The 72,089-nt window shown below is 36.1% G+C and overlaps 3 protein-coding genes across 4 annotated transcripts; 2 read left to right on the top strand and 1 right to left on the bottom strand.

Moving 5' to 3' along the window:
- The first annotated feature begins 30,454 nt into the window (after positions 1-30,454).
- Positions 30,455-36,394, top strand: LOC104119292 (ABC transporter C family member 3). The gene is made up of 10 exons (XM_009630753.4): positions 30,455-32,953; positions 33,037-33,123; positions 33,206-33,838; positions 33,955-34,119; positions 34,257-34,551; positions 34,643-34,857; positions 34,938-35,243; positions 35,345-35,408; positions 35,488-35,727; positions 35,812-36,394. Exons 1-10 carry the CDS (start codon positions 30,563-30,565, stop codon positions 35,934-35,936), a joined length of 4,521 nt encoding a protein of 1,506 aa, XP_009629048.1. The 5' UTR covers positions 30,455-30,562; the 3' UTR covers positions 35,937-36,394.
- Positions 36,395-38,298: 1,904 nt separating this feature from the next.
- Positions 38,299-56,270, top strand: LOC104111490 (putative DUF21 domain-containing protein At3g13070, chloroplastic). Of its 2 annotated transcripts, XM_070181527.1 has the most exons (14): positions 38,299-39,064; positions 46,825-46,921; positions 47,019-47,112; positions 47,464-47,541; positions 47,644-47,747; positions 49,396-49,477; positions 51,118-51,257; positions 51,344-51,422; positions 51,535-51,598; positions 52,038-52,129; positions 52,212-52,277; positions 52,577-52,693; positions 52,904-53,083; positions 55,230-56,270. In XM_070181527.1, exons 1-14 carry the CDS (start codon positions 38,497-38,499, stop codon positions 55,482-55,484), a joined length of 2,016 nt encoding a protein of 671 aa, XP_070037628.1. In that variant the 5' UTR covers positions 38,299-38,496; the 3' UTR covers positions 55,485-56,270. The 2 variants fall into 2 exon arrangements, with proteins under 2 accessions (XP_070037628.1, XP_070037629.1); XM_070181528.1 differs by lacking the exon at positions 38,299-39,064 and having other exon boundaries at positions 47,000-47,112.
- Positions 56,271-60,714: 4,444 nt separating this feature from the next.
- LOC104111491 (calcium-transporting ATPase 12, plasma membrane-type-like) lies at positions 60,715-63,909 on the bottom strand. Its single transcript, XM_009621200.1, has 2 exons — positions 62,592-63,909; positions 60,715-62,405 (listed from the first exon to the last, which is right to left on the bottom strand). Exons 1-2 carry the CDS (start codon positions 63,907-63,909, stop codon positions 60,715-60,717), a joined length of 3,009 nt encoding a protein of 1,002 aa, XP_009619495.1.
- Positions 63,910-72,089: the final 8,180 nt, after the last annotated feature.

Raw genomic sequence — 72,089 nt, 5'->3', positions numbered from 1 at the left:
GCACATGATCGTCGCCTCTTTAATAATAAATTAGTTTGATAAAAATAATCCCAGAAAAAAGAATGTAGCATACACTGTTGAATGTTGGTATCCTTTATCCTGTGCCGGCTCTGGAGGAAAGCTACTGAAGCAATTGCTTTAGACCCCCGAAAATTGAAGGGCCCTAATTTTTTAAAATCATAAATTATTAATAAAAAATACTAGATTTTATACTTTTTTTTTAAAATGTGATAAAGGTTATTCAAATAAATAAATCAAATTTTATAATAAATATGCAATATATGAAAATAAATGACGACTTTGATAATTAATATAGAATAAAGCCTTTTGTAGTATATTTTGAGTTGATCATTTCTTATAAAGAGTGGATTAAGCTATTATCACTTCGAATACACTTGAACTTTTTTAAATGGTTGGGTACAAATTTGAGATTATTAGATTATGAGAATTTATACAAATATTATCCTAACTGTCAATATGTATTTTTTATAAAAACATTATCAAAACCTTAGTGAGTAGAGTTAAAATATTTATAACGATGAGAGCTAGCAAGTAATACAATGAATAATCAAGATAGGTCGGTATACCATAGTTACAAAAATAATAATAATAATAATAATATATTAATTTTTTATTAAATAAATCTAAGGCCTGGGTTTGGCTTTATGCCACTGATTAAGCGGCCTCTGCCTTTATCGCCACAAACTAGTCAAACACGCATAGACTTTTTTTGTTTGGGGTGCATCGTCATTGTTGCACTAAGCCCATCATTTCATTTTCTTTTGTCGGATATTCTCCAAGATACTCTTTTTATATAATACAAAAACATTGTTGCTATAATGTTCAATCTGATTGAGATTGGAGAAAATGCTACCTTACTTTTAAATTGTTGGAAATGGAATTTGTTTACATTTTGATTTTGGCGAGGTAGGGTCCATTTCACTGGTTTAGCCGTAGGCCGCAAGGTCCAAGTCCAACCCCACACCTCTGCAAAATCTTTGCGTGTCGTTGTATATCTATTTTTTAAAAGGAATTCGGAGATTGTTGTATAATTTGTATAGAATTATAAATGAACAAGAATTGAAACGAAGCAAACACAAGATAAACGATACAAAATCTTATATTATGATTATTTCTTCCTATTATAAAACCAGTTTGTGCAGTATAGTTTAAAGTTAGTGGGCTGGTCCCGGGCCTAAACGGGCTAAGTGGTCCGATCCAAACCGTCCTGGTCCCGGTCTCGGGCCGGTCCTAAATAAACCGGGCTAAACGGTCCCGGGCTAAATTGTCTTTTTGCAGGGGCCGGCCCGGGACCAGGACCGTTTCGTCCCGGGCTAAACGGTCCCGGCCTGCAGGTTAAATGGGCTAAGTGGGCCCAACAAATTTTTGAAAAAAAATTAAATAGAAATTAGAGATAAAAGGATGTTAAAAATAATATCTAAGTCTAAAGACAAAAATATTGTAAAGAGATATGTCTTATAATTTTATTATAGCATTAAAAAATATGACAATATCTTTCTTAGTCTTCATCCCCCTATGGAATTAGCACAACAAGGTGTTAATACCACCATTGAGAAGAAAAAGAAACTAATCAAGATGTGCCAAGATATTCGAGTGAGTGCTTTGCTCGAACTCGAAATAAGGTAGCTCGTATGCTTAATGGTTGAGTGAGTGATTACTTGAACTCAAAATAAGAGTAGCCCGTAGGCTTAATAGTCGAGTGAGTGCTTGCTCGAATTCGAAATAAGGTAGCCCGTAGGCTTTATAGTCGAGTGAGTGATTTGCTCGAACTCGAAGAAAGATAGCTCGTAGGCTTAATAGTCGAGTGAGTGATTGCTCGAACTCGAAGTAAGGTAGCTCGTAGGCTTAATAGTCGAGTGAGCACTTTGCTCAAACTCGAAATAAGATAGCATGTAGGCTTAATGGTTGAGTGAGTGATTGCTCGAATTCGAAGTAAGGTAGCCCGTAGGCTTTGTGTGGGGCTTGGCCTCAGTTATATTTTGGTTGGCAGTCCCCGATTAATAGGCTAATGGTCGATCCTTGAGCATGTTTGCGTAATAGATCATGAAATAGAGGATGGGTTGTGAGACATGAGATATGGGCAAAGAAGTTTCTTTTCATGCCATTATACATGTGTTTATATTTTGTACCAGGGATCGAGCAACCTACACGAGCATGGTTTGTTTTGACCATTTGGCTCTTACAATTTTTCCTATCGGAACCATGTTGTTATGAAGTAACTTTCTTGCATCGAACTTGATAATCGAACATCGAACTTGATATATTTGAGGGTAATGCCCCACCAGTATTCGAGGTTGATTGTAAAGAGGCATCGGATACTGTTGAATTATTCTAAGTTAGCACGATCAATGGTTGCCTCATTAAAAACCTTTCTGAAAACCCCATTTGGGATAAAACTGGTCTAAGGGAAAAAAGAGTGCAACGCGTGCTTTCAGACCTAAGGCTTCGTGTTGAATAATCCATTCTTGTTCCTAATCGAACTCCTGCAAGGGTTAGTTTCGAAATATAAACGAACATGGGAGGGTCGTTCCTTAGCAGTAGTATCGTTTTAGGTGCGACACGTTTCAATTGATTGGTAGTTGTTTACCATTTATAATACCGAGCTTGTAGGATCCTTTACCAATATTTTCGAGTACCTGATATGGTCCTTCCCAGTTTGGACCCAGTTTTTCTTCATTTGGATTTCGGGTGCTGAGGGTGACTTTCCTTAGCACTAAGTCCCCAATTTTAAAATGGCGAAGATTGGTTCTTCGATTATAGTATCTTTCGATCCGCTACTTTTGGGCGTCCAATTGGATGAGAGCGGCTTCTCGTTTTTCATCCAATAATTCGAGGCTAGTATTCATAGCCTCGTGATTTGATTCTTCTGTTGTATATCGAAACCTGGCACTGGGTTCCCCGACTTCGACTGGAATCAAGGCTTCAGAGCCATATACTAAGGAGAACGGGGTTGCCCCCGTACTGGATTTTGATGTTGTTCGATATGCCCAAAGAACTTCGGGTAGAATTTCTCTCTATTTTCCCTTAGCGTCGTTCAACCTTTTCTTTAGGTTTTGAATGATAGTCTTGTTCGTTGATTCGGCCTGACCGTTCCCACTAGGGTGATACGGTATTGATAATATCCATTTTATTTTGTGGTCTTCGAGGAATTTCGTCACTTTGCTGCCGATAAATTATTTTCCATTGTCACACACTATTTCGGCGGGTATCCCAAATCGACATACGATATGATCCCAGATGAAGTGTATTACCTCTTTCTCTACTTTCTCGAACGCCTGTGCTTCAACCCATTTAGAGAAATAGTCAGTCATAAATAAAATGAACTTAGCTTTACCTGGGGCCGATGGCAGAGGGCTGACGATATCCATTCCCTATTTCATGAATGGCCATGGGGATAAGACTGAGTAAAGTTGCTCTCCGGGCTGATGGAGCATTGGTGCAAACCTTTGACATTTGTCACATTTTTGAACAAACTCCTTTGCATCTTTGTCCATATCGATCCAATAATATCCTGCTCTGATTATTTTTCGGACTAATGAATCGGCACCGGAATGATCTCCACAAGTGCCTTCGTAAATCTCACGTAGGATGTAGTCGGTTTCTCCTTGTCCTAAGCATACTGCCAATGGTCCATCGAATGTCCTTCGGTATAATGTTCCATCTGCAGTCAATGTGAATCGAGCAGCTTTGGTTCATAGGGCCCTCGAATTTTTTGGGTCTGATGGGATCTTTCCGTTCTCCGAGTATTCAATATACTTATTCCTCCAATCCCACGTTAAGCTTGTAGAATTGATGGCCTTGATTTTATCGGGGTTGATGTCGATCCCCCGATTTGTACCATGAAGCCAAGGAACTTGCCCCAACCGACCCCAAAAGCACATTTCTCGGGGTTGAGCTTCATGTTGTATTTCCTTAAAATTTCGAAAGTTTTTTGCAAATGAGTCAAATGGTCCTCTGCGCGCAGGGACTTAACTAGCATGTCATCAATATAAACTTCTATCGATTTACCTATTTGTTCCTCGAACATTTTATTTACTAGGCGTTGGTAAGTAGCTCCTGCATTTTTTAGCCCGAAGTGCATTACATTATAACAATATGTTCATTATCCCTTTGTCTTACCTTGAAAAGGTATGATTTCCTCGTTGCGACCTTTATCGCTCCTATGTGTGCCTTTACGAAAGAGTCTCCTAACATGGTGAATGAGTCGATGGAGTTTGGTGGTAGGTTGTGATACCAAATCATTGCTCCCTTCGAGATGATCTCTCCGAATTTTTTAAATAGCATAGATTCGATTTCATCATCTTCTAAATCGTTACCCTTGATGGCACATGTGTAAAAGGTGACGTGTTCGTTGGGGTTGGTCGTTCCATTATATTTAGGAATCTCGGGCATGCGGAATTTTCTGTGGATCAGTTTTGGAACTGCACTTGGTGTAAAAGGCTTTTGCACGAATTTTTTGGAATCCAACCCTTTCAACACTGGTGGTGCCCCCGGGATCTGATCGACCCTGGAGTTATATGTTTCCACTTTTTTATCGTTTGCTTCGATCTGTTTTGTGAGTTCCTCGAGTATCTTAGCAATTTCGGAACTAATCCTCGACTCTTGCTCATTTGACCTTATTATTGCTGGCTCCGTTCTGTGGGTGATTTCACGGGGTAGATTGTGCTCCGGCCTGCTTGGTACCTGGGTTTGACTCTGTAAGTGAGCTATCGCTACATATTGAGCTTGCAACATTTCGAAAATCATACGCAAGTTGATTCCATTTTCCTCAACGTTATGCGTTTCTCGAGTTACAGATCGAGTACCACCATGAATGTTATTTTCAGGTTCAGAACGTAGGTTTGCCTCAGTGGCCACATGCGAATTAACGTCTAATGGTACTTCGACTCGAGCTCCAACGGTGTCGATAAGTGGCATTCCGGCCCTCTGCGTCAAGTTGTTGTTCTCATCTTGAAGGCCAGCTTCGTTGTTGATAGGTAAGGCCATTTAATTGAGAACTCATCGTTGCTAATCCGAAATCAAAGATACTTCCGAAAACAAGCGTAAAATGGTGTGTTTTTTGCAGATTCGTATCAAATAATCACTATTATACTTAGCCCCACGGTGGGCGCCAAACTGTTTACCCAAAAAATGGATAGATTTGAATTTGTACGTAGTTCTAAGAGTATGTGGTATAACTTGACATAAATCATAAGAGTAAATAGAAATATCGAATATTGACCGTAAAAGATGAAAAATAAGCAAAGTCGAAAAGAGGATGATTTATGGATTAAGCAAGATGAATCAATCTATGAAGCTAAGAAAGGAATAATTCTTCAATATGGGAGTGTATGATATTTGAGTTACAATGTATGCAAAACTTGATCCCTTTACAGAAATATAGCCATTCCTCTTATAGTGGAGGGATCCTACTTTAGATATCATTAAAAATACATAGTGGAGAACCCATGATAAATCAGTTTTTTCTTAATTCCCGTCGAGATTCTCTTCCTTAGTGCGATTGTAACGGCTCTTGTCTATAAGCTCGATCTTGACCGGACTCGGTATCTGTCGGTTTCTAGGTTTAGAGCTCGATGTGGGTTCGAGCTCGATTTTGACTCGAAGCCCAATATTGGGCCGGTATTGGTTGGCCTCTGGCCCTTAAGCTCCATTCTATCACTTCTCATCATAGTTCGATTTGGACCCGAGCTCGATAATGACTTCGAGCTCGGTATTTGACCTGTCCCTGAAACTCGAAGCTCGTTTGTGACTTCTTCGAATCTCATATTGATATTATGAAGTCTTTCTTCGGTCCATTATGTTGCCATCTCGATAAGTCGTACGAAGGCCGAAATCAGTTTCGATCGTATACAGATAAGTAATAAAGAGTGCGTAGAGTATCGTTCCCACGAGAACTTGTTATTGAATATCAACTAAATTAAACTAAAACAATTAATCTTTTCAAGTGATTTTCTGAAGTGTGATTAATACTACAACTAATATTGAGTAGTAAACTAAGAAATTAAAAAAAATACATCGGAAGGCTTAGAGACTAATCTAATGGGAGAAAATATTTCAGAGCTATGGGTTAGCTAACAATTCAGTTGAGTTTTTCACTTAAATTGTCTAATTAATTTATCTGGTTTATTGATTGACATGGTTAATATTACTCGTAGTATTCTCCCTACGTACTACTCGCCTATTCAAGCTAACCTAACACCTATATTCCTATGGAATTAGGATTAACAAGAATGCATTAATAATTTTCGTATAGTAACCAAGCAAGGTGATTAGGTATATTCCTATCCTAACTACAAATTCGTTCCTGATGCTCAGGTTCAAGATCTTGCTCAACTCAATTTTATATGCAAATAAACTATGAAATTAAAGGAAGATAAAAGAAGAAAAACTAGTTGGAAGCCTCCTCCAAGTGTGGTGTATGTTCCCTCACGTGAATTCTCCTTCAAAGTGTGTTAGATATCCTCCAAATTATGTTAGGACCCATTTTATACAAGTTTGGGGCGTTTAGGACCGAAAAAGATCTTTTCCTAGTCGAAATAGGACAAATTCCGAGATTGGGCGCCCTGGGCAGCGCGTCACTCTAGCCTGGGCGCTAAAAATATTGGTCTTCTGTTTCTAGCACCACATGTAGTGCGTCGCGCTACCCTGGACGCTAGAATTCGTCACTTGTCCATTTTTCTTTCTTTCTTAGCTCCAACTCATGCAAATTAAATTTATTTCACTCACAATTGATTCCTACACATATAAACACCAAAAATTAGCTCAACTCATTGCAATTACATATTAGAACCAACAAGAATAGAGCAAAATGTAAGGCGATTCATATACAAAAATACATACTTTTGGCCGAACATCAGTCCATGCTTGTCGCTTTATATCCTGAGATTACTTTGATCGATGATCAAAATTCTTACATCAATTATTGCAGTTAGCTAACCGATATCCTGAGATTACTTTAATTTTTATAATTGTTAAGTTGTCATTATATTTTATTTTCTTGAATTTCGCATGATAAACTGTTTCTGAGTGAATATAAGAGTTGATAAGAATTGTAAAAGACTTGTGTATATTGATTGCAATATAGAAGTTTATATACAAGTACGACTATACAAGAGGAGAAGGGAGAGAGAAGATAGAGTTCTATGTACATAAGACTCTTTTGTGAAGATAGGAAAGAATCTCATAAGATACAACTTAAAGTATGATTCCCGGATAGGATTGGAGTGTCTATCCTTATCAAATAGTACACGATTTTGTCTTGTGGTACTAGAGTATTCAAATACGGGTTCAGATGAATTCAATGTTATTGCTCAAATTTTATATTTATATTAAAAAATTTATTAGATATATATATATAAATATTTAATTACAAAATTGAGTAACTAATTAAGACTAATTATGAATTTACTGACAAGTTCAGAATACATAAATTTTAATTCCTAATGTGTCTTTGAGCAGCATTTGAATAGAGTTGACAAAAATGTATTTGAAGTTTAAAAAGTTTGTTGAAGTATTACCGAGACTGAAGCTCTAACTGTGCTTGGTTATCAAGAACTGGTGTGTGACAGAAAGTGGACATACTGTAATTACGAGAATGAAATATTATCACGCAGCATTAAATCCAAAAGTAGTCTTAAAGTTTCAACGGTTGTGGGCAAAAATTAAAGTGGCGCCCGCTTTCCGCAAAAGAGCTAGAGCCCGTTTGGATTGTCTTTAAAAAAAAAAAAGGAGATTTTAAGTTAAGTGCTTAAAAGCACTTTATAAGTGTCAGGACTTATTTTATAAATAAGTAGTTACGTGTTTGGATAAAAGTATTGAAACTGAAAACAAGCTGATTAAGTGTTTGGTAAACAAGTGATGGTAAGCACTTTTTCATGTTAAAATGACTGAAATATCCTTAAAGTTGTTAACATTATAAAAAAGATGATGAATAATTTGATATTAGAATATAGTTACACCAATTAAAAAAAAGGAAGGATTCAACGACAAAAAAAATTAAATGTTATGGAACAAAAAAAAGAAGCTAAAAGAACAATATTTCTAATGAGGGGTATTTTCGGGATTAAAAAAAATTATAAGGAATAAGAATGTAATATCCTTGGTCAAAGCAATATGGCTTTTAAGCCAATTTAGAAAAAGTTGGGTTTTCTAACTTATTTGTTTGGGTTTTTTTTAAGCAGATTTTAACTTTTTTTAAGCCTTTTTTTTTGTTGTCAAACACTTCCACAAGTTAAAAACGACTTAAAAGCTAGTCAAAACCCATCCAAACAGGCTCCTAATCAGCATGCATCAGCATTCCCATTTAATTTGGCAGATTCCTCCCTTATTCATGCATCTGGGATTTTATTACACCTGCATCTTAATTTTTATTGATATTTTGAAACGAAACTATGCATGATTTTGTTTGTTTTCGTTTAATAGAGGTTTTAAATACGAATTATTTACATATTAGTTTATTGACTGTATTTGTTTTATTTTTATTTCCAATCACTTATTTGTTCTTAATAGATTTAAATTATTCATATAATCTTGTACACAATCTTACAATTTTTTTTATTTTATTTTATTTTTTATTTTATTTTTTGGTAAGAGGGAAAACACGCAGCCGCTAGAACCTCTGCCAAAAAATAAATCTTACAATTATGAATACGTTTATTTGCTTAAAGATTTATTTGAATGTAATTTTTTTACCAAAATTCTTTTGTTACGACCATACAGGTACATCTATAATTGATTATTATCGAACACATTCACCATCAATTTCAACCGCACAACTACCGCCACAAATCTATTTACCCGTAAAATGATACAGTTGAATTTATATGTGGTTTCTAAACAAGTGAATTAATTTGATCCTGAAATAATACAATAATCGAAAAAATGTATAATACTTAACCTTAAAATTTAGATGAAAACAACAGAGATGACAATTCCTGAAACAGTATTTCCGGGCACAGCGATGATGAGATCAAAAGCAAGAAAGTAAAATTGTATAAAGTTTTGTATAGAATAGAGTGTAAGTTTAGTCAGAAAGTTCAGTGTCTTTTACAATGATAATTGAACTCATTATTTATAGTTATGTCTAGGGAAGGAAGTTCTAGGACCATGTCCTCCTTTAATGTCAATTATGAGGGTCATTGAAGAAGACGTAATGGTGAACATAAATATCAAATTCTCTCTAACAGACTGTTGCTCTTAATGCTTCAGAATCCCTATTAAATGCTACCGGGCGCGAAATATTTAACACACCCTTCTGAACGTTATCATTTCCGGTTACAAGAGAAATGATTGCGTTCGGTCTTCGATTATTCATGTCTTGGGTTCCACAAGTCCTCTATTCAGACATCCACATGTCATATCATATTTTATCCTATACAAAACCGAGCCCCGCTAATTATTACGACCAACCGGTCACCCCTAGCGCCGATCAATCAACTGTCATTATTCACCAACAACTCTTTTTACTGTTTAATATGATAATCACGCAGAAGCAATCACCACGAATAAACAATGCACAACCATCACTACAACCACGTTGACAATCGTCATTGTCGTTAACTTTTACCCGCGCTAAGTTTTAAAATGTTCTTCATCAAACGTATATTAGTTTTTACATCACTATATAAATTTAAATCTCTAATACTTTACTAATATTAATATTAAGTTACTTTTAAATTCTATATTTTTTATTCATTAGTTTTAAAACAAAATTTATTGTGCACATTTACATACTGAGCAAATAAACAATTTTAATTTCTATATATTCGAATTAGGAAACAACATCTAAATTATTATATTTGCATTCAGATGCAGTCATTTTCAAGCAGACCTATAAGTTATTGATTGTCCAATAAATAAATAATTTATAATTTAGACCATTTCACGAAAGTGTTACTAATATTTTGGGAGAAGTTAGTAATGCAAGCTAGAGCATACTAGTTAATGCTGTCTTATTCTTATAAACTTTTAAATTATTGAGGTTAGGGACCGCATCTTTCCACTAGCTCAAGCCTCAAGGATAAAAAGAAAGGAGAGCAGAAAAGCTAGAGGTAACATGTGGCTGCACTAAGTTGTATTGCTGGTCCTTGTTAAATAATTGACTTGTATGGACCAATAAATATAGATTAATCCTTAAGGATATAAAAGTAAATTCATTTTATCCCCTTAACAAATTTTAAGGGTTGAAAAACTGTATCCCCTTCATCTTTTGAATGGAAATAATAACCTCCTTGTACATAAAAGTCAATGGGTTAAAAACAGTTGTCATCAATAAAAATAAAGAGTTAGAATAACCCCTCTTTTTGGAGGGAATATTTTTGGCCCTATATTCCTGGTAAAATTTTATTTGCACAAGTTCTTTGGTACTTATACTAATATAATGGAAGGGATTGAAAAATATTTCAGTATGTTCATTATTTGTAAGGTGGTGCCTTATAGAATAGTCTAAAGCCATGTAAGGGCAGACACATTCTTTTGGCGACATGGTATTTGCTTGAAGCTTGAAGTATTATGGGATTTGCGGTGAGGAATGTCATTTTGTTCCTTCCGGGATCAGTAGCGGAGTCAAAATTTATACCAAAGGGATTCAAAATATAAAAAAGTAAACAATAGAAAGTTAAGGGGATTCAACCTCTAATATATATACATAAAAAAATATTTTTGATCTTATACATATAGTGTAATTTTTTGACGAAGGAAATTTAAATGAACACCATCCCGCCACCCTAGCTCTGCCCATGTCCGGGAACAAAGACGAACGCCCTTGTACAGGAACAAGAAGAACTCTAAGGGGAGCTGAGATGCCTGTGAAATTTACTTCTATCTTTTGAGTACAATGGGGTTGTCGTTCCATTTAAAAAGTAAATGGGATATAGTTTTCCAACCCTAAAAGGTTGAGGGGTAAACTGGAAAAGCAAAAAAGTGAAAAGGAGCATGACATTATCTGAATTTTTGTAATATAAAAAAGGAAATTTGATACGAGGGTGAGCATCTGCTGCAAATTGCAGTGATTGCACAGAGTATCTCCAAGTGCAGTCCGTGATTCCTACAAAATCCTCTGCCTCTTCTTTCTTTCCCTTTCTCTTTTTGGGTGACCGAGTATGCTAAAAATAGGGAATTAAACTATATTAATAAATTATAATTAATTAAAGTAAAAATATATATTAATTAATTATAATATAATAATAATTGTTTATGTAAAGATATATATATCATATATTCATTGAATTGTTTAAAGTCATGTATCCCCTGTACTTCTCTCTCTTTTTCTGAGACTCTATGCTTCACTCGTTCAAATTTGGAATTTGGATTATGTGCGAGGCCCTCGATGACATCATTGCCATTTGCCAATAAAGCACTCCGATTTAGGTGGACCATGGACGTTGGCTCTAAAATTTAAAAAGAGCTTTTATAAAGAATTCCTTTTTCTATTTTAAAAAAAAGTTTAAAAGAATAGTCAAGTTTTATGAGCAAATTAAAGGAGCTTTCCTTGTTTAAATGAACTTCATACTGTATTTTGAAAAGAAAAATCTTATTTAATGTACCTTCTCAAATTAGATTAATTCCCTTTACCTTTTCGCAACTACAGCACAAACAGTAAAATATGAAGAATGTTATACTAAGAACCCGTTTGGACATAAGAAAAATTTTACCTTTTTCCGAAATCAGTGTTTGACCATAAATTTTTAAATTTTTACTTGAAGATAAATTTTAAAAATTTTCGAAAATTTAAAAAACTCCAAAAAAATATTTTTTCAAAATTTTCACTCACAGAACTTCAAAAACAACCCAAAATTATATTCATGTCCAAACACAACTCTAATTTTCAAATATCATTTTCACTTAATTTTTTTCACTTTTTTCCAGAATTTTACAATTCTTATTTCCAAACGTCCACTAAATTAAGAGCTGAAGTTAGAATTAGATAATAAAAAATTTATTATACCAATCATTTTGAAAAGAAAAGCTCTTCCAAACGGTGCTTCTAAATTCTTTATTCTCGAAATAAGTGAACTTCATAGGTTTAAAAAGATAAAACTAAAATCTTAGTATCTTCAAAAAAGCTCATAGTATTTATTGTTTAAACAATTTCTAATAGCTGAAAAGGGTAGAATCGAATGATATTCATCTTGTTGCTAAACAAGGATATTTTGTTATATGATATTAATTCAATCTTGTGATGATTGTTAAGACTTGAGAGTAGGGTTGTTCAAAATCGAATCGAAATCGTTAATCGAATTGAACCGATGGTTTTTTGGTATTGGATTATCGGGGTAATGTATGAGGAACAGATTGAGATTTTATAATTAACGGCTTAATGGTTTGGGGCAGATTACTCAATTTTTTTATCGGGTAAACCGTTAATCCGTTAAGAATTTTTATATTTATACTTTGAGGGCGAAGGCCAGAGCTTTTGCCTTTTGATTGATTATGAACGAATGTCCTTTTGAAAGTTTGACTGATAAATGAACGAATGTGCTTTTCTGGTTTTACAAATTTGGTTAATATGTGTAATGATAGTATGTGTAGTCTTGATATTGATTGAATGATTGTTCAAAAAATTTATTTGATTTAGTCGATAACCACCCGATAATTATTAATCCGATACCAATCCGCTCGTTGTCTTATTGGATGGCTAGCAGATTACTACATTTATAATCCGATAACTGTTAAGTCAAACCGTTAAGTGTAATTATCCGCCCGATCCGCACGGTAAGCACCCCTACTTGAGACTTGAGAGTAACAAAAGATTAATACTAGCAAAAAGGAAAAAGATTATATACAATTGAGAGATGCCGTGATATGATCTTTTTACCTTACTAAAATTTTCGTGTTCGAGAATTAATAAAAATACACAATGCGAATTTGAATTTTGAGCTACTAACTTTCGAATACTAAATAATCTATAACTATCTATATTATTATAAAAGTACGAATATTTGAACACTAAATGTTGAACGAGAAAAATATTTCTAAAATATTGACTTACTTTTATAACCCTTCAAAATTAAATTAATTTATTCAAACAAAATAATAGAATATGGGATAAAATTGTAACATTTAGTGCCTCAAATATAGGAGTTTGAAAACTAACTAATACTAGAAATTTTAAAATCATAAAACAACTTGAATCAAATTAGGAGTTTGTTATCAACTAATAGTAGAATTTCTTAAAGCCACCTATCATTGGAAAAAGAAAAGAAGGAGAATTTCTTAATCCATAATATAACGTAAACTTCCAATGCCATTACTTCCTTTTGGAAAATAACACTGGTCATTTGAATAAGCTTTGAAGTTCAATTGCTTTCGATTTTTCAAACAATATAAAAATCAGAAAGCTATCAGATTGTTCTATAGCGAGGAATTATATTTTTTATGTGTTGTTTATCAAATAAATTAAAATTTTATATATATATATATATATATATATATATATATATATATATATAATATTATAAAAATACAAATATTAAGCCACAAAATATTGATTGGCAAAAATATCAACACCCGCACATATAGACTTTAGAGTTGCATGGTAAGCATGAATAGGTTTGAATATGAGTGTATGCCTAAGAGAATAAATTGTATTCCTTCGAATAGATTATCAATGAGTTTTTACTCTATATATCTAAGATAAATAGTTAAAAAGAAACATTTACAAGTCAACGGCAAGGATATGACGTTTAGTTTGGTAGGTATGCCGATCTTTTAATATATATATATATATATATATATATATATATATATATATATATATATATACACGCCAATTTGCAACTCAGAAAAGCTAAATCTCAATTGGTGACTACTCCTAATAAATTAATTATTTTCAAAAATAAATATACTAAGTTACGTCTCAAGGTTCTCTACGACGATTGATTTGAATGGAATGATAAGAATATGGGTTGAATAATTCCCTAGCGATAACTTTTATATAATATGATTTCTCCTGTATAATCAAAGAAATGTGTTTTCAATGTGTGGCTAAGAATTTAAAAAATTTAGACATAAAAATGTGTAATAATTGAAACAGAATAACGTCCAACTAAAAAAAGTGTCATGAAAGACAATGATAACTAAATGACTTTTAAGCTTAATTTTTCTCCATTATCAATATTTTTTTATCTTGAGATATACATTAGACATCATATACCTAAAGGTTTAACTAAAGTAAATCATAACTTCACATAAAATAATAATAATAATAATAATAATAATAATAATAATAATAATAATAATAATAATAATAATAAGTTAAGTTATTTTACAACTTCAATCACATAACTTTGCTCCAGAATATTTAGTTTTAATTTGTTCTCTATATTATGAGCCAATTTGGATTAGCTGATTTGAAGTAGCTGATAAGCATTACATGCTCAAAAATATTTTTAAGTGCTGAAACTGATTTAATAAAAAAACAGTTACGTGTTTGGATACAAGTATTGAAATTGATAATAAGTTGATGCAGCATTTGATAAAAAAGTGCTGATAAGCTTCTTTTCTGTTTAAATGACTTAAATAACCTTAGAAGTGTTTATACTTATAAGGGTGTAATTTCTTCAAAATTTTAGATTCCAAATCGATCCAAATATAAAAATATTCTATTTGTCATTTTATTTTAAATACAATTGTGCTTAGATAAGATAACTATTATGATAAATATTATTTAGTTTATGATAAGCATATAATCATAAGTTATAATAATTAATAAATTGATAAAAGTTTCTTAGTAAAAAATAAACCTAAATAGGACAAAATATTTGAAGAGAAACAAACACTGTCTTTATCACCACAACACTTAGAAAGCAACATACCAAAAATTTGATATGTCCTCATTTATTACATACAGTTCAAATATTAATACACAATCACATAGATATAAATATGCAAAGAAATAGAGAATTTGCTTATCTTAAATAGTCAATGAGCAGTGCAGACTTGAAGAGGCGGGAGGAAGGGGGTTATGTTGAAATAGTACTTGAAGCACTAAGTATCGATGTAAGAGTTTTGTTTTAAAAAAGAATATTTTAAGGATAAAATAGTAAAAATTTTGGTCAAACTTAAATTGCTTATAAGCTAAAAATTTATAAGCTAGGGGTGACGAGCTTATTGATTTTGCCTTATTTTTGACTTATAAGCACTTGGCTTATAAGCACTTTTAACTTTACCAAACGCATGGATAAGCCGAAAAGTACTTATAAGCTAGTTTGACCAGCTTATAAGCTTAGCCAAACACCCTTTATGTCAAAACTCTATTTATGACTTGGTTTGTCTATTAAAATATTTTTTTTTATTTATTTAAGGAATTGATTTCATACTGTGTACATATACAATGAAAGTTTACTGTTGTCAGTACACATTTCTCGTGCAACACACATTCGTAGAAGTTAGTACTATATTAAAAGCACGAAAGCCCTTAGCGAAATATTGTTCGCATTTTTTTTACCCTCAACAAGTATTATAAAATTGTAGTTGCGACTAAATTTAAATGTTTTTATTAGTTTCCTTATTTCATTCCAAATTTAGAGACTTGACTAAATCCGTATATATTTGTTTTTTGTCAAGTCCAAACTAGAATTAAATATTAAATTGTCATCACAATTTATGGCAATTAATACGCTGTTTACCCGAAAAACGGACAGAGTTAAATTTATACATAGTTCTAAGGATATGTGGTATAACTTGATACGAATTGGAAATATAAGCAAATGTATATTTAAATTAGCTGTAAAAGAAATGAATACAAACCCTAAAGTGAATAGAGAGTGATTGATAAGAAGAGCAATATGAATCAATATCAAAGCCAAAAAATGATAATATTTTCTTTGAAGTTCTGCAAGTCCTAATTAATCTCCACCATCCTCCTCCCTTTACAAACGATAGCCACTCTTATAGTAGAGGAATCCTACTTTGGATATAGTTAAAAATACATAGTGGGGATCGCATGATAGATTAATTCATTGTCTTTTCCTTGATTCAAATTGTGATTTCCGCAGAGATTCTCTCCCCAAATGAGGCTATAATGCCTTTTTTGTTTCTTGGCTCGATCTCGATCTTGGTCGGTCTTAATCTTGATCGGTTTCTGGGTCTCGAACTCGATCTTGGCCGATCTCGATATTGATCAGTTTCTTGACTCGATCTCGATCTTGGTCGGTCTCGATATTGATCGGTCTCTTGGTCTCGAACTCGATCTTGGTCGGTCTTAATCTTGATTGGTCTCTGGGTCTCAAACTCGATCTTGTCCGATCTCGATATTGATCGGTCTCTCGGTATGCGGCTCGATCTCGATAACCTATCTTTACATCATGGCTCGATATTTACAATGATGAACTATGGACCATCATGTTCCAATCTCGATTAGTCATAAGAAGGCCAGACTCGGTTTTTACCGTATACAGATAGTCTCCTCGTTTCTCGAAAAGAAGATGACGAGAAACGATATAAATTTCTGAATTTCGACTCGGTGGATGATGATGTTAGCGATGAGCCCAATTATGACGTATGTTACAAACGTCTTATCGGTCCAGTTACCAAGATATTAAATGTGTGTCAGTCATTGGTCGGCCACTATCGGTTCTGAACCGTCATCACCAGGCCAATAAATATTCAAACACTCATCCTCATACAAACTTTTCACTCAAAATCCTCTTCTCTACTTTTGTATCTTCTTCAGAAAATCCTCAGCTTCATATATTTTACATCGCATACAATCTCAATTCTATTTTACTTCATTCATCAATGGCGAAAACCTCCAAAATGGTGCCGCAAAAAGAGGCCGCTTCTTTATTACGTCCTACCAGCGGCGAGGATGCGATGGAGCCCCATCCCGAGGAGTTCGTTCTGGTAGGGTGCTCAACTGTCATCGATTTTAAGGTTGAAAAACCTTTTTCAGTACCGGAATGATGTGAGCCGATCTCGAGGTACCAATGTTCAATCACCAAGATAATTCTCGATAAAGTAAAATAACAATACAACTGGGGCGACAAACACGTGGTAGTCCCATCACCTGAGGATTCAATTACTACCCACGTGAAAGGGTTCTTAAGCGTTTATACTTATTCTTTCATGTTGGGCCCGTTAGGTCCTGTCATCGTCGCCTTCTGCAAAAGGTATGACGTGACACTTGGCCAGATCTGCCCTTCTTTTTGGTGAATTGTGATTCTCCTCCGATTTTTCTCAAGCAAAATCGAGGGGTGTTCTTTCACCCTCGATCACCTAATGCGTCTTTATAGTCCCCGACTCTATCGAGGAGGGTTAATCAATCTTGCTCACCGAGCCATCAAAGCATCGTTCTCGAGTATAGATGAGACTCGTGATCGAGGTTGGATGGGCCGATTTGTTCGAGTCAAAACCTTGGACCTCATCCCTGCCGATGACATGTCGTTTCCTCAGAAATGGAATATGAACGGTGAGTACTTTTTTCCCTTTGAGCGTTTTAATTTGTGACTGCCTTTCATTTTCTTGATCCACTTTTTCTTTCCTGTTATAACTGTGGCTCGAATGCTGGAACCTATTCCGGACCTTAAAAAATGGGTTGAAGGTCTTGTGATGCAGAGACCGTACTCCGAGCGTGCTTGGGTGGAACTATCAAAGGGTCGATGGGAAGCCCGTAGTCATGGTAAGTCTCTTTCTTAGTTTGTTTGTCGCTCGATCTTCTTCACTTACTTAAACCCCCCCCCCCCCCCTTTGTAGGACTTGGGAAGGATGTTGTCATGAGGTCCCTATATGGTGATGAAGAGGTCCCTGCCGCGAAGCAGGTTAAAGAGAAGAAGAGAAAAGATGCACCAAGTTCCCCGGCTCGGAAAAGAAAAACCCGATGAAGAGAACTCGAAAGCCCAAGGGGGCTCCGATATCATGCCTTTGGATTCGATCCGCCGATTAAAGGACGAGCCTGAAGAAGAAGAAGAGGAGTTAGCCTATGTGCAGGCCAATGTTGTGATACAGCAATCATCCGAATCGGCAGAGGTCAATAAATGAGTTTTGGTCGTGATTCCCGATCAGGGAAAAACTAATTTCGTTCTGTCTCGAGATGAGGTGGTCGAAAGGGAGACCGAGAGCATGACTTCTCGGTCAACAGAAGATATCTCGAGGGACGATCTCGGGATATTCGACATTACTGGATCCCCTCAGATTTCGGATGCCATGATCCATGAGGCCAACATGCTCGAGGGTCGAGCTAACGACGGTATTCAAGAGTCGGCCGATATTCACGGCTTTCTGGAAGGGCTCGAGTGTGTCGCCTCGGAGGATATTTTTGGGTTTGGTGGGTTGTTGATACTGAATAAAACACCATGGTCGGGGTGCTATTGGGTATTTATCGGGCCCAAAATTTATGGATCGATTCCCGTCTCCGAGCGCCAATCCCGATCCTAAGCGGAAGATAGTGCTCTTTGTCCCAGAGGATGTCAGAGTTTTCTCTCCCCCTGTGGGGATTGCTAGTTACCTTCGGTCCTTGGTGACCGAAGAGGAGCAAATCATGATGAATGCGGTAGGACCCGCTTACCTTTTCAACGAGGCCCAACATGCTCTAAATCGGGTAATTTTGACGGTACCTCTACTGTTTCTTTTATATTTAGAGTTGTAGGTAATTCTAACATCTTTTCGCATTTTTGTAGGCCTTGATGTTTCATCATGAGGCTTTCCTATGAATCAGGGAGGAGCATCAGGTTGAAGTTCGGAACCTCAATGAGAAGAGTGATTCCTACAAATTTCTCACTAAAAAGCTTCAGGAAGATTTGTCAACGGCTCCGGATGAGCACAAGGAGATGTCTGAGCAGCTATTACGAATTCTTCACGATAGCGAAGACAAACTGGAGATAACCACTAACGATCCGATTCTGGAGGTTCGAGAAAGGCTTGAGCAGATCGGACGGCTCAATTCGTAGGTAGATGGGCTACTAGCCGAGGTGGAAGAATTCAAGAAGAATATGGACATCCTTGCCTCAAAAGAGGAAGCCGTTCAAGCTCAATTGGAGTCGACTGAGGCCCATCTTCGGGCTACAAGAGAAAATGCCTCGGTGCAGATCTAAAAGATTAAGGAGCTTCAGCATCAGTTGTACTTGGCCACTTCTGTAAAGGCAAGCTTGGCCGATGAACTCGAAGTGGCTAGATTTGAGGTGGTCGAGGTTAATAAAACATTTGATGCTAAAGTGGCCCAGTTCAGGATCGACCTTGAGGCCAATCAGGCCTAGGCCGGGAGCATGATCGAACATGCTAAATGGCAAGCTCGGAGGGAAGTTCTCGAGGAGGTCAGTGCTCAGGGTTTTGATATTGCGACCGAAATTAAAAATGCCAAGGCGGAGGAAACCAAGGCCCGAAGGATGGCCTTCCCTGAGGAGGACTCGGAGAGCTCGGGCTAATTTGAAGACAGAGAAGATTTCGAAGGCGCAGCCTCCGATGAAGATTAGGCCACTTAGGACATATGTTTCTTTCTTTTTTCTGGGGCCGATTTGGCCTTTTGTAAAAACTTTCGAATATAAATATAAGGCTTTTCTTGCCCTTTTAGTTATGGTGTTTTTCCTTTGTTTTTCTGTATTTTACAAAGGTCAAATTATGTCTGAGGTTTAGACAATTTGATTGGAACTGAATTAGTATAGCCCTTAGACTTTATGATCGAGTTAGTGCTTGTTCGATCTTGAAGTGATGTAACCCTTAGGTTTTTTGAGCGAGGATGGTCTTCTCGAACTCAAGGTAAAAAATAACCCTTAGGCTTTTGTAAAAAGATTATTCAGATGAATTAGTTACCCCATTAAGAAACCTCACCGGAAAACCCATTTGGTACAAAAAACAGGCTAAGAGAAAAAGAGTACAACACATGCTTTCAGATCTAAAGGCTTCGTGTTGAAGAATCTTCCATTGTTTTCTGGTTGAACACCTGAAAGGGTTAGTTTTGAAATACAAATGGACATGGGAGGGTCGTACCTTAGCAATAGTATCGTTTTAGGTGTGATGCATTCCAACTGTTCGGTAGTTGTTTGCCGTTTATTATGCCGAGCTTATAGGATCCTTTTCCAATGATTTTGAGAACCTGATACGGTTCTTCCCAGTTAGGACCCAGTTTTCATTCTTTCGGATTTCGGGTGTTGAGGGTGACTTTTCTTAACACCAAGTCCCCGATGTTAAAATATCGAAGACTGGTTCTTCGATTGTAGTACCGTTCGATCTGCTATTTTTGGGCGGATAATCGAACGAGAGCGGTTTCTCATCTTTCGTCCAATAATTCTTGGCTCGTACTCATAATCTCGTTATTCGACTCCTCTGTTGCATATCAAAACCTGATACTAAGCTCTCCGACTTCGACCGGGATCAGAGCCTCTGTGTCATAAACTAACGAGAACAGTATTGCTCCGGTACTGGATATCGATGTTGTTCGATATGCCCATAGGACCTCGGGTAGTATTTATCTCCGTTTTCCTTTTGGCGTCGGTCAATCTCTTCTTAATATTTTGGATGATGGTTTTGTTGGTCGATTTGGCTTGTCCGTTCCTGCTGGGATGATAAGGTGTTGATATGATCCTTTTAATCTTGTGATCCTCGAGAAATTTAGTAACATTGCTACCGATGAATTATTTTCCATTATCACATACAATCTCGGATGGCATCCACATATGATGTGGTCCCAAATGAAGTCTATGACTTCCTTTTCTCTGATTTTCTTGAAAGCTTGTGCTTCAACCCATTTAGAGAAATAATCACTCATTAACAAAATAAACTGAGCCTTACCTGGGGTCGATGGGAGAGGGCCGACGATGTCCATTCCCCATTTCATGAAGGGCCATGGGGATAGGACCGAGTGGAGTAGTTCCTCGGGTTGATGAATCATGGGTGCTTGCCTTTGGCATTTGTCATATTTCTGAACGAACTCTCTTGAATCCTTGCCCATATCGGTCCAGTAATACACTGCTCTGATTACTTTGTGAATCAGCGAATCGACAATAGAATGATTTCCACAAGTGCCCTCGTGAATTTCCCGTATGATGTAGTCGGTATCTCCTGGTCCCAAACAAATTGCCAATGGTCCATCGAACGTCCTTCTAAACAGTGTTCCGTCTTCTGACAGAGTGTATCGTGATGCCTTTGTGCATAGAGCTCTTGATTCCTTTGGATCTGATGGAAGCTTCCCGTTCTTTAAGTACTATATGTATTTGTTTCTCCAATCCTAGGTTAAACTTCTGGAGTTTATCTCGGCATGACCTTCTTCGATTACCGATCTCATGAGTTGTACGATAGTTCTCGAGTTGAGTTCGTCATCTTCGACCAATGAACCTAAGTTTACAAGAGTGTCAGCCTCGTTGTTCTGTTCTCGAGGTATATGTTTCAAGGTCCATTCCTTAAATCGATGTAGAGTTACGTGTAGTTTATCTAAATACCTCTGCATTCGGTCTTCTCGTACTTCAAAAGTCACGTTAACTTGGTTTACTACGAGGAGGGAATCACACTTAGCCTCTATGACCTTCGCTCCCAAGCTTCTAGCTAGTTCGAGACCTGCAATCATGGCTTCATACTCGGCCTCATTGTTAGTTGATTTTGTAGTTCTAATAGACTGTCTAACTACATTACATGTGGGTGATTTTAGTGCGATGCCTAGTCCGGACCCTTTCGCGTTTGAAGCACCATCCGTAAAGAGGGTCCAAACTCTCGAAGGTGTTCCCGATTTTAATAATAGTTCTTTTTCGATCTCGGGTACGAAGGCCGTCGTAAAGTCAGCCACGAAGTTCGCCAAATTTTGAGATTTGATGGCGGTTCGGGGTCGATACTCAATATCGTACCCACTGATTTCTATGGCACATTTAGAAAATCTCCGAAAGCTCGGGTTTGTGTAAAATATTTTGAAAAGGATAATTTGTTACAATATATATCATATGACATTGGAAATATGGTTTTAGTTTCTTAGAGGCGCTTAGTAAAGCAAGCATGAATTTTTCTAAGTGTAGATATCTAGTTTCGGCCTCACCTTAGGTCCGACTGACACAATAAATAGGGAATTGCGTATCTCGTTCTTATCAAACCAGGACTCCACTTACCACTATCTCTGAAACGGCTAATTATAGGTAAAGTTGTTCGTCCATTTTCGGGGTATGAAACAGCGGCGGGCTCATAAATACCGCTTTAGTTACTTTAAGGCATGCTGGCATTCCAGAGTTCATGCAAAGTTGCTCTTCTTCTTAAGTAGTGAGAAAAATCGGTGGCTCCTATCTGAGGATCTCGAAATGAATTGTCCTAGGGCGGTTATCCGTCCCGTCAGCCTTTGCACGACCTTTACATTATCCACCACTGTGATATCCTTGATAGCTTTTATTATATCGGGGTTTATCCCGATTCCCCGATTAGACACCATGAAACCAAGATACTTGCCCGAGCCAACCCCGAATGTACACTTTTCGGGGTTGAGCTTCATATTGTACTCCCTCAGTATATCGAAAGTTTCATGCAAATGCTTTAAATGGTCCTCTGCTCGGAGGGACTTAACTAACATGTCATCAATATAAACTTCTATTGATTTTCCTATTTATTTTTCGAACATTCGGTTTACTAGGCATTGATAAGTTACACCAATATTTTTTAGATCGAATGGCATTATGTTATAATAGTAGGTACCGTACTTAGTGATAAACGAGGTCTTTTCCTGATCCTCCGGGTTTATTTGTATCTAGTTATACCCGGAATAGGCATCGAGAAAACTGAGAGCCTCGTGGCCGGTCATGGCATCGATCATACGATCGATATTAGGAAAATGGAAAGAATCCTCGGGGCATGCTTTATTTAGGTCTATATAATCTATACATATTCTAAGTTTGTTTCCCTTTTTAGGGACTATTACCACATTTGCTAGCCATTCGGGGTACTCTATTTCTCGAATGAATCATATTTTGAGAAGTTTGGTTACCTCGTCCTTGATGAAGGCATGTTTGATTTCGGACTAGAGCCTTCTTTTTTGCTTCACCAGATGGAATTTTGGATCCAGTATTAGTCTATGAGTGGTGATTTTCGGTGGGATCCCTCTCATGTCAAGATGGGACTAAGCAAAGCAATCCATGTTAGCTTTAAGAAATTGAATAAGCTTTTTCCTGAGCTCCAGTTCTTCGACCGTTGATTTGGTATCGTTGGAATCATCGGGGACTACGAAGGATCAAGGGATCCCATAATCATCATCTTTGTTAGTATTCTGCTTCTCTAGTTGGGTCGAGGACGACGTTTGTGATTGCTATTTGGTATCAATGTTTTTCCTTCGAATTCGATCCCTTTATCGATAAGAGTGATGATATCGGAATCACTTCATTGACGACAAATATTTCCTTTGCAGCTGGTTTCTCCCCGTAGATTATTTTAATTCCCTTTAGTGTTGGGAATTTTAGAACCCGATGAAGACTCGAGGGTACTGCTTTCATGTTGTGGATCCATGGCCTCCCAAATAGGGCGTTATATCTCATGTCGCCCTTGATTACGTGGAACTTCATTTCTTGGATGGTCCTGACCACGTTTACTGGCAAAATTATCTTGCCCTTAGTAATTTCACATGCCATGTTGAATCCGTTCAGTACCGGGGGTTGCGGGCACGATCTGGTCCTGTAGACCGAGTGGCTCTACGACCCTCGATCGAATGATGTTGGTCGAACTACCTGGATCAATTAACACACACTTAACTTGAGTTTTCTTCATAAGTAAAGATATTACTAGTGCATCGTTATGAGGCTATATGATTCCTTCTTCGTCTTCGTCATTAAAGGACAAGGTTCCTTTAGGTTTGTAATCTTGAGCTCGAGATCGCTTCTCTCTTACAATCGACACCTTAGTGCATTTAAATACTATCCCTTGGGGGACGTCGATCCCTCTGATGATCATTTGAATAATGTGTTGCGGCTCTTCTTGTTCGTTTTGTCTATTGAACTCTCTGTTTTTAAAGTGATTCTTGGCCCGATCACTTAGAAACTCTCGAAGGTGCCTTTCATTGAATAACCAGGCTACCTTTTCTATCAACTATCTGCAATCTTCTGTTCTGTGGCCATGAGTGCCATGATACTTGCACATTTGATTGAGATTTCTTTGGGCTGGATCAGTATGCAGAGATCGAGGCCATTTAGTATCTTTGATACGTCCGATAGCCGATACGATGGCTGATGCATTGATGTTGAAGTTATACTCTAACAATCACGGTGCTTCCTTAGGTCCGGTATGCCTATCGAACCATTCTTTCTCATCAGCCCTCGAGATCCCTGACCTTGATCACTTCTCTTTTCCCCTCGTACGGAGTTATGCCGCGATCCGCTGCCCCTACGTTCTCCATTATATGGCTGGTATCCGTCCCTGTTCGACCTCGGTTCTCGGTCGATATCCCTCTTAATAACGGACTCGGTCGATGTCCCTCTTAATAACGGACCAGAAGGGGTCCCCAACTGGCCATCTTCGACTCTAATCTTCGATTGATATCAATTATGTACATCGGCCTAGGTAACAGTTGGGTACTTAATCAGGTTTTGCTTCAACTTCTATGAAGCCATAGAGATTCGTTCGCTTAGCCCTTGGGTGAAAGCTAGAACGGCCCAATCGTCCGTGACTGGAGGTAGATCCATTCGTTCTATTTGAAAACGAGATACGAACTCTCTCAGCATCTCGTTACCTTTTTGCCTTACCTTGAGAAGGTCCGACTTCCTGGTCTCGGCCTTTATGGCTCCAGCGTGTGCTTTTACAAAAGAATCTGCAAGCATGGCAAAAGAATCGATACAGTTAGGCGGTAAATTATGATACCATATCATTGCTCCATTTGACAGGGTTTTCCCGAACTTCTTTAATATTACGGATTCGATCTCGTCATCCTCAGATCGTTCCCTTTAATGGCACATGTGTAAGAGGTGACGTGTTCATTAGGGTCAGTCGTTCCATTATATTTAGAAATTTCGGACATGCGCTCGGGGGAAGGGCTTTTATACGATATTTTTGGAATTCAAGTCCTTCAATATTGGTGGTGCCCCCAGGATATAATCAACCCTGGAGTTATAAGTTTCTACTTTTTGTCGTTTGCTTCAATCCTCCTTTCTCCTGACTCTATTCGTTTTGTCAGTTCCTCGAGCATCTTAATAATTTCGGGATTAGTCCCTCATTCTTGTTCATTTGACCTTACTACAGTTGTCCCCGTTTTGTGGGTGACTTCTCGGGGTGGGCTGGGCTCGGGCCTACTTGGTGCATGGGTTTGGTTCTGCAACTGAGCTATCGCTACCTGTTGAGCTTGCAACATTTCAAAAATCATACGCAGGTTGATCCCGTCTTCTCCAATATTTTGAGTATTTCGAACTACAGATCGAGTTCCACCATGAATGCTATTTTTGGGGTCAGAACGTTGGTTCGCCTCAATTGCCACATGCGAATTAACGTCAATTGGATCTACTCCTCGAGTTCCAACGGGGTCAGTGAGTGGCCTTTCATCCCCGGGTGTCAGGTTGTTTCTTATCTTGCAGGCCAGCTTCGTTGTCGATAGGTAGGTCCATTAATTGAGAGTTCGTCATTTTAATCCAGAAATCAAAGATACTTCCAAGAGCAAGTATAAAATAGTATGTTTTATAGAGATTCGTACCAAATAACCACTATTATCCTTAGCCCCACGGTGGGCGCCAAGCTGTTTACCCGAAAACATATAGAGTTGAATTTATACGTAGTTCTAAGGATACGTGGTATAACTTGATACGAATTGGAAAGATAAGCAAATGTATATTTAAATTAGTTATAAAAGAAATGAATACAAATCCTAAATTGAATAGAGAGTGATTGATAAGAGAGCAATATGAATCAATATCAAAGCCAAAAAAAGAATAGCAGTTTCTTTGAAGTTCTTCAAGTCTTAGTGAATCTCCATCATCCTCCTCCTTTTACAAACGATAACCACTCTTATAGTGGAAGAATCATACTTTGGATATAATTAAGAATACATAGTGGGGATCGCATGATAGATTAATTAATTGATTTTTTCTTGATTAAAGTTGTGATTTTCACCGAGATTCTCTTCCCAAATGCGGCTATAACGGCTTTTTTGTTCCTTGGCTCGATCTCAATCTTCGCTGGTCTTAATCTTGATCGGTTTCTGGGTCTCGAACTCGATCTTGGCCGATCTCGATATTGATCGATCTCGATATTGATCGATCTCGATATTCATCGGTCTCTTGGTCTCGAACTCGATCTTGGTCGGTCTTAATCTTGATCGGTCTCTGGGTCTCGAACTCGATCTTGGCCGATCTCGATATTGATCGGTCTCTCGGTATGGGGCTCGAGCTCGACAACCTATCTTCACATCATGGCTCAATATTTACGATGATGAGTCATGGACCATCATGTTCCAATCTCGATTATTGATAAGAAGGGTAGACTCGATTTTACCTATACATACGTCAATATAACAATTCTATTTTACTTCAGCTAGAACAAACACTAACTTGTGATCACAATTAATAACAATTAATACTTTTTCAAAAAATTAGCAATTACACAAGTATGTAACCAACTCTATTCCATCTGGAATTTCTTTACCAGTGGAGACGTCCATGTATATTTGTTTTTGATACCAAGTCATTTTGGAGTCCAAGTCAATCATTAACGTGTCATCACAATTAATAATTCAATTTTTTGGTTATTTTGATTTTTTAAAATTAAACCCAGCTAAGTCGCAATAATTAAATTTTAAAATAGCAAAATAAAGAGAAAAGAAACGAAATTCCTATAAATTTACATATGTATAATTTAGAATTTTGGTTATTCTATTTTATTTAAATTAAAACAAGTTAAATCACAGTATATTTCAAAAATAACAAAATCAAGCAAAAGAAACTGTTTTTTCTTAGAGTAAAATATGCAAAAACAAAAATTAGGAAATACTCCTAGGATAGATTCTCCTTTGAAGACTGTGCCAGTGTTAGATATGGTGTTTGCGCTCCTTTGGGTGTGTAATTTGCTGTAAAATTGTGATAGGATTTGTTGGTAGCAATAAGTTGATGCTTATATTTATTTCGCTTCTTCCAGACGAATATTTGATTGATGATTTTTTAATATATTAGTATCTATGAACGTGCGTTGCATGTTAATAATGACACATGATGATTTAAACATTTATTTATATGAAGGAACAATAAAATTTAATTAATAAGAGAAATTTTATGTATAATAATACAACAATCATCAAAATGCCGAAAAATATTATTACATTAGCATAATACACAAATTTAAAATAAAAGGACATCATCAAAATTTACACAAATGATCAATTTTGTCATGTTAGTTAGATAATTATGTATTATAGTTTAAACGTATTTAACGTGATGATATCTTAACGAACACTTCTTTGTGGACAATATTTTTTTGTATACGTTTCCTTCTAATGCTTTGGTTGCTCTGCCTTAACCACAACCCTTGTTGTCGATCTTGATATCCCTCTTGAAAGTGTAACATACAGTTGTTCGTGCAAGAAAATATATTGCGGTAAATATAGTCCAATATTTAGGATGTTTGTGCATGTGATTTATTTATTATATTTGCAAAACATAAACATAAATTTAAAAGGATATTCATTAGTTTCAGAAGACCAACGTTGAATTCAGGGATAAGAATATACTTAGAAGCACATTGACCAATATCATAATTTTTTGCATGTATGACGTTATTGTCAAAACTTCTATATACCATCTGTGTGCTATTACATAAGCTATTTGTCATATTTAAGTTTTTCAGTAGCATGGCGAGCATCTTTTTCTTCAAAATCAACCTATATACAATAGAAGATCAACTTAGTCTATTATATATACGGTGACACTAACATACGTAGGAAATAATAAACTTGACGACAAACATGTATGGTAGAAGGCCATTTGGTATTAAAGTATTTTTCTTGGTAGTAATTATTGGTATGATATTCTACTGAGTCAAAAATAGAAAAATATTTTGTTCTTACTATAAAATCTTGCAATCAACCTTTTATTTAGTTGATCAACATATTCATTTCTGCTAGCTAAGATGTCTTTTTAATTCTATTATGCGATTTGCACAATTTGCGTTTTAATCTAATGATAGAAATATTTCTCTTATTAAATGCACTACTACTACCATTGGGATCGATAACCAAGTGTTTAGGAAGAACCAAATCATCTTTTATTGGATGCTCTTATTCGTTTCCAACATGAAGCCAGAAGACACTGAATACTGGATCTGTTCTTACTTTAAATTTCTTGTCAGTTGAATCTTTTTCATTTGAGGCCAAAAGTATAACTTTGGCAAGCTAGCTTTTACAATCTCTGTTTTTGTCGATTTTGGAACTGCTGGTAATACTTGACATAAATTACCTCCCAAACCATTAATTTTTCACCAAACGGTTCATTAATATCCAATATATCTCTAGAACTCCGTTTGACACTTAGCCATAAGTGCTTCATCCTATATTATCAATTTTACTTTCCTTATAAATTTAGCATTATTGCTCTGCTCTGATATATTTGTGATGGTTATTTAAGTTGTTTGAAGAGGTATATCAAATATAAAGTGAGTGGCCTCACGATAAAATCGTTGTTGGTACACCACTTGCTATTATTGCTAACAGTGCCATGCCTCTTGATATGATATTTGCAAGTAATGCATGACATAGTAATGTTATTTCGATTCCGCCGAGGCATATACAAAGAATAATCCCGTTATAGCAGAGTCGACTCTTTATAATATAATCTTGAAATCTTGTTCTTGTTTAGGATTTAGGTTTGATTGTGATTCCTCAAATATTTGTATAACATTTTGATTCTTAATAATATATTAACCCTTTTACTTTGTGTTCTAACGCTTTTTTTATGAAATAAATTTATGTACCCTAAGATGTTTTTTAATTTGAATAAGAATTTTACTCATGTGGTGAATTTAAAAAATAATTGAATTGGATTCTCTTGCTAAATAATTAATTAAAAGATTTAATTATTTAATTTTAACATAAAAAATAATCCATTCTATGTTGATTCAGATCTTAATATTAGTTCATCTCTTGTTTTGAATATTTAATCTTAATTATAATTTTATCCATCATAAATTTTATTTTCAAAGAGTAAAAGATTGATATGACATTTCACTTTTAGATCTTTATGTTTGTAGAATCATTAGTGGTATTGACTCTTACCAACCATTTTTTTCTCTCTTTCTCACACATTTATATTCTTAAATATTTTCTTAGTTGTTGTTTAATAATTGGGTATTTTTTTAATATTACACGAGAAATTGATAAAAAAAAATATTATTTGAGTAGGAAAACAGTTCAAATATAATATAAAAATATATTATCGTGGGGATATTTTTTTTCTCAATGTCAACTCTTTATGTAGTCCATTTAGTATTACTTTTTTTTTGTATTGGACATTATAGAGTGGTAACGTATTGCCAATACGTAGGATTCTGATGAAATTAATTTTATTAAACCTTCATACATATTTTTTAATAAGAATTTAATAGACAAATTTTATTTATTTTAAAATATTAATTATTAAAAATTAGCATAGAAGGTATTGTAGTCCAAAAAATAAGTTATTGCAGTTATTCCCTTTCCCAATGAGTTATTCCGTTTAATATTTTAGGGCTATTTTGGTATATTAATATTGTATTTATGCTTTTATAATAGTATATACTCTCTTTTTTCTAAATGAATTTGGACAATATAATACATTCTCAAATTAAATTAGTAATAGGACATTATAATATGTTTTCAAATTAGATTAGTAATAGAAATTTTTAAAAAGTATATCCTAAAAGTAATACGATTACATGACTAAACAAATTTACTTGTTCAATTTTATATGAATTAGCCAGACGGAAAATAATTATACTAATAGGATTCCTAAAGGTAATTATGTAAGATTCCTAACGTGTAATATTATATCCTAAAATTAATAGGATTATAAGGCTAATATATAGAATTACACTTATGTCCTTCTATTATGAGTTATTATACTTAATATTATAAGGTTATTTTTGTAAACCGATATTATATTACTTTTATAATAATATAGATATAGATAGATCGGTGGATAACGGAGGACTTCTACAAATTATATGACTTTTAAAAGCTTATTAATTATTTAGACAAGGTACACGCGACTAGTTATAAATAAAAAGTACGGTTTGTTCAAGAAAAATTAGCATATAAAACAAAAAAGGAGTTGTATTTTCTCCCACTTGTCCTTAAGTCCTCATCACTTGTTAATTTGTTTTCTCCTCAACCCAGTCTTGGCCACCACGTAAACACAGCTTTGACTTGTCTCTCCCTTTTCTCTATTTTCCCTACCTTTTTCAATTTCCCACATTATATTCATTATTATTATATTTAATCAATCAAATCAAAGTTGGAAAAAAAGCGGAGTAATAATAATCAAATGGAAAAGCAAAAAATGGAGGAGTACTATATATTATATATATACGAGACACCAGTCGCACAATGAAAGAGCACTCATAAGCTAAAGCCCATAATTCATCACGAAACCACAATATAGAGGAAACCTGACGTCCTTGAACCTCTGAAGACCTCCAAAAAAGCATCATGGAAATTGCAAAGGGCATGTCTGTGTTTCAATCTTTCTCATTTTCTTTGAGGTATGTAAGCCTTGATTATGAATCCCTCCTAAACCCCATTTTCTTACGTGTCATTAGTTGTTCTTTGCACCTGGGATTGTTCCTTGTAATTCTTGGGCTGTGTTGTTGGAATACAATCCGGAGGGACAATAATGCTGGCCACAAACAGAGTACTACTAGGAATGCTAGGTTCTTGTACTACAAACCAACCACTTTTTGTTCGATAGGTCTTGCCATCTTTAGCTTTGTGTTATGTTTGTTAACTCATTTTTACTGGTATAGAAGTGGTTGGTCAGAGGAAAAAATTATAACCCTTTTGGATTTTGCAATAAAGTTTCTAGCTTGGTTGTCAATCTCTGTTTTCTTGCACACCCAGTTCCTTAATTCTTGTGAAACCAAATACCCTCTTGTTTTAAGAGTTTGGTGGGGGCTTTTCTTTTCTGTTTCTTGTTATAGCCTAGTTATAGACCTTGTTTATGGGAAAAAGAACCAATCTTTACCAACTCAATTTTGTATCCCTGATGCTCTTTTCACTCTTATGGGGTTATTCTTCTGTTTTGTGGGGTTTATTGCTAAAAAAGAGAGTGAGGAGAATATGCTTCAGGAACCCCTCTTAAATGGTAGTGTTGTAAATGGCATAGACTCAAAGAAGTCTACTGGGGAGGAAACTGTGACCCCTTATGCCAATGCAAACATTTTTAGTCTCTTTACTTTCGCTTGGATGGGTCCCCTAATTTCTTTTGGCAACAAGAAAACATTAGACCTTGAGGATGTTCCTCAGCTTCACTTTGATGATAGTGTCAGAGGGAGTTTTCCTATTTTTAGAGAAAAACTAGAATCTGTGGGTGGGGGAAATAGTAACCGTGTGACTACTTTTATGCTGGTGAAGGCTTTGGCTTTCACAGCACGGAAGGAGATAGTGTTATCGGCTCTCTTCGTGCTTCTTTACTCTTTGGCTTCTTACGTTGGCCCGTACCTCATTGATACCTTAGTTCAGTATCTGAATGGAAAACGAGACTTTGATAATGAAGGTTACGTCTTAGTTGCTGCATTCTTCGTTGCAAAGTTGGTAGAGTGTTTGGCACAAAGGCATTGGTTTTTCAAGGTGCAGCAGGGAGGGTATCGGGCACGGGCAGCACTGGTTGCCAAAATCTACAACAAGGGTTTAACCCTCTCCTGTCAGTCAAAGCAAAGCCACACTAGTGGAGAGATCATCAATTTTATGACAGTTGATGCCGAGAGGATTGGTGACTTCGGTTGGTATATGCATGATCCTTGGATGGTAATCATACAAGTTGCTCTGGCATTGGTGATACTCTATAAAAATCTTGGCCTAGCTGCTATTGCCGCGTTTGTTGCTACAATAATAGTGATGTTGGCAAACATCCCTTTAGGGAGTTTGCAGGAGAAATTTCAGGAGAAACTCATGGAATCGAAAGATAGAAGGATGAAGGCTACATCTGAAGTCTTAAGGAATATGAGAATACTCAAGCTTCAATCTTGGGAGATGAAGTTTCTGTCTAGGATCTCGGACCTCAGGACTACAGAGGCAGGATGGCTGATGAAATATGTGTACACATCAGCTATGACTACTTTTGTCTTCTGGGTTGCTCCTACATTTGTTTCTGTGACGACCTTTGGCGCTGCAATGCTTATGGGGATCCCACTTGAATCTGGGAAGATATTGTCTGCACTCGCGACATTTAGAATTCTTCAAGAGCCCATCTACAATCTCCCAGATACAATTTCAATGATTGCTCAAACCAAAGTTTCTCTTGATCGTATTGCATCTTTCCTTACTCTTGATGACTTGCAGCCTGATGTCATAGAGAAGCTTCCAAAAGGTAGTTCTGATGTAGCAATTGAGATTGTTGGTGGGAACTTCGCTTGGGATGCATCCACCTTCACTCCACTTCTAAAGGATGTAAATCTTAGAGTGCTTAATGGCATGAGAGTTGCCATTTGTGGTACAGTTGGTTCAGGAAAATCAAGCTTACTGTCTAGCATTTTAGGAGAGATGCCCAAATTATCAGGGACTATTAAACTCAGCGGAACGAAAGCTTATGTTGCACAGTCGCCCTGGATACAGAGTGGAAAGATAGAGGAGAACATATTATTTGGTAAAGAGATGCAGAGGGAGAAGTATGATAAAGTTCTTGAAGCGTGCTCCTTAAAGAAAGACCTGGAAATTCTCTCTTTTGGCGATCAAACAGTAATAGGGGAGAGAGGCATTAATTTGAGCGGTGGACAGAAGCAGAGAATACAGATTGCTCGTGCTCTTTACCAAGATGCTGATGTTTACCTATTTGATGATCCGTTCAGTGCTGTGGATGCTCATACCGGATCCCATCTCTTCAATGTAAGTCCTTTCATATATATGCTTTATTTTCATGCTTGATATTTTTTACCTAGCCACTTGATTGATCCATCTTTTAATGGCAGGAATGTATAATGGGGCTATGGAATTCAAAAACAGTTTTATATGTTACACATCAAGTGGAGTTTTTGCCTGCTGCGGATTTGATCTTGGTACTCTTTCCTTTCAGTAATTATTGTATGCTTAATATCCATATATAGACTTAACTTATTTGACTATGATATTTCTCTTCAGGTCATGAAAGATGGAAGGATCAGTGAAGCTGGGAAATACAATGATCTTCTCAAATTAGGTAGTGACTTCATGGAACTTGTGGGTGCTCACCAAGAAGCTTTAACAGCAATTGACACAGTTAAGGGAGAAGCATTGAGAAAGAGTGTGGAAATGACTGGTGATAATACAAATGTGCAGAAGGATAAAAAGATTCCAGATGGCCAAAATGGTAAAGTGGATGATATTGTTGGAACAAAGGGACAAATTGTTCAGGAGGAGGAAAGAGAGAAAGGTAGTGTTGGTTTTGCAGTTTACTGGAAATATATAACAACTGCATATGGAGGTGCTCTCGTGCCATTTATGCTGTTGGCACAAGTTGGTTTTCAGCTCCTTCAAATTGGAAGCAATTATTGGATGGCTTGGGCAACTCCCGTCTCAAAGAGTGATCCACCTCCTGTTGGGGGTTCTACTCTCATCATTGTATATGTTGCTTTAGGAATCGCAAGTGCTTTCTGCATCCTTGCTAGAACCATGCTTCTTGTTACCGCTGGATATAAGACAGCCTCATTGCTTTTCCAAAAAATGCATCTTTGCATTTTCCGTGCTCCAATGTCCTTCTTCGATGCCACACCAAGTGGGCGGATCCTAAACAGAGTAAGTGAATGATTATATTTCCTTTATTTACCCCTCTTATTAGTCTCAATCTTTCTGTTACCTGACTAATCGATATTTTTCAAAATTTGCTCAAATGTGCTTTGGTATGACAACAGGCATCGACAGATCAAAGTGCAATTGATCTGAACGTTCCCTTTCAAGTTGGATCCTTTGCCTTCACAATAATACAGCTTTTAGGAATTATTGGAGTAATGTCACAAGTTGCATGGCAGGTCTTCATTGTCTTTATTCCGATCATTGCAGTTTCCATCTGGTTGGAGGTTGCTACGATCCCCTTTTTCGTGTTTTTTGCCTTCACAATAATACTAGTATATGCTTTTTCACAAAGTGAATTATAACTTTAGCTACATTTATAAACATGAGTTACATTTAAGTGGTGGGTTTGTTTTAATTGCAGCAATATTACATACCATCAGCACGAGAACTGGCACGACTAAATGGGACATGCAAAGCTCCAGTAATACAGCACTTTGCCGAGACAATTTCAGGATCAAGCACAATTAGAAGTTTCGATCAGGAATCTAGATTCCAGGACGCAAGTATGAAATTGATAGACAATTATTCTCGACCTAAGTTTCACACCGCTGCTGCAATGGAGTGGCTCTGCATGCGTTTGGATATGCTATCTCTGATCACTTTTGCTTTCTCATTAATTTTCTTGATCTCTCTTCCTGTTGGAACAATTGACCCAAGTAAGTTTTCTATCTTCATGTTTTCTTTCCTTGAAGTTTGTTGTGTTGAATAACTCTTAAGAGCACATTTTCTCCGTTTCTTGATTTACAGGTGTTGCTGGCTTAGCTGTTACATATGGGCTTAATCTGAACATATTACAAGCTTGGGTTGTTTGGAATCTTTGTATGATGGAAAATAAAATTATTTCTGTTGAAAGAATACTTCAGTATACTGCTCTTCCAAGTGAACCTCCTCTTATCATAGAATCTAACAGACCAGACCCTAACTGGCCATCTTGTGGAGAGGTTGATTTTAGCAATCTTCAGGTAAATTAAGTTATTCTCTGGTGTTAATTATGCAGGTTAATTTGTTGGTATGGGTTGATATATCTGAAAACTTTTAATAGGTCCGATATGCTCCTCACATGCCTCTAGTGTTGCGAGGCCTTACATGCACTTTCTTTGGTGGAAAGAAGACTGGAATTGTCGGTAGGACAGGCAGCGGTAAATCTACTCTAATACAGACCCTCTTCCGCATAGTTGAACCAGCTGCTGGACAAATAAAAATAGATGGTACCAGCATCTCCTCAATTGGTCTACATGATCTACGGTCTAGATTGAGTATAATTCCACAGGATCCAACTATGTTTGAGGGGACAGTTCGCAGCAACCTAGACCCGCTTGAAGAGTATTCAGATGAACAAATTTGGGAGGTGACAGCTTGGTTTTGCTTATTTCTAGATTTATTTTGTTTCAGATAGGAAAATGAACACTTATTTTATTGAGAAACTTTGTTTCATGTTTTATGTTTCAGGCGCTCGATAAGTGTCAGCTAGGAGAAGAAGTGAGGAAGAAGGAAGGCAAACTTTATTCTACAGGTAACTTTAAGAACCACATCATTTTCTGATGATTTCCACTTTTAGAGCTGTAATAATTATCTTCTTTGTGTCACTGCAGTATCTGAGAACGGAGAGAACTGGAGTGTAGGCCAAAGGCAGCTGGTCTGTCTTGGCCGTGTGCTACTGAAAAAGAGCAAGGTCCTGGTCCTTGACGAGGCTACAGCATCTGTCGACACTGCAACTGATAATCTGATTCAGCAAACTCTAAGGCTGCACTTCTCTGATTCCACGGTTATAACCATTGCTCATAGGATTACATCTGTGCTTGACAGTGATATGGTCCTACTATTAGATCATGGTAAGAATCATCGTTTACGTTCTGGAGCAAGCGGAGGAGGAAATTCTTGTTATTTACCTTCTTTTTTTTTTGGCTATGCTGCAGGGCTCATTGCTGAATACGACACTCCAGCCAGGTTGTTAGAGAACGAATCCTCATTGTTTGCTAAGCTCGTGGCAGAGTATAGTATGAGGTCAAATTCAAGTTTTGAGAATGTTTCAGATACGTGAGTCTCAGAAAGTAATCTTCTTTAATCACGTTACACGATGATGATGATGAAAGTATGTTCAAACCTTTGCCAGTGGGCTATGTAAGGGTGTTCAAAGTCTATTTTTAATCAATAACAAGTAATATTTTACCTTATATGGAGTATAATTTTCCGGCGAATGGTGGTCGGTTGGTTGAACGTAGCTTCGCCCCTGGACTCTAGACGAGTACTTTAGTCGATACTGTTTTGAGTTTCCGTCTTTGGACATCATAGCTTGAACAAGAAGTCAAGAACCAGCGAAATGCAGGTCATGCCTGTGGAAACTGTAACAATCCTATGGCAGGGAAAGAAACCTATATCTAGTGATGCAATATTGATTGTGAAATGGCATTTGTTTTTGTTTAGACTTTTTGATGAGAAAATGTATACGTAACTTGTGTTTCAATAATTTGAATGTATGTTGAGTCAAGTGATTAGTTAGTTAAGAGTACACGGATTTTGCTCCTTCTGGGTAAAAGAAGTAACCTTTTTGTTGAGAGTTGAAAGTGAAATTACTAGTGTCGAATTTTGCCGTATAAGCTAAATGAAACACTTTTAAGATAAACTCCTTGTGCAGCAAAGGAAAAATTCAATGGGAAGACTGACTACTGTTTATGTTTCATGACTCTCAAGTTTCATCTATAGTGAACTATAAAAAACTTCCTCCTTTTTGTAACAGAGATAAAATAAATTGTAAAATGGGAATAGTATTTATGAGTTATAAATTTTATAGTATTTGTTGTTTATAAAGTGAAATAAATAGCACGATGTGCTCGGCATGAGTCAAACTACAAATTTCAGTGACTTTAGTTATTTGGTATTTCTTAAAATTTCTATAATAATACCATAACCTAAAGAAAAACTAAAGTTAAAAATATAAAGAAAATTTTACAAATCATAGTGAAAAATTAAATTGGCCATCTAAATTGTATAAATGTATTTTATTTATATGTGGATAAAGCTTATAGAGCTTATGTAAATGGAAGATTTGCAACCAAAATCGTAGTGAGATGAAGTAAGTAACCTTTCATCATAATTCTGACTTTAAAAGTAACTATCCAACCACAACAACAACAGTCCAGTAAAATCTCACAAGTGGATCTGGGGAGGGTAGAATGTACCTTACCCCTATCTCGGAGGGATAGAGAGGCTGTTTCTGAGAAACCCTCAACTCAAGAAAACGAAAAAAGACAATAGAGTCTGTGACAACAACAAAAGTCATAAAGATAATATTAACATCTTAGGAAACAGAAAATGGATAGAAAAACAATAACAACAACCAGTAATAAAACTACTGTACTATGAAAAAAAACGAAAAAATAGTGTGGACACAAACTTACACCACTAATAACCCAAAGACAACACCCTAATAGGCTAGCCCCACCCCCGATGCGAAGGAAGAAAAACGCTCGACTCCCTCCTAAACATCCACCCTAATGCTCGATCTCCACACCTTCCTATCTAGAGCCATGTCCTCGAAAATCTGAAGTCGTGCCATGTCCTGCCTGATCACCTCACCCCAATACTTCTTAGGCTGCCCTCTAACTCTTCTCATACCCGTCAAAGCTAACCGCTCACACCTCCTAACCGGGCATATTGGCTTCTCCTTCGCATGTGCCCGAACCATCTAAGCCTAGCTGTATGCATATTGTCGTCTATGGGAGCCACACCTACCTTTTCCCAATATCTTCATTCCTAATCTTGTCCAGCCTAGTGTGCCCACACATCCATCTCATCATCCTCATCTCTGTTACTTTCATCTTCCGGATATGGGACCAACACTCAACCCCATATAACATGGCCGACCTAACTACCACTCGATAAAACTTGCCCTTAAGTTTCGGTGGCACCTTCTTGTCACATAGGACTCTAGATGCTAACCTCCATTTCATCCAACCCATCCCAATACGATGCATGACATCCTTGTCAATCTTTCCATCCTCTAGATAATTGACCCAATGTGCTTGAAATTTCCTCTCTTGGAGATGACTTGTGAGTCAAGCCTCGCGTCCAAATCTGATTTCCCATCACGTCGTTGAACTTGCGTTCTAAATATTATGTCTTAGTCCTACTCAACTTGAAACCCTTAAACTAAAGACGCTGTCTCCAAACCTCCAATCTCTTGTTAACGCCGCCTCCCGTGTCATCGATTAGAACTATATCATTTTAATAGCGAGTGCGAACCATCTGATTAGCAGGTCTGAAATTCACGGAGTGGAAAAGACAAAAAATAAAATGGAGAATTCACAGACTCTAGGTTATGAGGAGAGATTACGGGCATTATGATGGTCAAATCCGTCATTTCGGACCTACAAGTTGCTTTAGTTAGCGTAGTAAGCTTGTTGATTCGATGAGCTGATAGCTTAAAAGAAACAAAAAAGTTTGAAGCAAGTGAGCTCTTGTGACCCAAGAACGCAATGAGCTCTCCCCAATTTCTTCATCTCCTCAAACTCCAAACGAAAGCCCATTTCTCCAAATACCCACAATTCCTCTTGCTTTCTTTTAGTAATTGAATTCTCCACAAGTTCTTGTTACAATATTCCATGGATGCAGCAGTCCACCAAGTCTCACTCTTTAATCCGTCCTCATTCATCACCACCACCTCTTCTAATAAACGTTCATATCCGCGCATTTATACTCGTCAATTAAAATTACCCATTAAACACTCCGCCCATAACAACCTCCGTTACTGTTGTGGGGTTGCTTCAAATTTTAACCTTTATCAAAATTCCAGGTGTAATTTTAATTCTAGGATTTGTCTGTCAATTAAAGGAAATGGGGTTTTTCAGAATGCCCAAGATTCTTCTGGGCCATGCTTAAAAATACGATTTTTTGAGTTGTTGAAAAAAGGGTTGGTTTTGGCTGCTGTGATATGTGGGGTTGTTGTAATTGGGTGCAGAAGAGTGCTTGCTGTTGAAGGGGTTTTAAATGGGGGATATAATGGGGTTATAGAGCAGAGTTTGGTTCTGTTGAGGGGTTCTTGGCCTACATTTTTGCAGGTTCTCAGGGTTTTTAAAGAGCAAGGGTTAGTTCTTGCAGCGCTTCTTAGTCTTTCAGCTTTTTTCTCAATGGCTGAGACTTCAATCACTACTCTTTGGCCTTGGAAGGTACCTTCTTTTGCTTCCTCTTTATATGCACTGTCTTAATTGTAAATATGTTCCTTGGTGCATTTACATGCTTAGTTTTTTGCTAATACAACAACAACAATAACCCAGTGAAATCCCACCGGTGGGGTCTTGGGAGGTTAGTGTACGCAAACCTTACCCCTAAATTAATATCAAGCAAAAAGTTATATAAAGCTTTTGAGTTTATCCTCCTATGCTGAATTCACAAGCGTAATGAGTAAATGATGATGCTTCTCTCCTATCTCAGTCAGTGGCGGAACTAAGTAGAGAGAAGGGGGTTGAACTGAATCCCCTTTATCGAATAATTATACTGTGCAAATAAGGTAAAAAATGATTTTTTTGGTTATATACAAGCGGTTGAATCTCCCCTTAAGTGAAGAAAAGTTTGAACATAGTTGTAAAGGGGTTCGAAAGTTGCTTTAGGTCATAGGTTCAAATCCCATTTGGAACAAAACAACAACTACGCTTCAGTCCCAAACAAGTTGGGGTCAGCTATATGAATCTTCAATTCTCCATTTAAGCTCAACTCATGCCATCATCCTACAAATCCCATTTGGAAATCAAGAAAAATAATATAAAGCTTTTGTATTAATCCTGTATGCTGAATTCTCAAGCTTAATGAGTAAATGCTGATGCTTCTCTACTTCTCAGTAGTTTCATTTCATCAATTTGGTGTTAGTCCTTTAGCTGTATAAGTTTATATGGTGCTGCGGTCGCAATGAAGCAGGCTAGTTTAAAAAGAATAGAGAGAGCTAGTGCGGAAGAATAACAAAATTTGAGAAAATAAACTAAAACAATCTAGACGTACACAACACCTTCTTGGTGCATCATTAACGAAACTTTTGACTTATTAAAAAAAAGTAAGAAATGCCAGTCTTGATGTATGAAAGAAGGCTTGGACTTTGTGCACATTAAAATAGCACGCTAAGAAAATGTTCTTAGAAAATTAAATTAGCACTTTGTCACTAGTTGGTAAAAATGTGAACTAGTGCAAAGGATTGTGGATAAGGTGGGCCAAATGTAATATGAAAAGAAATAATCTAGAAAATGATCTGTTTCTTGAGGGGTTATGCCCGCATTTGCTGCTGTTTGATTTTTGAGATTATAAGTGCATAAAAGAGTAAAATTAGCCTTTGATTAGTTTTGAGATGGACTTAACTATTGCCAAACCTTCAGGTCTCCTACTTTTGTTTTATGTATTCTGATTTTTGGGTACGACTGAACCTTACGGCTCAGTGATCAGTAGGTATTATTTGACCAGTGAGCCAATTAGAAGCTTGTAATGAGTTGCACATTTCAAGTAACTTCTAAATGTCATACATTGAGTTATGTAGGTTTATTCTCACCAAACTTTTCCTTTCCCCTTTATCTTCCCTAAGTCTCTTAAAACCCCCTCCCCCCCCCCCCCACAAAAAAAAAAAAACAAAAAAAAAACAACAACATCAACAACAAACCCAGTAATTTCCCACAAGTGGGGTATGGGGAGGGTAAGATGTACACAGCCTTACCCCTACCCCTGCAAGGGCAGAGAGTCTGTTTCTGATAGACCCTCGGCTAGAGAATAACTGAAAAAGAAATGGTAATTGCAACAAGTAGGAATAACAGCAAGATGAAATAAGGCCGAAACCAAGAATGCAGTCAAACTCTAGATAGTAATAGCCATCTATGAATAAAAGATATTATACTAACACTAATGCTAGCGAACTCAGTAAGACAGAGAAACACTCGACTACCTACGAACCTTCTACTCTAATCTTTGACCTCCACACCCTCCTGGCTAGGGCCATGTCTTCAGTCAGCTCCAGCTGCGCCATGTCCCGCCTAATATAACCTATTCCAAGACTTCTTAGGGCTACCTCTACCACTTCTGCTGCCCATCAAGGCTAACCGCTCGCACCTTCTAACTGGGGCTTCTGTACTTCTTCTCTTAACATGCCCGAACCATCTCAACCTCGCCTCCCGCATCTTATCCTCCACAGGGGCTACTCCCACCTTTTCCCGAATAACTTCATTCCTAATCTTATCCTACCGGGTATGCCCATACATCCACCTCAACATCCTCATCTCAGCTACTTTTAGCTTCTGGGTATGAGAGTTCTTGACCGGCCAACACTCTGCTCCATGCAACACAGTTGGTTTAACTACAACCTTGTAGAACTTACCTTTAAGTCTCAGCGACACATTCTTATCACACAAGACACCAGAAGCGAGTCTCCACTTCATCCATCCTGCTCCGATACGATGCGTGACATCTTCATTAATCTCCCCGTTACCTTTATTATAGATCCAAGATATTTGAAACTACCTCTCTTGGGTAGGGGTGTCAATGGATCTGTTCGGCCTTTTATTTTATAAAATTTGTACCATACCAATTTTTCGGTTATTCTATTATGTATAACCAAAATTAGACTTTTCGAAATCGTCCCAATCATGTCGGTTTCTCTTCGGTATCGGTACGATTCGGTTAATTGTCGGTATTTTTTAAAATGTCATATAAAAGTCACCAGTAGAACTAGAATGCAATAACATATGTTCTTTTATAGGACTTAGCAAAACTCTCTAGACATTTTTACTGTTTAAAGGGTGATGAGTTAAAAAAAAACATAAAAGATGGCCAGAGTATAGATTCATCAACTATTCTATAGCAACGTAAAAGAAACCAAGCAAAGACAAAGAAAATATAAATCACACGAGTGAAAAGATATTAACCAAGTTGAGACTCAAGAATAATGTCTATAAAATTAAATATTCAAAAAGATAAATCTAAATTATATGAAAAGAAACATATTCAATACATTGTAGTTTGCTACTTATAATCACTAAAATACTTTGTGTTTTGCTAATGAAGATGCTGGAAATAACTTAGTTTAAGTAGAAGTAGCATAATAGGTTTTAGGAATTAATATTTTGAGTTAAATTACTCATTGACTTGTAACCGTTTTCATAATTCCAAGGTCCAAAGAAAAATTTAATGCTTTATTATTTTTAAACTTACTATATAAATATATTTTCCTCATGTAAAATTTATTCAGTACGGTTCGATATATTTTCGGTTTATTTTTGTAAAATAAAAAACCTACCCTAATTATCGATACTGTTATAGATTTATATAAAAACCTACGGTGTTTTAAAAGAAACCTAAAAATCGGTTCGGTGCGATACGGTTTGGTTTAGTCTGTTTTTAAATATGCATTAACATCCCTGCTCTTGGGGATGACTTGCGTATCAAGCCTCACCTCCATATCCCCTTCCTAGGTATCGTTGCTGAACTTGCACTCCATGTATTCCGTCTTGGTCCTGCTCAACTTGAAACCGCTAGACTCTAGGGTCTGCCTCCAAACCTCCAGCCTCTCCTTAACACCACCCTGCGTCTCGTCAATTAAAACTATGTCATCCGCAAATAACATACACCATGACACCTCACCTTGAATGTGTCTCGTCAATGCGTCCATCGCCAAGGAAAATAGGAATGGACTAAGAGCTGATCCCTGGTGCAACCCCATCATAACCGGAAAGTGTTTTGAGTCTCCTCTCGCTGTCCTAACCCGAGTCTTAGCTTCATCATACATGTCCTTAATCACCCTAATGTAGGCTACTAGGACCCCTTTAGCCTCCAAGCATCGCAGAGCACCTCTCTCGAGACCTTGTCATATGCTTTCTCCAGGTCAATGAACACCATGTGCAATTTCTTTCTTCATATCCGTATACCGCTCCACCAATCTCCGCACAATGTGAATGACTTCCATAGTCGAACGCCCCGACATGAAACCGAATTGGTTCTAAAAAATGGACACACTGGTCCTCACCCTCTCTTCAACCACCCTCTCCCAAACTTTTATAGTATGGCTTAACAGCTTAATCCCCTTATAATTATTGCAACTTTGGATGTCGCCCTTGTTTTTACACAGAGGAATCATCGTACTCCACCTCCATTCATCGGGCATGTTGTTCGTCTTAAAAATGACGTTGAACAACCTAGTGAGCCATTCCAAACCTGCCCTACCCGCATTCTTCCAAAATTCCACAGGTATTTCATCTGGTCCGGTAGTTCTACCCCTGTGCATCTTACACATAGCTCCCTCGATCTCCTCTACTCTTATGCGCCTACAATACCCGAAATCCCAGCACATCTCGGAGTGCTCCAAGTCGCCCAACACAATGTCCCTATCACTCTATTCTTTCAGGAGTTTATGGAAATATGTCTGCCATCTTCGTCTAATCTGAGCCTATTCCATCAAAACTCTACCTTCCTCATCTTTGATACACTTAACTTGATCCAGATCACGAGCGTTCCTCACTCTCACCTTGGCTAGCATGTATAGGTTCTTGTCCCCGCCTTTGGCCCCAAGCTCTTCATACAAACACCGTAGTCTTAGCCGCAATAACCGCTAACTTCGCCTCCTTCTTAGCCGCAATAACCGCTAAATTCGCCTCCTTCTTAGCCCTCCTATACCCCTCCCTGTTCATCCTCTTCGCCTCCTCGTCCATGCTCTCTATAAGCGTCAAGTACGCCGCTTGTTTGGCTTTCACTTTCTCTTGTACCTCCTCACTCCACCACCAGTCACCTTTGTGGCCGTCAAAGAAACCCTTCGAGACCCCTAACACTTCTCGCGCAGCTACTCTAATACACTCCGCTGTCGTGGTCCACATACAGCTCGCGTCCCCACTACTCCTCCAAGCTCCCATAGTCAACAATTTCCCCCCAACTCCTGCGCTTTGTCACTAGTCGAAGCACCCCACCTGATCCTGGGTTGACCATACACGGCCCTCTTCCTCCTCTTCCTCACGATCTCTAAGTCCATCACAAATAATCTATGCTGAATCGTGAGATTCTCGCTGGGTATAACCTTGCAATCCATGCACAGACTCCTATCGGACTTCCGGAGGAGTAGATAATCAATTTTAGTCTTGGCCAACGAACTCCGGAATGTAACCAAGTGCTCCTCCCTTTTCGGAAAACACAAGTTGGTAATCACCAAATCAAAGGCTTTAGCACAGTCCAACAACGCAGTACCTCCTCTGCTCCTAACTCCAAAGCCAAAGCCGCCATGCACATCGTCATACTCCTTCCGATGTCGCCCCAATGTGACCATTGAAGTCACCTCCTATGAATAACTTCTCGGTGAGCGGAATGCCACGTACCAACAAGTCAAATTCTTTCTAGAAGCGCCTCTTAATCTCCTCGTCCAAACCCACTTGTGGCGCGTAAGCAATAATCACATTTAAAGTAAACCCTCCCACAACCAGCTTAATAGTTATCAGCCTGTCGTTCACCCTCCTAACTTCTACCACTAGCTCCCTAAGATCCATGTCAACTAAGATACCTACCCCATTCTTACCCCTCTCGCGTCCTGAGACCCATAATTTAAACCCATCAGCATCTTGAGCCTTCGAACCCACCCATCTAGTCTCCTGGACACAAGCTATGTTGATCTTCCTCTTCTGGAGGATCTTCGCTAACTCTATAGACTTTCCCGTCAAAGTTCCTATGTTCCAGGACCCCACTCTCAGCCTAGAGACTCTCTTGCCACCTTTTTTTCCCCGCCCCCACCCCACCCCACCCGAGGACATGACCTTATTCCACCATCACTCACCCCAGCCACTATAATCTACGAAAAATTACGCTAGAACTGTCGCTAAAACGGACAAAGGATTAAACTAAAGGAGGCATGTCTAGCACTTACAACTCTACCACTAGAAATACGTACAGATAAGACAAACAGACAAGCCATAATTAAACTAGTGATAACAATAGATATCTAAAAGAAGGCCAACAGAACAACTATTAAGAAATCAAATTATAGTCACAGTTGCTAGCAAAAAAAATACCCAGGCAGATGCACTAAATAATTATAGGCAATCAAGAATTAGGCTTAAACTAACGCAAACTAATTGGATACTAACAGGGAAAAAACTACTCCCTTTGTTCCAATTCATTTGTCACTCTTTCTTTTTTATTTTGTTCCAAAAGAACGATACCTTTCTATATTTGGATGCTCTTTAACCTTAAACTTTTGACCTTTAATGTCATGTTTAAGACCACAAGTTCTAATGGTTAACCTTTTCCTTATCCCTCCCCAAAAAAGGACCACAAGTTCTAATGGTACTTTTGGTATGTGCGAAAGATCTTTCTTTCTTAAACTTGTCAGTCAAACACCATAATATAAAATGCAACGGAGGAAGTAATAAGTAATTAATTTTTTTTTTGCAATATATAAAACTCACGGAATAGTATTTATAATGGTTTAGCATTTTTTAATATGGTAAACCCCACTCCCCAAGCCCCACCCCCTTCGTCCAGGAGTCATTTGTGACCTTTTTTCCACTTTCCCTTGGTGACTCAAGCCGCCGGTAGGTGGAGAGTTGAAGGTTTTGTTTAAGGTAATGAAACACTTTATTGATGTAATCCATCACTAAGGGAATACTGGGAAAAAGAACACAGAAAAGAACTTTACGGTGAATGTGAAGAACTGATAAAGTCAAAGACATTCGGTTCTAAATCATTTGCCGTAGTCATGTTGCAATAAAAACTAAGCAAAAGTAAGCGTTTGTGCTTAGGATTAACTACATTGTTCTTTTTGTTTTCAAAAGCTCTAGAAATAGTGTTAAGTATTTTAGGACTTCCTAAATTTGTGGAGCATATAAATTTTAGTGTTGGAAGTATAATGGACTTCACTAGCACCGAAGGGTGTGGTCTAGTGGTCAATGAAGTGGATGAGAACCATGAGATCTTAGGTTCAAATCCCAACGAAGGCAAAAAACACTAGGTGATTTTTTCCCATCTATCCAAGCCCGGTGGATAAAGTTACCTGGTACCTGTTGCTGGTTGGAGGTGGCAGGTATCCTGTTGAATTAGTCGAGGTGCGCACAAGCTGACCCAGACACCACGGTTATAAAAAAACAGTATAATGGACTTCACTATAGCTGAGAGATCATGGTGCTTAAGTTTCCGTTTTAAAGCAAATTTTAATGTTTATAAGGCTTGTGGATGAACTGAGTTTCCGATCTGTGCGTGTTTTGTGCACCTTCTTAGTGCACATTTGCTGAATTTAATTGCTTTTACCTATTAGAAAAAGAAGCTTAATGGTAAGATTAAGGATATCAATGTCTCTAGCAGATATCATTCCTAACATTGTCTAATCTTGTGTGATAGAAGTATAGAACATCTCTATTAACGTCTCTACTTTTACGAAATTCATCTTGTGGATATGGTAGCCTTGGATGCCATACACCCACACTTACATAATATTGTTCGTCTTACAACCGTGCTTTAGAACTTGCTTCTAACTTTGTTTGGTATCTTCCTCACATATGACAGAAAAAACAAAAATAAAATTATCATTCTCTATTCTATCGTCTTTTACGTACTCCAAATGGCCGTACTTAATTTTCCTCACCTTGGTCTTTGTAAGATTCAAGGTGCAGAGAAAGGTAAAACTTTTAGCTCGAGATAGTTACAAATCTGTAATATTAGAGCGTGTTTGTTGCTGTGTTGTATTTCACAAAATCGAATTTGGCATGGACCCTATCTTTTTTTTCCTTACCAAAGTCCTTTTTACTTATATTTGAATCAACTTTTGCTAATGAATTTAGTGCGAAGCTTCCTTTTACATCTCCAGACTACTATCCTGCTGTTTTTTCTTTCTTCTTTATCATTAAAAGAAAGAAACTCTCGTTCATCATTTGCACATCATTTTAGTCGCCAATTAATGCAATTAATTGTTTCTGCTTATAAATGTTAGGTACGGGAGTTGGCTGAAAAAGAATCTGACAGTGAGGGGGTCTTCAAAATGTTGAGGAGTGATGTTACTCGATTCCTTACAACTATACTCATTGGAACAACGTACTGTTCATTTGATGTTGTAATCATGACTTATACTGTGTTCCTCGACTTGAAAATGAAGATTATTTCTTATTTTAGATTTCGTATGTGTGCTCAGCGTTGTCAATATTGGAGCTACAGCATTAGTTACTGAGGCTGCAACTGCAGTATTTGGTGAAGCTGGTGTGAGTGCGGCAACTGGAGTTATGACGGTATGTCATGTTCCGTCTACTTTGTCTTGATATTGGCCTTTTCCTTAGACATATATTTTCCTTATTTGCTTAGGCCAAAAGCGTATGCTTAAAAATAGTTTGGAGGACAGAGGCAAAGCCTAATTCTAAGAGTGTGATTTTGTCCACTGGCTTAGCAAACGAAAAATGAGTTGCTCCTTTGAAAAACCTCTATTGCTGAAGATGCCTCAGTCCTTTTTCCCTTTGTTTGAAAATATAGAAAAGTGAATGAAGACCTCTTTTGCTGCTTGTAAACTTTTACTCATTGCAGATGCCAATACAATATTCTGCTAGAGTTGCTAAACTGCTACCTTTTTCTGTCTATGCTGCAAGGTTTTAATCCTACTCCTAACGGAAATTACTCCAAAAAGCATAGCTGTTCACAATGCTACGGAGGTTGCTAGGTTTGTGGTAAGTTGATGTCTTGGTTGGAAAAACTGACTAATGGATTCAGATATTATACTGATAATGCCTTAAAAATCTTAGATGGAATCTGATTTGAATTTCTTCTAGGTTAGGCCAGTGGCATGGCTTTCCTTGATACTATATCCAGTAGGAAGAGTTGTGACATATCTATCAATGGGAATGCTAAAACTCCTCGGCTTGAAAGGAAGAAGGTATGGTGACTGTAAATCAAGTCTTGCTGTTATCACGCGCTCCGTCTCACAGATTGTTCATCTTTTGTTACCATTTGTGTGCTGTATTTACAGAACATGCTCTTATTTACTACTCCGTGCGTTTCAATTGAAATGACACACTCTCCTGTTCCAAAAAGAATGACACATTTCTATGTTTGAAAATATTTTACCCACTTTATCCTTAATGAGAAGTTTTTATAGCCACAACTCCACAAAACTTCTGCCCTTAAGCTTTTAGGACCACATGTTTCAAAAGTTTTCGTTTTTTCTTGAATTTTGTGCCAAGTCAAACTACATCATCTAAATTGGAACGGAGGGAGTATTTTTTTGAGAATTAACATGCTCTTTTTTTTTTTGGAGAAGGATGAGAATGAACATGCTCTTGTTTGCTATTTCTAGTTTTTTATTAAAATACTGAATATGGCAAGTTCACATGCACATATTATTTGGTAAAGATTATCTTTATCATGTAGGCCTGTTGTCTATCATAGCGAGTGACTATATGCTGGTTTGTATTGGATAAATACATTACTATAGAAAGATATATGGAAAGCATCAATTTTTTTTTGTAATAACCGTAGTATCCGGGCCAGCTTGCACGTATCTCGGCTAATTTCACGGGAAACATGATACCTCAGTACTAGGTAACTCTATCCACCAAGGCTTAGACAGATGGGAAGATCACCTAGTGTTTTTTGTCTCCGTTGGGAATTGAACCTGAGACCTTATGGTTCTAACCCACTTTATTGACTACTAGGCCACATCCTTGGGTGCAAAAGCTTTAGGTTCTTTCTGCATATAATTCTAATAGATTCTTAGTCTTTTGTCCATGATAACTTGCAGAAAATTCTATTTACGATAAAATAGATGGGAAGTGTTATAATCTCACATTGCACCCAATGGTGTGGTGTCACGTTAAATGAAGTGGGTAAAAACCTTGGAGATCTGGGTTCAAGTCCCGGCTAAAACAAAAAACGCTTGATGTTTTTCAAATCTACCTAAACTTTGGTTGCGAGAGTTACCCACCAGTGGAAGGTAGTCTCTTGATATGGTTTTGGGCAATTCTCAACTCATGAGTTATCTTTTTGGAGTTGATTTAGACCCAAATTCATTGTCTTAACATGGTATCTAGCTAAATCGCTCCATATTAAAAGGTTTGCCAATGATGTGCTCCATGTAATGTTGTCCACGTTCCAGATTTCCAGCCCGGGACATGCGAGGTGTTAGAGTCTCACATTGGGGATACAGGCTATAGTCTCTTTTTATGGTTTTGTGCAATTCTTATCTCATGAACTAGTTTTTGGAATTGAGTTAGACCCATGGTCTATTTGATTAACCAAAAAGATCTGGAGAAGTACATCGTCATACAAAAAGAAAGATCTTGAGAAGTATGCTAGAATTCAAGATAATAGTGAGAGATGCCTCTGTTAAATTTCTCTCCACCGGCATTCTTTTCACTTCGATTTAGAGCATGTAGCTTAGTCTTGTGCTTATACTGTAAGTCATTGGTTCTCTGGTTGCTGCACATACTTGTGCATGTGCATGTTAGAATGCATGTTTATTTTTGTGTGTGAGTTTGTGACTTCAAGTTGTGTGAAATATTTTTGTAACCATTTTGGTATTCTAGTGAACCATATGTCACTGAAGATGAATTGAAGTTGATGCTGCGAGGGGCAGAGTTAAGCGGCGCAATTGAGGAGGAAGAGCAGGTGAGTTTGTTTTCTGGGTTTCTGTTGTTATACGTGGCTACTCGATTATAACCAAATATGAACCAGAGAAGCACATTGAGTATTCTACTCATAATAAGGCTCTCTAGTTCACATTGAATTAGTTGTCCATGAGAGTAGCCCTCAAGTATGTGGCCATTGTACTAAATGCAGCATCTTGAGGTGCATTATCATGTCTATTTGGACGAGCTCCATTTTCGCATACTCTTTGTATCTTGTGTTTATCTTGCATGTTAATATCGGAGATTGATGGTTACATATTTTGGAAGTGAATGGATCAACTAATAGGTGTATCATTTTATCCTACTGCTTTAAATTTAAGAAAGTATATGAATGAACAATGATGAAAGAGTTACTAAGCTATGTGAAAAATTGTAGCTTATATCATATGAAAGGCAAAATAGATAGACAGACACTCAAACTTAGCCCCAACTATCAGTTTGACACTTTAACCTTACCCAGTGGTCAAGTGGACGCTTCAACTTGACACCAGTGTGTCTCGCACATGCCCCCAGTATCAAGTTGATATCTCTCTCTCTCTCTCTCTCTATATATATATATATATATATATATATATACACACTTGTTCATGAGTTCATCTTACAAGGATTCTATGATATCTAGTAAAGAGTTAGCATCATGCACATAGCTTTATTTACACCAAAAATGAAATAATAGTAAGCAGTTCATCTTGATCTTTCTGAATTGAGCTGCCTCTTCCTTCAAAACCTATGTTGCTCGGACTCTCCAAAGATGTCTCCGGATGCGTGTCGGATCCTTCAAAAGTAGTGTATTTTTGGAGGATCCGACACGGGTGACGCAACATTTTTGAGAGTCCGCGCAACATAGTTCAAAACACATGGCATTCCTTTCTTTCCATAAGGTCCACCATATACAAGTTCGGATTATCTTCCACCATTTCTCTTGGTCTCACGCATCCCCCCACATTACTCCAGCACCTCAATAGATCAGTTGTTAGAACTAGGCATAACCCGTCCGAGTCCAACCATGTTCAGGAAAAGTTGCCATAGCAGACCAGTGCAAAAATAAGTGAGCTGTTGGATTCTGCTTGACTATAACAAAGGTAATACAACAATCCAACTTCCAAGGCCAGTTGCTATCCTGATTCTCATTTTCGGAAAATACAGAGGAAGCTGAACTGACAGTAAAGATCCTTTTGCAGTTCCACTTCCATGTCAAAGCATCATCAGAAACAGTTCCAGGTGTTAATAAAATTCGGCAACTCCCTCTACTTCCCAGTCATTTAGAAGTTTACAAAAAATGAAGTTCCACCCTTGTAATTCCCAAACATCCTCATTTAGTCATGGTTCATAACTAATGCAGCTTGTTAAAAGCGTACAAGGTGTGTTTCGTGGAGGACTAAGTAGAGGATGCTTGAACATATTTCTTAGGATATCCTTGAACTTGTTGATTTCCATGCATAAGTAGGTGGCTCTGAGTAACTGACTTATCAGTTAGTTTCAACCTCTAGTATTTTGCAATACTATCAGTTTTATCATCTCTCCTTTTGTTTCTTTTTTTGAATTAATTCTCATTTTTTTAAGAATGCATTTTTTCAGAATTTCGCAGATGTGAAAATTAATACCTCTGTTCTCTGGCAGGATATGATTGAAAACGTGTTGGAGATAAAAGATACCCATGTCAGAGAGGTAATGACACCTCTTGTTGATGTAGTTGCAATCGATGCCAGTGCAACTTTAGTTGATTTCCATAGTTTTTGGGTGACACATCAGTACTCCAGGTCCGTTAGACGTGTTATCACTTCTTTCTGCATAGAAAACAAATTTCCTTCAAAAGGTGCTAAAAGAGTTTATCTATGATTTTCAGGGTGCCTGTTTTTGAGCAACGTATAGATAATATTGTTGGCATTGCATATGCCATGGATCTCCTAGATTATGTACAAAAGGTCTACTATCTACAACTTCAACTAGTCATCTTTCCGAATAGTAGTGGTATCATTTCTAATTGTACACATAAATCTCATAGTATGCAGAATTACATTCTGTTTGGTTTTGAAGGGAGACTTGCTGGAAAGTTCTGTCGTGGGAGACATGGCTCATAAACCTGCATACTTTGTTCCTGGTAATTTACATTTGTTCCAGATTGCTGTTTGAATGAGAGATCCCCTGTTAACTATTTTGATATGTCGATGTCACCTAAACCATGTCTATAAAATCAATAAGTAGGAGTTTTAAGTACAGCTGCATATATTTCAGAGACTTAATGTCTCTGTTTACCATAACTATATCATCAAACAGATATAAATATTTTTTCAGTATAATTGACGCTACTGAAGGTCTGTCCACTTTCCTGAAGGCAATATTCAGATCCTCACACTGCTGAGATATAAATACTCCCTATTTAACCTGCTGCTTTCAGCGAGTATCATTATTATGACACGTCTCCCATTCTTAAAACTTTTCATGCTTTATGCTCATAAAAGGCATACATTACTCTCTTGTTTTCTTTCCAACACATGAAGTTACCCAAGGAGGTAAACAATAATCTTATAACAATGCAGATTCTATGTCTGTGTGGAACCTTCTAAGAGAGTTCCGCATTAGAAAGGTACACATGGCCGTTGTTCTAAATGAATATGGAGGAACTATTGGAGTAAGTATTCTTTCTCATGTTGTCTTTTTCTTGGTTGTGACGCTTCCTTAATTTTATCGAAATTTCTTATTTCATGAAACAGATTGTAACCCTTGAAGATGTGGTCGAGGAAATTGTTGGTGAAATCTTTGACGAAAATGATTCAAAAGTAAGACTTATGGGTCCCTCTGTCCACTTCTTTGAGCTGCTAGTTGTTTGTAGGTCCACAGATATCTCTGACGGATTCCCTCTTCAACTCAGAGCTGAAATTACTGCAACTCTTTTAAATATTTCCAAACAATAAATATGTTTGAAGATTAAATGGTTTGTAACCCCTACGCTGTACTAGCGATGATATTTAGGTGTTGTTATGATAGGTGAAGTGATCTCTGTATGCTAGAGTATCATAACTCATTAGTACAGTGGAAGTTATCTGTTTATGTATTATGTTTTCTTGTTGCGTGACAGGAGGAAATCCAGAAAAAAACTGGCTATATTGTCATGCGGGCTGAGGGAATATACGATGTTGATGCAAACACTTCTATTGACCAGCTCTCTGAAGATCTCAATATTAAAATGCCTGAGGTATACTACTCTTTTAAGAGCTAAATTTTCTACCTGAAAACTACATTTTACTGCTAGTTTTAATTTTCTAGCTGCCAAGTTACTGGTTCTGCAAATAACTATTATGTCTGCTTGTTAGCATGATTTTGGTAGGGTAAAACAGCTTCGACTATTGCTAATCATTCTAGATTTTTCCCAACAATTTGATGTCTTTCTTTTAATCGGCACCAGGACCATCAGTATGAGACAGTCTCTGGCTTTGTCTGCGAAGCATTTGGATATATCCCAAGGACAGGTGAGAGGATTAAGGTTATACTGGAAAGGGGAAATGAAGATGAGGACAACAATTATAATGACACAGAATCTGATCGAGCAGACCAAACTGAGAAGAACCAAATGTTTAAGCTTGAGGTATGCTTTTTCTTTTTTCCTGTAAAAAAGCAGATTTTTTGTGTATTCCACACCATTACATACGAGCTCTTCTATGTGGTAGTTATCTAATTGGAGCTAGTAAATGTACTACAAATGTTTACTTCCAGCTGTACAAATCTGATTAGATATCAGAGTTAGATCAATAACATAACAACAGAACTGCGTTTTCTTTAGAAAAATAAATAAAATAGTTCCTGTGCAAAGAGGGGGTTGTTTGCACAGGGATGGTGTGCATAGAGAGGATCTGATAATGTGCCTCTTTTTGAACTTCAGTTGCGTTTATTTTCTAAATCCTCACGTTTTTCTGGTCGAGTTGAAAATAACCAAGACGTTGCTGCTTTTATAATTAACTGTGATTTTTCTTTCTTGGGAACTTGGGAAGAGCTATGGCTGCTTTATTACCTGACATCACTAGCTGCTTTCTAGTCTTTATATGTGGGCAGATGCAATAGATTTCATATGTTCTCATCTGCTAATGCTATACAGTAACTGATTGAGCTTTAGGTTGGTGAAATGAATAGGAAATTCAGAACAAAGAAGTTGCTTCTTGTGTGGAAATTTTTTATTTGTTCTTTTTCTGGATAATCGAGAAATCTTCAAGGGAGAGTGGCAAACGGTTTGAAACTTGGTGGATATTGGGCCCTCTACCCTTCTCCACTTAAATACCTGGCATCTGTCTTCGGCATAACTCAAACACGTGCGTCTAATCCACTTATCATGTGATGCTCACCACTATAGCAAAGCCCCGAGTGTGACCAAATTTCAAAATAAATTGTTATTTGCCATATCCAGAAGATGAAAGTAGCAGAGATGAGGATACTGAGATAGATGTGCGGGCACACTAGGCTGGATAAGATTAGGAATGAAGATATTCGGGAGAAGGTGGGCGTGACTCCCATAGATGACAAGATGCGGGAAGCGAGGCTTAGATGGTTCGGGTACGTGCGGAGGAGAAGCTCAGATGCCCCGCTGAGGAGGTGTGAGTGGTTGGCTTTGGTGAGTATGAGAAGAGGTAGAGGGCGGCCTAAGAAGTATTGGGGTGAGGTGATTAGGCAGGACATGGCGCGACTTCAGATTTCCGAGGATATGGCTCTTAGTAGGAAGGTGTGGAGGTCGAGCATTAGGGTTGAAGGTTAGGAGGGAGTCGAGCGTTTTTCTTCTTTGTACCGGGGGTGCCCCACCTGGTAGGGTTTTGTCTTGGACGGCTAGTGGTTTATGTTGTGTTCAATCTATTTTTCCGTTTTTTCATCGTACTGTGGCATTATTACTGGTTGTTGTTATTGCTTTTCGATCTATTTTCTGTTTCTTACGATGCTAATATTATTTTTTTGATTTTTGTTGCTGTCACGGATTCTATTGTCTATTTTCGTCTTCTTTTTGAGTTGAGGGTATCTCGGAAACAACCTCTCTATCCCTCCGGGATAGGGGTAAGGTCTGCGTACAGTCTACCCTCCCCAGACCCCACTTGTGGGATTTTACTGGGTTGTTGTTGTTGCTGTTGGTGCTTTTCCTTATCTTTTTTCAGCCTTTTCTTAGTTAGCTATTTAATGCGGTAAATTGAACAGTTCATTTCCTACAAACAATGCAAGAATATTATGCCTTGATTATAACATATCTATACTTATAAGAACAATGAGGCCAATGAAACAGTTCATTATACCTTTATAAGAATCACGATAGAAAAGGGGAGAGGATGTGTTAGATGTGAGAGAACTTTAATAAGTGATGAGAGAGATGAAAGATAACTTTGAAAAAAGGATAAAGGAATTAAAATGAATCCCAGATTTAGTGGGGCCTAATTTTTTAGAATATTTAGGTATTAAACATAGGAACCTGATAAACATGCTAAAAATGATATAAAATGTGCTATTAATGAAATAACCAAGAGTTCTGTCTATTGTGTAATTAGGTCTATAAAACGTGTTAAACTAGGTAAAAATTCCAATATTATGGCTGTGGACTTGAACTGTTGTATGCTTGATTTTAAATTACCATGAATGGATTGACACTGAGCTTCAACTACCTTCTTAAATCCAAGCTGCTGTCGTTTTCCATGAACTTAGCAGACTGAAGAGTTTCACAGTAGGCAGATAGTTGGCAGCTGATCTCCTCAATTTTGGTGCAGATATTAGCAGGGAATGCCAGAAAGGTCAGTGCTGTTCGATTTGAACGGATCAACCATGACGATGAAGAAACAGAGACCAATGAGGTAACACGCCTCATTCCCAAAATTATGACTAGGAAGCGGAAAAATAATGGAGGCTCAGATAGAAGCAATCACAACGAGATCTCTTTTATGGAGAGGAGAGAAGAGGATGACCATTCCAACAATTTTGTTATGGCCGAACATGAGGACAATCATGATACTGCTAATAAATAATAGTTGCATGAGTTATCTCATTCTTTTATATAAATTTCATTGTAAATGCCGGGTCAGGTGCTTGAATGACATTCAATTGCCAAACTGAAAAGGGTTGTTTCGCCTGAGGACTTTATCAATCACCGCTGCACCATAAGCTCTACTAATACTGAATCTTTGTAAGAGTTATGCTGCTTAAGCTGGTCATGGTGGAGGCAGGTCTTTCGATTAGATTTTTCTTGGCGATAGCATCACAACAGTAAGAGTGGATGTGGGACTATTGGCTCATCTCCCTCTCTCATCTCCTTTTTTTGCAATCCCAGAGCTGGTCTTGCAGGAAAGCAAGTCAAAGAATGGTTGAAATTGGGCTCATTACATTTGGAAGTAACGGAAAATGATTGCAGCAGCCTTTAAAAGTATTCTTACATTTGGCATTAGGACCTTTATAATTTGTCACAAGTCCACAGTCGAGATGATGCAAGGGGCAAACCATCTCTACTTGCGCAAACTGCTGCTGGGTAGAGAGGTCTCTTTTTCTTCTATCCTAATCTCTCCGCAAGGGGTTCTTTGGGTTTAGGTGGGTGTAAAGAATGTATTTTTGCTAATGGTTTTGAGTCTTATACCTTGGTAGTATTATGTTATTGTCGATCCAGGGGAATCTTTTTGTTCATTTTTCAAAATTAGCATACTCCTGTGAGACTGAAGCTGCTTTAATCACTTGACAAAGCACTTGTTATCACCTGTAATCAGGATCCTCGTTTGTCTCTTGCATCCAATCTTTACCATGAGGCAGTTCAGAGGTTATCATTTTATTACTATATTATATCTGCATAGAGATGAAATCCAAAATCTAAACTAGGCTGTGTAATTTCTACATCAAAGTTGGCTGTTGACCCCCTTTTATTTTTTTAATTTAACGAAAGATAACCGAGAAGCAGGGTCCTCGGAATCACTATAAAAGTTGGTGCGTTACACCACATACCATAGGCGTAAAATTGTGTGGAACTTGCAGTTATGTTGATAGTTTTTATGTTGTCCCTTAAAATGTTTAGGTTTTGTTATTTTAATGTCTAAGTACTTCGGGGGTAGTTTCTGAATATTTAAATATTAACTTTAGTACCTAAATCGAGATGGAGGTGGCAAAGAGAACTCAAGTTCAACGCTCATTTGGTGTGGATCTATGTCTAAATTTTTATATTGGTGTTTTCTCTTCCAGTGTCTTAACGGGTGTTTTATACTCTTTTTGGTATTGTGCTACTCCATAAGCAAATAATACAGTAACTGAATCAAGTTTGAGACAATTCCAAGAAATACTCTGTTATGTTACATTGTCAGTCTTTTTATTTTTGTCTATCAATCCGCTGAATGCAGAATTCATTTGCTCAAACGACAGAATTTTAGCTAGCTGAACTGTGTAAATTTGACAGATACATATATCAAACAGGATCCTTTTGCATATTAAACGCTACAAATTGCACTAATTGCATATTCTTGTAAATCTGACTGATATATCATCTAAAAAAGTCAATTGTTTCAGAGGTAGTGAAGAAGTACACAAAAGAAAAAAAAAACAAGATATTTTGTGATATTATGCTTTAGTGGTGTAGGCGAGTAAGATTACCATTGCAATTCCAATCCCTGCACATTACTTTTTACTCCAGGCTCTCAATAAACTTGCTCTGTCTAGTAATTTGAATTGGTATAAATATTATACCATTTGTTTCAATTTATGTGAATCTATTTTCTTTTTAGTCAATTTCAAAACCGATGAATCCTTTCTTAATAGGAAAACTCTTAATTTTAGGATTGCGATTTTATTTTGAATGAAAAGCTTTCACATTCACACAAATGGTATGCCAATATTTTACATCACAAGTATCAAAAGATTTATAATCAAACAAATATTATGGCATATTTACAAAAATTTTAAAAGTCTTTTCTTTTTTCTTAAACTATCAAACAAGTCCACATAAATAAAAACAGAAGGAGTATGCTAATCAAACTTGGCAAAATATCAGCTTAACTAGTTTCTCTATGTTATTGAAATTGGATATAATATCACTAACTACCTAACGTTTTATACATTAAATTATTATATTATACTCTTCTATACCAAAGTTTGCATAATAATTTATTTTAACATTTTATTGTCTTGTGATGTTGATTAGAAAATCTAGAGAGAAAAAAAAGACGGTTGTGGCGGCGGCTGAACCCCTCGAAAGTCCCAACTTCCAAGAATTTTCGCTTTTACTAAAAGCTTTAAGATCTTATATATCTATAAAAAGAAATAACTTTGAGAAGCGACATAACCCTCAAAAACAAATTTAAAAATAAAACAATATAAAAGCTGAAAAGAAGTACTACTTGTAGGGCCAATATGTTCCCTGTACGGCATCTGCCTCATCCATTCTTACGTTTAAGTTATGACATGATGTTGTATGCCGAGCTAGCTCCTAACCGTGTATCACACGGGGCTTCACGTGGACAATAGTTTATACGTATATACATAATTTTAAAACTTTTATTTGTTGGTTATTTTAGTTTAATAAAAAATAATTGTTAACTAAAATAAGATATAATAATATTATCACTCTTGTTGCTTTTGTATATTATTTTGCTTGAAAATATATTATATTACCGTACGTGGTAGAGTTGAAAAAGTTCCTTCCATTATTCACACAAATCCTTCTATGATCGTATAGGCTGCCTTGATCCCTATAATTAATGGAAGAAACACTAAACTTATTCCATACTTCTCGCTGGCTGATGAAAATAAATAATTATCGGAATATTTATTTATGTTACTCCCTCCGTTTTAAATCAGATGAGATATTTTCCTTTTAGTATGTTCTAAAATAAATGACATATTTTTAAATTTAGAAATAATTCAAACTTTAAATTTTTTATTTTACTCATTTTATCCTTAATGAGAAAATTTTATAATCACACAAATGTCATGGTCTCACACAGCTTTTACCCCTTAAGCTTTTAAGATCACAAGTTTCAAAAGTTTTTTTTTTTCTTAAGCTCTGGACCGAGTCAAACTACCTCATCTAAATTGAAACGGAGGAATTATTTCGTTTGCATTATATTGGTTTGTACACGAATGCATGAATAGCAATTCTTTAGGTGTATTTGCATTAGATTGAGTGCTTTCATACCCGGTAAAACTGATAAACTGAATAGAGTTCTTTTGCTTGGATCAAACAAAAAGGAAAGAAAACAACTGCTAAACTTCCATGCTTAATTCAACAAGATTATACCTCGTTTCCTGTAGTTACTTAATTCAACTAAGTTTGTAAAGAAAATGGCTCAACTAATTAAAATAAACTTCAGGTTGATGCTTATAAATTATCTGGTATTTGAAACTTATTTGATTCTATTAATTAAAATTTGGTCGAATAAGACCACTATAAAAAATAAATAATTCCTCACCAAAAAATTCTCCATCACCCTTACTTGGTGGTTGATGTCTTTGTTTTAAAATCTTTATAGTGCAGAGAAGCTGCTAAAGTCGTAACTGTGTCCTTTCGCAAATGCCACGAGCGCCCTTGGTTGTTGTCTAGAAAAGACAAACGAATGAATAGTTTAACAATTAGATTTATAGGTTTTTTTATTTATTAAGGCTTTATATACGTCAGTTACTGAATCATCACCTCGTCCTCAACTATTTCTTCTTCTTTTTTTCTTTTTCAAAATCTACTGCGTCCTGTAATTTAAATCAAGTCAAGAAATAGAAAGAAAGAAAAAAGAGAGAAAAAAATAACTTAGTGAAGACTAAGTTTTCCAATTTAAATCTATTTAACACGTACTGTTCTTCATCTGTCGCTTCATCATTCCTTTATTTAACATAATTTTGGTTATTAGGTCAAATAATTAAATTTAGGAGATTAAGGCCACAAGCAATATGATTAAATCAAATTTAGTTCATCCTCCCCTTAAATTTGAAAAATTATCATAATACTCTCTTTTTTGTATATGCTATTTTTTAAAATGATTTTACCTATAATTATGCTATTTATTTTTAATGATTTTACCTATAATTAAAATATTGTTATACCTTGTCATAAATTATAATTCAAATTTATTAAAATTATAAATAAAATGATTCTTTTATAAATTTATCACAAAATTTACCGTACTTCTAGGATTTTTATTTTAATATAACACATTAAGTATACATTTAAGTTATATCTTTCAGCGGTAAATAGATAATCTTTCAGAAGTTCGTTATAAAATCTACTTTTATTTTTAATAATTATAAATTTTTGTATTACCTGCATTGAGTATGTGTTTATAAGGTTCTCACTGTTTTTTTCTTAATTGTGTAAATAGATTTTTTGAAATTTGATTGCTATTAATTATTGATAAGCAAATTATTTGATTTCAATTTTATTTTGCTCATCCTTTTCATTATTCAACGTCATTAATTATATGCTTGATTGCCATTTTTTTTATTTTTCTCATTTTTTAAAATAAAATTTAGTTATCATATAGGTAAGTTTATAGATTTTTTTTTTTGGGGGGGGGGGGGGGGCAATCATGATACTAAAATGGTAAAAATAAAGAAGGGAAAGTTATAATGCAAAAATCTTCCATTAGAATATGTTAAGCAATACGAATTAAAATTTCCACTCAATACGAAAATATGTTAAGCATCCAATCTGTCCTACTTTCCTTTTACTTTCTGGCTGCTGCCATTAGAATAATCAAAAATCTGTTAAGCGGACAATCTTTCCCAACTTCCTTTTTACTTGCTCCAAGTAGAATACCCGAAAGAATGGCAAAAGAAGGAAAAGGAAACAGAAATATCTGCTATTATTTTTTGATAACCATTGTTGTTACTTAATTTTTCTACCTCTAATTCTTCTTCTTTCTCTTTGTTATAAAATAAAAGGTCGATACTATACTTTAACACTTCCAAAGTCAATGGAGAACTTACCTGGAAATTAGTTAGGACACACACACATATATGCCACGATATTGCCCATGATTGCGCAAAGATTCACCTTTTGATTACTTGATGAGCCATGATATTGAGATGATTGCGACCCTTAGGTTGTTCAAAGATTCTTTTAGCCAAGTATCATCAATTTATTATCATTTATACTTAGCAAGAATATTTGTGGAAATAAATATAGAACTGATCTTTCCATTCTAGCATAAGTACAGAGAAACAAATCATGAACAATGGATAGTAATATAAGTATTTACAAATTTCTATACATAATTTTTTGAAGTAAATACATAATTACATTCTTACACACATAATTAAGAAACTTTGGAAGGAATTTAAAACCAATTTTGCAGCATAGTGTATGGGCAAAGATAGAGCTGCAGTTCCTATAGAGATGGACCACTGTTTCATTCCTAACTTTTTCCAATGAGCAATCTTTGACATGATGTGGATTAGTATAACTTGCAAAGCAACAATAATTCCTACAATAACTACACTAGCTATAAACAAACATTTTCTCCACGGATTTCTTCTGATATTCCCTTTGAAGATACTTGTCTTTGTGATCTCAATGGCACTGATGATCAACACAAAAACTTGGCATAGTACGTAAGAATTGAAGATCATGGTTCTCAACAATGTCTCATCGATGCGAAAAACCACCCTTCCCTTCATGCTAAGTATCAACAGAAGTGTAACTTGAAACATAGATTGAACAGCAACGTTCATTAACATATTCTTGGTTATAATAGGTGCACCCGTACCATAATTAGTTGTCGGCTTAGAACTGTTCAGCATGACTTGATGAAATTCCAAAGACTCAGGCTTTACGGCTGATGTTATGATTGCCAAAAACAAGGCACCAAGAACTTCCATTATTAGATTTACCCACAACAACTGAAATGGTGTCAATTGTTCTTCACTCGTGGGATTGAAAATTAGGAGAATAAAACTTGAAGTGAATGCAGAAATATTGAGTATCAATTGCAACTGTATGAACTTGTCAATGTTTGTGCAAACATACCTGCCCAAGATTAATATGGCTGGGATCATACCAAAATTTGAGTCCACCACAGTAATATCAGCATCTTCCTTAGCTAAGTCCGCACAGTTTTCACCAATAAAAATCCCAACGTCGGCTTCTTTGAGAGATGGCAAGTCTCTAATGCATGTACAAGTTGCTGCCACGAGCCCGCAATTATTAGCTCTTAAGCAATGTACCAAGAGGAGTTTATCAGCAGGAGTGCTATTAGCCAATACTTTGATTTTGTGAGACATACTTATTTGGGCTTCCTTGAGGCTGCTTCTAAATTCAGCAGCTTCAATTATGGCTCCTTGTAAGTCTTCCTCAATTCTTAGAATTCCAGAATTAAGAGCCATCAATCTTGCAGTATGCAAGTCTTCATCCACCATTAATTTGATCTCAACTCCTGATTCTCGACACATTTGAATCGTTTGCCTCAACTCGGGTGGATATGGATTCTTTAGTACTACAATGCCTAAAAAGCTCAAGCCATCTTTCGCGAGCTCAAAGAAGAATAATTCACCTTCTTTTTCGGTATCAACGGGGCTTTCTTCTTTTGGTTTTACTTGTTTATAAGCAAAACCAAAGCAGTACACACCGTCGGATACTATTCTATCGATTATTCCATTGAACAGCTTTCTTTTTTCCTCATCTAGGGTTTGCATGGTGCCGTTAATGTCATAATAGTGAGAACACATAGATAGAACCAGCTTTGGTTCTCCTTTCCAATGCACATGCATAAATTCTTCACCTTCTTTGTTTCTCTTTATTAGCAACCCGCATAGTCCTTTGCTAGGATACAAATTATAACGGCTTAGGATTGTACAACTTCCGTGCAATTCATCAATATCACCGCCAAGCACTTTCTCAGCCCAAATAAGAAGAGAATCATCATTGACACCACCAGTTATATTCATGCAAATTCCTTCGAGTAAGGCATTCAGGACTTCCTCAACAGAATCTGCATGCAGTGGTGGAGCCAAGAATCTTAATAAGGGTATTCAAAAATTCTCTACCTAGCTAGAAACTTCCTTTATAAAGGGAATTCATCAACAGTTTATATACATAAAATAGAAAAGTTTTTACCCTATATACTTGCACATAGTAACTTCTAGATGATGGGAATTCAACTGAACTATCTACTTACCTTCAGCTCCGCCACTATCTGCAGGAAGGTTCAAAATTTTCTCGAAACCAATCCATAAATCCGCCATCATTTTATGCTTCACAACCAAGTCAAGTGTTTTGCCGAGGCAGAGGGTGGTAACAAGGGCTACATTAGCGCCCGTCGGAAGCTTATGAACTATGGTTTGATGAGCCTTTTTCATCTCCTTCGATGCATATAGAAGAATAATGAAAATGCCTAAAGATAATCCATCTTTTAATGAAAATAACAATATGCAAAGCATAGCCACCAAACCATTAACCTTATTGGTGCCACCTCGCTTCCTCCTCATGTATTTTGTGGCCTCGTTCATTATTTCCTCCACTGTGTTCTTCATACCCTTAGGATCTGGATTGCGATCATTATCACCACACCATGATTTCCACAAGAAACATCGGAAAACTTGCACGACAAGAATGATCAAAGAGAGACTCAACCATAGTTTCTCCAAGACTGAGCTCATCTCATCAATTGATCGATGAAGCTTTGACATATCATCATGTTGGGAACTTGCCACCAGTTCCATCAACTTGCATCTTTCAGTGTTTTTGCCAACTGCAGTCACGAGAAACTGGCAGTTGCCTTCCACTAAGTTTGTACCAGTAAACAACGAGGGGTGTTCTGAAAAGTGTTCATCGATTAAACCATCATCAAGCTTGAATGAGTTGCCATGAATGAGAATCCCATCAGCCGGGACCTCATTGCCTGTTTCCAAGAACAAAATATCACCAACCACCACTTCAGAAACTGGAATTTGTAGCATCTGGTGGTGTCTAAGAACCCGGACAACCTTTTTCTGCTTCGCCATTTTCTTCTTCATCCATATGGCCTTGAAAAATCTATAGGTAACGCCAAAATTAACAACAATCATTATTGGCAGAAAGATTAATAAAACATCAAATAATCCTTCTTGGAGACCATTCATCTTAATCCCAATAACAAGAGAAAGTGCGGCGCAACAAAGAAGAAGAATAACGGTAGTGTCTTTGAATGCTTCAACTATGAGTTGATGGAAACCTTTGGTGATGAAAGAAGGTGATCGGCCTTCTGAGTTTGTGTTGGAACCATAGGCTTTGCGGCGACGATTGAGATCGTTTGAATCTCCAATTATGCCGGAATCAGTATTTGTTTCCAGTGCATGAAATAGGTGTTGAATAACAGAAGTACTTTGACACAGAAAACCCTTATTATTAGAGTTGTTCTCGACGATATGTGCTAATTGCTTTACACTAATGGAGAAGTTAGAGACGTTCTCATCGTCAATGGGAGTTGAAAGAGAGGAGGAGTCGGAGTTTATCATTTGCAACAATCTAGTCTAGACTAAGCGGAAGCAGGGAGGATTTTAGGAAGATAAATTAAAAATGGAGTTTTGTCTTATTGAAAGATCGATTCGTGGTGTATCAGATAGGAAAAAAGAACGATTTATTTAAAACCAATGAAGACTTCTGGCTTAGTGAGGAAAGGTACTTTGCATAAATGGAAATGAGACGATATTAATTAAGACTTTGAGTAGGTACGAGAAGTTATATTTATACTAAACAAACAATAGTTTAGGTGGTATTGGCACTTTTTTTAATTACGAGCACATTTATATACTATTCCTACCTATAAACAGTAGAGAAAAGGGGAGGGTCAATTGGAGGACTGTATTTGGGAAAAGCACGCTTACAGGCTAAGAAACTTACAAGGAAAAACACCATTCATTCCTAGAAACGCCGACTTTCTCTTAGCTTTCAGTAAAGACACGTTGCTAGCTAGACTAGCAATTTCTACAAAAGAAAATTAAAAAAATATTTGGAGGAATCAGCATCTCCAATTATTCTCCATATACACTAAAAGGACCAAAGATCATATGGATGAAACAAAAGAATCAGTACAAACGATATCCATTTCAACTGAAAGTTCTTTCGAAACCGACCACTGCAATATTAACATACGGGGTTAAACCCTTGAAGCTTTTTCTGCCACCAACCCTTGATTAAGGCTCGAATAACAATATTAAACTACAAGTTTGACGGTTTAATTAAATGGCCAGAAAAGAAGCTGATTATTACATCATGAACTAGAAAAGATTATTTTCCTTTACCTAAGAAGTATGTGACTATGTATTGTAAAAGTTTTCTTTTAGGAATAACTGAATTCATAAAGACTTATATATCCTTAGTAAAGGAAGTTATTGATCCATTTATTATGTTTAACAAACTATATGAGAAGTACACACAAGCTGGCCTAGATATTACGGTTGTTTATAAAACAAGAAAAATGAACAATCTATGTGAAATTTCGTCTTCTATATGATTTTGAATCCAGAATATACACATTTAAAATATTTATTGTTACTTTGCTCAAAAAAGTAAATCTGAATAGGGATCGAGGGTAGAAATGTGGTTTAACTGTTCTCTTTTCGATTTCGATTTACTTGGTCTGGTGGTCTCGGTTTATTCGGCTTGAATATAAACTAGTGCATGGAGTCATAAACTGTAAAATTCTTAATTAAAGTACTTACATTTACAAAAAAGATACATTCTAAAGTCACATGACTGTTGATAAAATCTTTGTCCAAAACCAGCAAGTATTAACCTATAGAGAGAAAAAAGGTATATAAAGGAATAAATTTGATCATTGAAAATGTCTTTTTTCTTGCTTAGAGTTAATTGTTGAATTTAGGAAATACAACAAGGAATAATCCAACAAATGCAACAGTAATACACGAGTAACGGAGTAAGAACCACCCGAAAATCTTAAAAACAGTATGTTAAACTACTTGGCAACCTAGAGAGTAAGAGTCAGAATCTCCATTTTTCTAAAGAAGCACATGAGCTTTACTATCAACTTCAATATGAATACCTGAGAAAAGTATTGTGTAACTTAGTAATTTAAAATCTATAATGTGTATTGTGTAACTTAGTATATATTTCAGTATGGTACCGATATTTCGGTATTATATTTTTGAAATATCAAATACCATATCTAATACCAAAAATTTTAAGAACTTAAAATCAAATATCATCCAAATACCAAAATATTGAATAGCAAATACCAAACACATTTTTGGGTTTTATGGTAATTTACCATATTATGCACAAACATAATTGAGGGAAATGGAAAGGATTTAAAAGGACAAGGGATATGGATCAAACGCATTGATAGCGATAGAAGTATAGGGTGGCGGGTGATAGTAGCATTTAATAAGCTCTTTTCTGATATAAGAAAAATCAAATTATGGTGGATGTCTACTCTTCCTCTATGATCTTTTTAAATGCTTAATGACATATTCGATGACATATTTTTCTTCACTTTTCATGCCTATATAAAGGCCTTGTAATAGATAGAAAAATACACACAATTAAAGAAGAAATATGAATCTCTCCTCTCTTTCTCTCTTAACTTGTTTTTCCTTGTTCTATATTATTACTTTGAGCTATATTTTATAATACGTTATCAGCACGAAGTCTCTAACCTCAAGGTTGAATTCCACTTCTGGTAAGATATATCTTGATGATCTATTGTCAAAATTATCCAGATTTTATTCAGAAAGGTATGTAGTGTTACAGACACGTCTTTCTGCTACAGCAACAAGTCCAAGCTTTAAACCAGATAAGTTTGTACCACTATTTAGAATAAGCAATGGTCTGGTTATTAGAAAATTAGTATTTATGTGGCTGGGAAGAATGTCACCTTATTAAATTTTCATGAACTAAATAATAGGTGGCATGTGGTATACTAAATAATCTACAAAATTAAAATTATACTTTATTATGTAAGCTTATAGTTTTACCTTATAATACGATTTTAGTATGCTTAGTATAATAATTATATATTAATTTACTGTCAAATATAATATAATATAATAATAATAATAATAATAATAATAATAATAATAATAATAACAATAATAATATTCGTAACTATTTTATTTTGATAAGATAAAATATTAGTACAAGAAGTATGTACTATACCAAATTTTTCATTGATGATAGTTCTTATCAAATTAACATGTTGAATCATTTCTATATGAAAAACATATAGTATTAGATAGTATATAGAGATTTGTCCACTATTTTTTTGATTCCCTTATTGACTTAAAGGTTCTGCTATATCCTTTTATTTTTCTAGAGAGCATAATACTTAGTTTCCACAAAAGTGCATAGTAACTAGTAGTACTATTATTCTGTTTGATACATAACTTTTCCTTAATGTTCTAGTCATATCACTTTCATCTTGAAGTAAGATTATTGCAGCAAAGACCACATGTGAATTTTCAATATTATTTTGTATTTTCATATATCTGTTTGACACTAATTACTTAGCTGATTTGAGTAAACAAAAGTCTATTATTGAGAATTATATCCAAATGACATTATGAAGAGTTTAACTCAAGAGGTAAGTATTTCCTTCGTATTTGAAATTATTTTTGTTCTTTGCTATTAATGATATCAACTTCAATGAGTTCAAGTCGCAATGCACTATGAGGGTAAGACATCATGATCAAGTCCTGATGCATCATGATGATAAGAGTTGGGCTTGAGTCCCAATTCATTATGGTCTAACATGCCTTTATATTGATAAGACATTGGGTTTGAGTCTCACTATACCATATTGATGATATAATGATAACTAAAGAAAAATAAATGAAAGGCATGAATATTGTCCCACTTGATTTGCTCCATTCTTGAAGTGAATGTGGTAGCGGCGCATAATAAGTCTAAATGAAGACAAGTGGTTGAACAATGAATGTGGGCGTTCCAAAGATCAAAATAATAATAATCATCACTATGATTATAAAAGCAGAACAATAAGAGTTCTCAAAATAGTCCTTCAAAATGTAAAGGCAATCATTACCATCAAATTGGTTTGAAGAATAATAAAGCACGTCGCTGATTATGATCCATTTCTTGAAGAGAATGTGGCTTGTGATAAGCATTGAGAATGCAGACCCATTCCTAAAAGTGAATGTGGCAATATGTGATAAAAGTAATGCATAAAGACATACAATGCATGGTTAGACGAATACCACACAACTCACCTATAAAGGAGGTTTGAGTGAAATAAAGAGAATAAATATTATTGTGTAGTTACATGAATATACCATTGGTCGTGTACATGTGATATATATATATATATATATATATATATATATATATATATATATATATATATATATATATATATATATATATTGTGCCTTATAAAAGGTTATTAAAGGAAAAATTAAAGCAAGAAATGATTTTGCTTATGATGATTTTGACCATGACAATTTATTATGATATAATTTTCTCTGTGAATAAGACATTTACCATATGAATAGTGTGACAAAAGATCTTGTAGTACAAAAGTTGTTAAGAGCTCTAGAAAAATTAATTTGTTACTACCCGGATGAATAAAATTATTCACGACATTGATATTGTAAAGTCTCAAAAGAATTTTTTAGAGTTTCAAATGTATAAATCAAAGTGCTTGGCATATTGAGACTATAAATGAAAGAAATATTGAATATCTTCATATTTCTATAATCATAACATGTAAATATGAAAAGTTACCCGATTTTCTTTCTATTTGTACTACACAAATATAAGCATGGCGATGGAAATCATATGTCATAAGTAAACTAAAGGTTTACTGAAACAAATATTAGTTGACATGACCGGTTGACCATCCCGGTTCAATTATGATGCGAAAAATTAATTGAGAATTACATTGGCATATATTGAAGAAATAAAAGATTCTTCAAGAATTCTCTTGTGCTGCTTATTCTCATGATATACGAGTTAAGGTTGGGATTGAATCCCTTGATTTCTAGAACAAATAAAAGGTGATAAATATATGGGCCCAGTCACCTACCATGTGGACCGTTTACTATTATATGATTGTAATAGATGCATATATTCTATGGTCACATGTGCATTTGTTATCAACTTGCAGTTTGGCTTTTGCAAGATTGATAGCTCAAATTATTAGAGCACAGTTCCAGAATATAAATTATGATGATTTATCTTAATAATACTGGTTTAAATCCAAGTCGGTTTAGTAGAAATTGTATGCCTCCAATTATATCTAAACCATTGGTTATGAGAACAAAACCGCCAAAATAAAATTTGGTATGTGATGTATTATTTAATAGACAACAACACTTGTACGCATCTAGCCAAGTTATGATAAGTTCTCCCTATCACAATCGGTTCAGGGTCAGGAACCAAATAATTTTCATCTAGAAATATGAATGTATTATATGATTTAATTGTTCCACCACAATGCACAAAGATGGATCCCCAAATAAGGCTAGGGATATGTGTTGGTGATCCCAACAATAGGGGGAGAAAATTGGCAGCTGAAAAAGTAATGCATGTAATGAATTATTATGAGTACATTTAAATCCTCGTACGAGAAAATATAAACTTGAAGTTCTAGTGATAATTCATTTGCAAAATATTGCCTGACGTATTTGCTGCCCCAAAGCTAAATGTCATATTCAGCTGCTAATGCTCCAAATAAAATAAAATTCATAATAAATAAAGTCTATGGCATACATGGAGCATAATAGACTAATCGGTTCCAAAGATAAAACTCCTTGAAGAAGGAGAGGAGCAAATGTTCAAGATGCTCATAATAAGGAGGCAAGTGCTCTAGAAGAGCACAACGACATAATACTTCATAAAATCTCATGGGAAAGGATCAGGTACCTGAAAATAATAAGATAAAGAGATCTCAATAAGTTATGTCTTTATTGGTTAATGGTAGAACCGATATAAAATGATCGTCGACAATAATGTAGCACTCAATATTATTAATATTGACGAGGATTTAGAGCTCAAATCTGTCATAAAATTTGGACAGATAAATGATTGGTCAAATGAAAAATACGCAATGAAAATTGATTTCACCTGAAAAATATGAAGTTGGACGGATAGTCCCAACACCTGCAAGTATAAAGCCAGTGGAGGTATAAATGTGTTCTTCTGCGGAAAAAAAAGGTCAAATCGATAGACATAAAGACGACTTGTGTCACAAGAAGATTTGTAAATATCCTGGCATTGATTATATAGAGACATGTTCTCCTGTAGTGGATGCCGTCATTTCAGGTTTTAATCTGGTAATACAAGAAAAACGTGATATGCATATAATGGAAATCATTGAAGGATTTAAATTGCTCTGAAGCATATTAAGGTTTCCAAGAAATTTATTAAATAAAGCTTCAAAAATCCTTCTACGGATTGAAACAATCATGGCGCATGTGGTATAATCACCTCAGTAAGTACCTGTTGAAAGAAGGGTACAAGAATGATTCAATTTGTCCTTGTGTCTTTATAAAAAGATCTGGATCTAAATTTATTATAATCGCCATGTATGTTGATGATTTAAATATCATTGGAATTCCTAGGGAGCTTCTTAAAGGAGTAGACTATTTAAAGAAAGAATTTGAAATGAAAGATCTCGGAAAGATAAAATTTTGTCTTGGTCTACAAATTGAGTATATGAAAGATAGAATTATTGTCCATCAATCAGCATACACTAAAAAGATTTTAAAGCGATTCTATATGGATAAAGCACATCCATTGAGTACCCCGATGATTGTGAGATTACTCGATATAAATAAAGATCAATTCCGACCTCATAAAAATAATGAAGAGCTTTTTGGTCCCGAAGTACCATATCTTAGTGCAATTGGTGCACTAATGTTTTTTTCTAAAATTACAAGGCCTGACATAACTTTTTCAGTTAATGTCTTAACTAGATATAACTCTTTTCCTACAAGGAGACATTGGAATGGAATCAAACATATATTGCGATATCTAAAAGGGACTACCAATATGAGATTATTTTATGACAATGATTGCAGTCCCGATCTTGTTGGTTATGTCGATGCTGGGTATTTATCTGACCCACACAGGGCTCTATCTCAAGCATGCTATGTGTTTACATATGGAGGCACTGCCATATCTTGGCGATCGACTAAGCAATCAATCGTGGCTACTTCATCTAATCATGCTGAGATAATTGTTATTCATGAAGCAAGTCAAGAATGCGTATGGTTGAGATCTATAATACACCTTATTCGAGACAAATGTGGTTTGAAGTGTGACAAGTACCCACAATTCTATATGAAGACAATGCAGCATGCCCAATTGAAGGGAGGATTCATAAATGGGGATAGGACAAAACACATTTCACCAAAGTTATTTTTCACACATGATCTTCAAAAGAATGGTGATATCAATGTGCAACAGATCCATTCAAGTGATAATATGGCTGATTTGTTCACTAAATCTCTACTGACGTCAACCTTCAAGAAACTAGTGTACAAGATTGGGATGCGAAGGCTCAAGGATGTGAATTGATGCTCTCATCAGGGGGAGTTAATATGCGTTGTACTCTTTTTCCCTTACATGGTTTTGTCCCACTGGGTTTTTCTTGCAAGGTTTTTAACGAGGCAACCAAAAGGCGTATTTCTGAATATGTGTACTCTTTTTCCTTCACTAGGATTTTTTCCCATAGGTTTTTTCCTAATAAGGTTTTAACGAAGCACATTATCTATAGACATCCAAGGGGGAGTGTTATAAGAAAAATTAAATTATGGTGGATGTCTACTCTTCCTCCTTGATTTTCACAAATGCTTAATGACATATTCAATGATATATTTTTCTTCACTTTTCATGCCTATATAAAGGCCTTGTAATAGATATGAAAATATACACAATTGAAGAAGAAATAAGATTCTCTCCTCTCTTTCTCTCTATATCTCTTAACTTGTTTTTCTTTGTTTTATATTGTTACTTTGAACTATATTTTATAACATTTTCCAATTTGTTCAATACTATATCTTCCATGCATAATTCTTCTAGAATTGTTTTGACAAAAGTAGAATGGTGGTCCTTGGGCAATCTCGACTGTCCAAATCCAAATGGTCCTCTTTTCATACAATAGACAACAGCATTTTCATATTTTCAAAGGAAAGTGTAGTGGTTGGTTTAGACTATAGATATTCAATAAAAAAATTCCAAGATGTAGGGCCAAATTAAAAGATGTGGAAAATCCCGTCAAATGCTGAATAACTTTCCAATTCTTAAATCCATGGATAATTTCCCGGAAGCTACACATAATAGTGACAAAGAGTTTTCAAGTTGAATTCCATGGGATTAATTAAGTTACAAAATTAAAACACAGGCCAGCCGTCCAGACCTGCATGAAATTATCGTCTTGTACATGTTTGAACACCTGATCAACTTAATTTGTTGATTTTTTTCTTTTTTCTTTTATAACTTCTGTTTATTGAATTCGAGACTTTGGTCAATAGAGTGTAACTATAAAGAAAGCGTAGACTGTTTCGAAGAGTAGTGTTGATTCAGTATAAGTTAAAGTAACGTAGTACTGATGAGACCTCACATCATGATACACAGACTGATATATATATATATATATATATATATATATATATATATATATATATATATATATAAATAAGTATCGTTTATCCTTGCTAGT

This window comes from Nicotiana tomentosiformis, chromosome 7, assembly GCF_000390325.3.
Source record: "Nicotiana tomentosiformis chromosome 7, ASM39032v3, whole genome shotgun sequence".
NCBI classification, from domain to species: Eukaryota; Viridiplantae; Streptophyta; class Magnoliopsida; order Solanales; family Solanaceae; genus Nicotiana; species Nicotiana tomentosiformis.
This window is presented reverse-complemented; position numbering and strand designations above follow the sequence as displayed.

Excerpts from the sequence above, each read along its gene's own strand:
- LOC104111490 (XM_070181527.1), top strand. The coding sequence starts at position 38,497 with ATGGATGCAGCAGTCCACCAAGTCTCACTCTTTAATCCGTCCTCATTC. Across the intron at positions 47,748-49,395 it reads CTCGGCTTGAAAGGAAGAAG|TGAACCATATGTCACTGAAG; the intron begins GTATGGTGACTG and ends TTGGTATTCTAG. Across the intron at positions 53,084-55,229 it reads ACCAAATGTTTAAGCTTGAG|ATATTAGCAGGGAATGCCAG; the intron begins GTATGCTTTTTC and ends ATTTTGGTGCAG.
- LOC104119292 (XM_009630753.4), top strand. The coding sequence starts at position 30,563 with ATGGAAATTGCAAAGGGCATGTCTGTGTTTCAATCTTTCTCATTTTCT. Across the intron at positions 33,124-33,205 it reads CTGCTGCGGATTTGATCTTG|GTCATGAAAGATGGAAGGAT; the intron begins GTACTCTTTCCT and ends ATTTCTCTTCAG. Across the intron at positions 34,552-34,642 it reads TGTTGGAACAATTGACCCAA|GTGTTGCTGGCTTAGCTGTT; the intron begins GTAAGTTTTCTA and ends CTTGATTTACAG.
- LOC104111491 (XM_009621200.1), bottom strand. The coding sequence starts at position 63,909 with ATGATAAACTCCGACTCCTCCTCTCTTTCAACTCCCATTGACGATGAG. Across the intron at positions 62,406-62,591 it reads AGATAGTGGCGGAGCTGAAG|ATTCTGTTGAGGAAGTCCTG; the intron begins GTAAGTAGATAG and ends CACTGCATGCAG.